The sequence below is a fragment of the Propithecus coquereli genome, unplaced genomic scaffold, assembly GCF_000956105.1.
Source record: "Propithecus coquereli isolate 6110/MARCELLA unplaced genomic scaffold, Pcoq_1.0 Scaffold188, whole genome shotgun sequence".
Taxonomy (NCBI): domain Eukaryota; kingdom Metazoa; phylum Chordata; class Mammalia; order Primates; family Indriidae; genus Propithecus; species Propithecus coquereli.
The window spans coordinates 2205698-2269259 of record NW_012143634.1 but is presented as its reverse complement, the minus strand read 5'-3'; the positions used below and the strand labels follow the sequence as shown (position 1 = coordinate 2269259).

The 63562-nt window shown below is 40.1% G+C and overlaps 1 protein-coding gene across 1 annotated transcript; it reads right to left on the bottom strand.

Annotated features, from left to right (window-relative positions):
- Positions 1-32660: 32660 nt before the first annotated feature.
- NDP (Norrie disease (pseudoglioma)) lies at positions 32661-57240 on the bottom strand. Its single transcript, XM_012642801.1, has 3 exons — positions 56862-57240; positions 41998-42378; positions 32661-33884 (listed from the first exon to the last, which is right to left on the bottom strand). Exons 2-3 carry the CDS (start codon positions 42169-42171, stop codon positions 33657-33659), a joined length of 402 nt encoding a protein of 133 aa, XP_012498255.1. The 5' UTR covers positions 42172-42378; positions 56862-57240; the 3' UTR covers positions 32661-33656.
- Between the last annotated feature and the right edge of the window lie 6322 nt (positions 57241-63562).

The window sequence follows — 63562 nt, the reverse complement described above, 5'->3', positions numbered from 1 at the left end:
ATAACAATTAAGCTGAATAATTTCAAGCTGGAGAGAGAATTTGTATTTCAGAGTGATCGGGCTGACCGCAGCAACCTAGTGGGATTTGGGGGGACTCTCAACTGTCAAAAGACTATGGATTTCAGTCATCCAGGAAAAGGGTACAGGGGGTCTGAACCAGGACAGGCACAGTGACACCATTAGCTACCTAAAAGGGGGAGGGTTGAAGACTTTATTTTTCTAGAGCAGTTTTAGGTACACAGCAATATTGACGTGGTGTAGGGGAAAGTACAGATTTCCCCTATACCCCTGCCCCCCACACATGCACAGCTTCCCTCATTATCAATATTCCCCCACCAGAGCTATACAGTTGTTACAATTGATGAACCTATATTGATACATCATAATCATTCAAAGTCCATAGTTTACATTACAGGTCGCTTTTGGTGTTGTAGTCTGTGGGTTTGGACAAATGTATAATGACACGTATCCACCATTATAGTATCATACAGAGTAGTTGCACTGTCCTAAAAATCCTCTGTGCTCTGCCCATTCACCCTTCTCTTCCATCCTAACCCCTGGAAACCACTGACCTTTTTATGCCTCCATAGCTTTGCCTTTTCCAGAATGTCATATAGTTGGAATCATTAAAAGGGGAGTTTTAAATATCACTTTGTTCATCCAGCTAAAATTTACTTAACATCTACTGTTTGGGATGGTCTAGAAACAATTAAAAAAAGCATACTAGAGAATTACATAAACAAAAAGAAAGATATGTTACTTGGAATGCCCAACACTTGGTGCGGTTCAAATCATTGAAGAATTAGCTTTCAACTGTACATTTCAGACAAAAGGTAGTCTTTGGTCTCAGCTGCATGCATCTTTTTTCTGACCCTCAGTGCACATGTTAGGTATAAAGACAAACCTAAATATCCCAGAAGGAAGCAGGCATATGCAGTTCCAAGTTCATCTATGCACACAATCCAGATACACTGAAGTTTTATCTTAAAGACAAAGTCACAATATTAATATTTTGGGTTGTAAAGTCCCACATATTTTGATTCTGAAGGCAAGTTATCCACTGCAGTACATTCAGAATTCAGAACAGAGAGACATAAACAATAAAACTTGAGGTTAACTTTCTTTGAAACTCTCGTTGCTGAGATTCAAATATTATATGTGAATTTCAAATAGCAATAGGTTTCCAAAGTTGTTAGATAAAAAAAAAAAATTGTGCCTGAATTATATTTGTATCTTTCTTGGTCATGCTCTACTCTCATTTCCACATGAAAATAATGGGAAATAATCTCTCCATTTCTTTAACCACCCCACAGAATCTTGACCCTCCTCAATAAAATTTCCGGTTTTATTTGTTTATTCGTTCACTAAAGTTTTAAGGGTAAGGAACAGCAGCTATGTACATTGCCCCTGTGTGCTTCAGACTTACATACCTCCTGTATTTTTCCTATGCTACTGAGCCAGCCTGTTGATTGTTGATTCAAGACCCTGCCTTTCATTTAGGGTCTTGTGCCCTTTAAGTCATTCTGAATTATATCAGTGCCCAAGGTGCTTCATATCTAGGACATCTTTATATTAAATAGCATATGATAGAACTTGTTCCAACTGTCTTGAGAAAAAGCAGGTGTTGTTTAAATTCTAGGAGAAAAACATAGCTTGTTTATTTGTTTTTTCAAAGTAATTGCTCAAATCCAAACCATCCAAAGCAATGAAACATTTTATCTAAGACAAATTTCATTGTATTATCTTCTAGTTGCTTCAGTACCAACTGTAGAATATCTAATTCTGAACATAACAACAACAAACATTTTTAAATAAGTTGGCCAGATGTCTATGCCTGAGACAAGGCAATGGAGAGAGGGCGTGTGTATGTGAACATAAAACAAAGGATGGATTTCATAGATCGAGGTTCTGATATTTTCTTGGCAATAAGATCAGAATTTATGAACTACATGATCCTGAAATCCTTCCTAGAGGAAAACAATGCTTTCTTTATTTCACTTGAGTCTCTCAAAACAAAAGGACATCTGTAAGAGTCAACTTTAAATTCCAAAGGTGCTTTAAGTATGGACACGAAGCATACAAGACTTTGTTATTTGTAAAATTGTTTAAAAAATTTTTTAAGTTTTGTGCGATTCATATATGTCTTCATACACATGTATTTTTAAAATGCAAACTTTTTGTTCTGTTTTCCGTTTTTTGCTTGGCTCTTCCATCCACCTCATCACTCTACTCTCACCCACCATCACCCCTCCAACACACAGGTACACACACGTGCGAGTGCGCTCACACACACCATGCTGATTACTGTTGGGGCTCAGAGAACAATACTCCAAATGAAGTCCTCAGAAGCAGCCTCAGAAACAAAAGTTTTTCTCTCACCTTCTTCTCTCTTCCTGCCTCTCAATTCCATGCTTCCCTGAGGCTAGCCATAGAAACTAGAATCCATTTTCCACAAGATGGGTCATAAAAGCCAGACCTCTTTTCCTGAAAGCCAGCCATAAAACCTAAAATTATTATGTGAAAAAAAAAAAGGCCATAAGGAAATTATGTGACCTACCTTGTTTGACTGTAGGTCATAAGCCCCCCATTTTCCAGACAGGGCCCTGCCCCACACCGAGAAGGAAGGAATGCATGCTCAGAGTGGCCAAGAACAATCTAGACAGACAGGACTTTCTGGGTTTCTCCACTAAGTCTTTTAGCATTAGATCAAATCCTTTTTGTCCAATCATATTTCTACACGGCTGTCTATACTTTATTGAACCTAAGCATAAAAATGGACAATTTCCCCTATATTTTGGAATCTTTGTTCTGGAGGCTCTCATGTATACAAGTTAAAATAAATTTGTGTGCCTTTTCTCCTCTTAATCAATCTGCCTCATGTCAGCAATTTTTCAGTGAACCTTTAGAGGGCCAAGGGCCTTGGTCCCTACACTACCTAGTGTGTATCCTTCCATATTTCTTACCAAGCTTATGTAATCATGTATACACATACACACATATGAGTGTTTGTCATAGTTTATTTCATAAAAGTGAATCATATTACACCTTCATTTTGCATCTTCTTTTTCCTTAACATTCCTATAAAAATCCCTCCAAATCAAGTGGTACCTTCTAAAATAGACAGACAGAGAGAGAAGAGAGAGAACATTGCAATAAAACGTGGAAATTACCATTATTGGGAGACTCCATAATATTTTCCTTAAAATTTCAAGGAAATAAATTGGAAAATTACTATAATTAACAAATGAATTTATTGCAAGGGCTCGATAAAAAACATACAAAGCATTATCTTTCTTGTGTACCTGTCATAGTAAGTGAACATCATAATTCATTTCATTTTCTGCTTATTTGAATTTTCAGATTTTTATACAATTACTTTTTATTACTTGGGTAATATAAAAAGTAAAGCTGATGATGAGAAAAATGAAAAACATTTCAAGCAATTTTATTATGTTGTAAATTTGTGTAGTTTGTTTCTTATGTTTGAAGTTCATTGAGTTTCTTTAATTTAAGAGTTTATAGTTTTCATCAAAACTATACTTTCTTTGAAGTAGAAAACTCCACTGACAAATGTCCCTGCTATCTCCCCAAACAGCTGTCACTCTAGCCTCTGTAAACTGTTTGCAGGCGCCAAGGTGGATCAAGACCCTGCCCCCACTAAAGATAACCTCATTGTAACTGTGTCCCACTTCCTCCCTCATTGTAACTATGCCCCACTTCCTAACCTCATTGTAACTGTGCCCCACTCCCCCTTTAACCAAAATGTATAAAAAAAAGACTGCTACGTTCTTTGTTTGGGGCTCAGAATTTGGGAGAAAAATCCCCTCTGAGACCGCTGGCATATATAAACCTGTTTTGCTATACTTCCTGTGCCTATGGTCTGTTCCCGGTCAATTCTGCTGTAACATTTTTACTTCCAATTCTTTTTCCTGTTCCCTTCTCTCTCTCCTCCTTTGAAAATCCCAATTACACATATGTTATTAATATGTCACTTGGTGTTGTCCCACATCTCACTAATGCTCTGTTTATAGTCATGTATTGCTTAACAATGGGGATACGTTCTGAAAAATATATCATTAGGCAATTTCATCATTGTGCAAACATCCTAGAGTGAACTTACATAAACCTAGATGGTATAGCCTACTATACACCTAGGCTGTGTGGTACAGCCTATTGCTCCTAGTCTGCAAACCTGTACAGCATGTTACTGTACTGAATACTGTAGGCAATTGTAACATGACTATAACTATTTGTGTATCTAAACATAGCAAAGGTACAGTAAAAATACAGTATTATAATGTTATGGAACCACTGTCATATATGTGGTCCATCATTGACGAAAACATTATAGGGTGCATAATTGCATATATTTTTGGTCTTTTTTCTCACTCTATTTCATTTTGAATAGTTACTATTGCTATGTCTTCAACTTCACCAATCTTTTCTTCTGTAAAGCCAATGGGCCACTAATCCCATCCAGAGTATTTTTCATCTCCAATATTGCAGTGCTTTTTATCTCTAACATTCCATGTGAGTCTTTTCAATTTCTTTCATGTCTCTACTTAATATGCTTAATCATCTTCTACCATATACAATATGTGGAATATAACTATAACTGTTTTAATATCCTTGTCTACTAATTATATCTTCTCTATCATTTGGGTCACAATTCCATGTATCTGTATCTTTGGTGGTTGGATGTTTTTGCATTCCTAAAAAAAAAAAAAAAAAAAAAAAAACAAAAACTCTCGAGCTTTGTTATAGGATATAGTTAAGTTACTTGGAAACAGAGAATTTTTGAGTTTTTGTTATAAGTTTTGTTAGATGAGATCTGAGTAGCCTTCTGGGTAGGTCTGATTTTGCCTCATGACTCAGTCAATACCCATGTGATTACTCTATCCAATGTCCTGTGAATTATGGGTTTTTCTCTCTGGCTACTGGGAGCTCAAACTATTCCTGATTCTGTGTGAGTTCTGGAGATTTTTCCCTCTACCGTTTTTGGGTTTTTCTTTTTCTCAGCCCCTGGTAGTTCCATTATGCACATGCGTAGATCATGTCTCAGGTGAAGAGTCAAGGGGGCCCTATATAGATCTCTGGAAAAATCTCTTTGGGCACTCTCTTCTTTGGAACTCTGTCCTGCAAAACTCAACTCAGGGAGAGGACCAGGCTTTATCTGGGTTCCTCCTCCCTGCATTGCTGCCAGGAAATTGTCTCTGAGCAGCAAGCTGGGATAGTCATAGAGTTCACCTCATTTGTTTACCTTCTCTCAGGGATCACTGTCCTGTACTACTTGATGTCCAGTGTTTGAAAATCACTGTTTCTTGCATTTTTTCCACTGAAAAAACGGTTTCAGGTTCCTGCTATTCCATTTTTTTGTGTGATTTTTTTTTTTTATTTCAGGGTATTATGAGGGTACAAACATTATGGTTACACTTTATGTCTTTGCCTCACCCAAGCAAGGGTTAAAGGCATGCCCTTCCCCCTACAATGTTGTTGTTGGAGACAGAGTCTTGCTCTGTTGCCCAGGCTAGAGTGCCGTGGCATTCTAGCTCACAGGAACCTCAAACTCCTGGGCTCAAGCGATCCTCCTGTCTCAGACTCCCAAGTAGCTGGGACTACAGGCATGCGCCACCATGCCTGGCTAATTTTTTTCTACATATTTTCAGTTGACCGGCTAATTTCCTTCTATTTTCAGTAGAGACAGGATCTCACTCTTGCTCAGGCTGGTCTCAAACTCCTGAGCTCAAACATCCACCCACCTCGGCCTCCCAGAGTGCTAGGATTATAGGCATGAGCCACTGCGCCCGGCCCCATTTTTAATGGAAGCTGAAATCCAAAATAAATGTGTTTTAATATATATCAATAACTAAATATTTAAAGATTTTTAAAACTGATATAAGAATTCCTTGACAAATCATGAAATCTATTAGTATATGTCATTGACAGTCATGTAATGTATCATAAAAGAGGCACCATAAATTAGTGGTCAAAAGGAGGAACTAATCAGTAAAATGAGCTGGAAAATTCTTTAGCTATTTGGCAACAAAATAATTTTATATCTTCACCACACACAATACTGGAAACAAATTTCAATTGGAATAAAGAATGAACTGTATACAATGTGAATTAAATCAGGGGAATTGGAGTATCCATCACCTCTGGCATTTAACACTTCTTTGTGTTAGGAACATTCCAATTCCATTATTTTAGTTATTTTAAAGTATATCCTAATTTATTGTTGCTTATAGTCACTTTGTTGTGCTGTCAAATATTGTTAATTCTATCTAAATATATTTTATCAAAAATGAGCAAATACAAAAAATTGAAGAGTTATTTAATGCCTTCATGCAGAGTTTCTAAGTTTAAATTAAAAACTATATTAGAAAACACAGAATGAACAAATATGGCTGATAGAAATAAAACACTACATGTTAAGAATCATTAGTAAAATAAATGAGAAAAGTTGAGAAAATATTTTCAACAAGCATTTATAAACAAAGTGTTAACCTTCGTAAATTAAAAAGAAAGAAAAATTAATACAAACATGAATATGACCCCAAAGTATAAATGAACCCATGTTGTGGGTATATACTCCTCAAAATTGTAAATTAAATTACTAAATAAACTTGAGATAAGCTACTGAATGTGTCAGTAATCAAATAACTGCAAACTAAAAGTAACAATGAAAATCTATTTTTATCTATCAGACTAAAGAACAGTAAGGAAAGATAAAACCCAAAGTTGGCAAGGTAGGGGGAATGAAATGAGTGCTTATCTATATTGTCAGTGGAAATAAAAATAAGAATTCCTTTTCTGAAAACAATTTGGCAATATTTACCAGCAGTCTTAAAAGTGCTCCTCTCCTGTGATTCTGTAATTCCACTTCAGGGAACATATTTTTTTTTTCCATTTTGACACTCTAATTTGTTTAAAAGTCCTATAAGCTTTGAAAACATATATAATCTTGGAGCTTTGGTACATACAATGGGACTGTATGAGTTTTTCGTCATAGTATTTTCCCATCCACCTTAGAATTTTCAGTTAGGATATGTATTTATAGTCTACAAAAGCAAAACGAAATTTTCTGAAGTAAAAGTTTTCTAGGTGATGTGTAAGCCTGACTTTAAAAAGCACTGAGTTTTTATAGAAATAGAAGCTATACCTCATCTCCCCATGATAAGGGGCAATAGCATTTAAAGGCTGAACCAGAATTACTAACTCTATTATTAAGAGGTTTACTTTAAAAGGAAGAATCTAAAAAAAGCATAATGAAAAACAATTTCTCTGATATAATATAAACGACTCATATCTTAAGCAATAATAATTCTAAATGCAAACATTTATTTGTAAGTAAATAGGTTCAAATTGTAAAAAGAATGGAAGCATCTAATATTAATTAAATACATGATGATGTATCTAAACAATGAAATAGTATACCACCATTAACAATATTTACAAAGAATTTAGAGACATTAGTTGTGAGTTTACCCACCCCCAATCCCTTAATCCCTGGAGCATATTACTACCGTGTGAGCACCATAGTGTTGATCAGTTAGTGCCAATTTGATGGTGAGTACATGTGGAGCCCATTCTTCCGATCTCGTGATACGTCACTTTGGATAATGGGCTCAAGCTCTATCCAGGAAAATATAAGAGGTGCCAGATCACCGTCATGTCTTATAATTGAGTAATATTCCATGGTATACATATACCGAATTTTATTAATCCACTCATGAATTGATGGTCACTTGGGTTGTTTCCACATCCTTGAAATAGTGAACTGTGCTGCCACAAACATGGTTTGGGTGTGGCAAAGTCATAACATGTAACCAAAATGTTTGTACCCCCATAATATTCTGAAATAAATAAATAAATAAAAAGAATTTAGAGACAAAACATAGTTATTATTTTTAGAAAACAGGAGCAAAATTGAATATATAGTACGGACTTAACCATGTTAAAATTTCATGGCAATAAGGCCTAGAATGATATTCATGAATACATTATTGATTATTATCACTGGAAATAGAAATATAGAATACTGTATTCTTTTCCTCATACTTTCCTATATTTTCCAAATTTTCAACAATGAACACACATTATTTTTGACAATCAGAAAAAAGTTAACACTTTAAAAAAATGCCAATCCTCAAGACAGAATTAAAATTTCTTATGACGTCTATTTTAAAAAAGATATTATGCTTGATGCCCCCTAGGTAGTCTCACAAATAAAGTATGAAGATCCCCTCCAACTTCTCTGGTCTAGGAATCATCATTATTGCTAAGGTTGTCAATGTTTTCATGATCTTCTAGAGTTGATAAACTCTCATTAGTGACAAAATGCCTGGGCAGTAATCTACTTCTGAGGAAGTAGAGTTCTTCCCTATGTTCCTCATCATGTCTTCATTTCTATTCTTGTACCTCATTTACTAAGTCTGCAGGGTCCCTAACAGTGAGATCTTTGTCAGAATCAGTTCAGAAGCGATACAGCATTAGAGATAGAAAAAGTGCTGCCAAGTAGACTAGGTCTACTTGGTCTACATTTGGAAAAGTAATAAACTCAGTCTCAGGATTTTTACCTGCAAAATTGGAGATAATAAAATCCACTTCCTAGAATCATTATGTGTTACAAATAATAGGTACGAATAAACCTATCACTTAGTAAGTATTCAATAAATTGTAGCTGGCAGTAGCAGTAGTAATATTTTGTGGAGTAAGTGCTAAATAGACATTTCTTGCTGGCTGATGGAAGGAATACATACTGAAATTATGTAGTCAGTGAAACTCTTCAGAAAAATAGCAAACAAATCTTGAGACACATTGTTGCATGTTATTATTTACATACTTCCTCCTTCCCAAAATAATATTTTTAACAAGATGCCTAGAAGAGGAATGTCTTCACCCAAAGAATGAACTTCCAATAGCACAACTAGGAGTGATTTGGGAGCAGCAGAAATCTTTCAGGAATAACCTCCAATTTTCCTTATATTGCCTATGGGTAAGGCCATATTTAATAATGGAATGGTAAAATTTCAGGCATAGATGAGATTTTGCATATCTTCTTATCCACTAACACGTAATCAGCCACTTCACAGAAGAAGAAAGCAAGACCCAATGAGCTGGAAGGAATGCCCCAAGATAGGCAGTGTTGGAGACAAGACTAGAAGCCAGATCAAGCCTCTTGGTTCCCGGTTTAACCTCTACTGATGATATACTTCATGAAATGGAGATGAGAGAGGAGGAGGAGGAGGAAGTGGAGGAAAAGGAAGAGAAAGGGAGTGACAATGGTGGTGTTGCTGCTGCTTTAAAAGAAATGCCACATGTATAAAGTCTTTTCTTCACTCTGTTCTGGGGAGGGAAACTGATTTACAGTAGCATAGTGTTGTGGGCTGAATTGTGTCCCCCACCTCAAATTCATATATAGAAATCCTAACCCCCAGAAACTCACAAAGTAACAGGATTTGGAGAGAAGGTCTTTAAAGGGGTAATTAAGTTTTAATGGGGTTTTTAGGGTGTTCCCTCATCCAATATGACTTGTATCCTTATAAGAAGAAGAGATTAGGACACATATACACACAGAGGGGATGACCATGTGAGAACACAGTGAGAAGGTGGACCTCTGCGAGCCAAAGAGAGAGACCTCAGAAGAAACCAACCCTGACAGACATCTTGATTTTGGACCTCCACCCTCCAGAACCATGAAAAAGTAAATTTCTGTTGTTTAAGCCACCGAGACTCTGGTATTTTGTTATGGTAGTCTGAGCAGACTAATACACATGGCGTTTAGTTCCTTTTATAAAAGCAATTAGCCAGTTATTTGCACTGATCCTTCTTATTGGTCAAAACTGGTCCCAGCCACTCATGCCCTTCTCATAGGGAAATTTTTTGTGAGTAAAGAAATGGGAGGAAGGACAGAAGTTGAAAGATGATTTAACAAAGGGATTAAACCCTAAAACAAGTAGAATAAAATAGGGAATAGAATGAAGTTGTTTAAAAAATGACAGAGAACACAGAGGGAAATATCACCATTGTGAGCAAATTTTTGTTGGGTTTGCAGAAATTTCCTTTTGTTCACTGAGATTTTGGTGCCGGGCTAAGTGTTTTTCCCCCTCCCTTTAAGCTTTCCTATCACCAAGTGATCTTCTTGATCACTGTATTTAATTATGTAAGGATTATAGGTTTTATGCTGATTTTGCAAGTAGAAGAAAAAGGCCATCATGTCAAAGAATTACCAAAAATCCTCATTTTTTTACATAATAAATCATGTCAACCGAAATATAGGGAGATATTAATATTTCTTTTGTTCTACAATGACATGTCATATCTAGAACAAAGAAGCCTGTGCTACCTTGAAACACATAGCTTTACCTTGCAAATAGGAGCATGCCATTGTGAAAGCAGGCCACCATGTGATGATTCCATTTCACTTTTGGCCAGCTTCCAATTAACTGGATGTCTGCCCATCTATCATTTACCTTGAAAAGCAGATTTATGTCTCTGAATCAAATCAAGATATATTTGGTTTTAAGATGTTGATGTACAGGCCGGGCGCCGTGGCTCATACCTGTAATCCCAGCACTCTGGGAGGCCGCAGCAGGCGGATCATTTGCGCTCAGGAGTTCGAGACCAGCCTGAGCAAGAGCGAGACCCCGTGTTTACTAAAAAAAAAAAATAGAAAGAAATTAGCTGGACAACTAAAAATATACATAGAAAAAATTAGCCAGGCATGGTGGTGCGTGCCTGTAGTCCCAGCTACTCGGGAGGCTGAGGCAGGAGGATCCCTTGAGCCCAGGAGTTTGAGGTTGCTGTGAGCTAGGCTGATACCACAGCACTCTAGCCCAGGCAACAGAGTGAGACTCTGTCTAAAAAAAAAAAAAAAAATGTTGACGTAAGGTTTAACTTATTTCTTTATTTGAAAAACTTTTTTTAGAGATGGGATCACCCTCTGTTGCCTAGGTTGGAGTGCAATGGTAAGATCATGGCTCACCATAACCTTAAACTCCTGGGCTCAAGTGATCCTCCTGCCTCAGACTCCCAAGTAGCTGGAACTACAGTCACATGCCACCACTGCCACCCATTTTAAAATTTTTTTTTAGAGACAGGATCTCACTATGTTGCCCTGGCTGGGCTTGAACTCCTGGACTCAAGTAATCCTTCTGTTTCAGCCTCCCAAAGTGCTGGGATTATAAGCATGAGCCATCATGCCTGGCCTATTTCTTGCTTTATTGTTTGCTCTCTTTCACAAAGATAATTATAAACTGAGAAAGAAAGGACAAATAGTTGTATACTCAAGTGGATATTTGTTTTGGCTTGAAAATATTTTACAAATAGGATTTTTTTAAAAAATCGACCTGTGTTCGAACATATCTAAGACTCTGTAAAAATGCCTATCCCTATCATTCCCTGTTTATCAATATTCTAGTAAGAAACATTAGAGACCTGTAGAAGCAAGGTGGAACTGTGGGTGTTGTAGATAATTTTTTAATTTTTAAATTAGAATTACTAGTTTGTCAAAAATAATATCTTTCTAACTTTGGCACTATATATATCTCATGGTAATTCTTCAGTGACTGGTTTTATAAGCCCTGATGGCAAATCTATAATTATGAAGGGTTATTTTTTTTTTTCCTCTTTGCAAACAGGAAGAGACTTCTGCAATAAGTCTCTTAAGGCTAAAATGTTATATTTCTGGCTTTTTCTTGGAGATCATTTAAATTAAAATTGTGGCTGAAAAAACAGTATGTGAAATATCGTCTTGTGATTTCAAATACCCTGAGTTCATTAGAACAGCAAAACACTTGCCGATAATTTATCAGAAACGGAACAAGCTGGCACCTAGCAAATGAAGAAAAGTAAATTTAATTTGCAGTTTAATTAAAGTGTAGATGGATGTGATGATCATATGAATCATATATTTTCATGGGCAAAATGTCCATAGAAATCTAGGGCATAATAACTGACAGCATAACATCTTTGCAATTTTAACTTTTGAAATTTTTATGAGAGAGTGATGATGTGGTTTGAAGAAGATCGAGGTGCCAGGAAATTGTGCACACTAAGCTTGGATTTAATGGTGATCCATGGGATGCCTTTATGTAACTCTTGACTTTAGATCCTTCATACATGGAAGTCATCACAATTCTTTATTTTCTCACATAAGTCTTGATAAACATTGGTTTAATAAATCAATCAACCAATCAAAAATATTTAGTTATTTTGGGTCTTCTGGGCACACGTGGTCCACATGATTACAAGAACATTTTCCAAACAGAAATAAATAATGATTAAGAATAAGCAACTTGCATGCAGACATGATGAAGTGGTCTTCTTGCCAAAAGGTATTCTATTTTCCAGAGTTTGGGGGTGTCTTAGTCCATTTTATGTTGCTGTACCAGAATACTTGAAACTGGGCGATTTATAAACAACAGTTTATTTGACTCACAATTCTGGAGACTGGAAAGTCCAAGAGCATGGCACTGGCATCTGACAAGGGCTTTCATGCTGCATCATCCCATGGTGGAAGGAGGAAGGGCAAGAGAGCAAGAGAGGGCCAAATTTGCTTTTTTAACAAACCATTCTCGTGATAACAAACCTGCTCCTGTGATAACTATGTTAATCCATTCATAAGGGCAAAACCCTCATGGCCAAATCACCTCTTAATGATCCTACCTCTTAATACCATCACAATGACAATTAAATTTCAAAGTAAGTTTTGGAGTGGACATTCAAACCATAGCAAGGAGCTGGAATTATGGTACAGGAGAAGGACAGTTCTAATTGCTGAAATATAAATAATGTATCTGTTCTTTGAGAGTTAAAAAATATCTTCCTTTCTCTTGCCTCACAGAGGATGTTTTCTTGACAGACTAAAAACACCAAATAACCTTTACTTAGTTATCGGCTAAGTGCATTCTGATGAGAGAGTGAGACAACTTGATAATACCATGTCAATATTCTCAGTTATCAAGAAAAGCAGGGTCTAACTGATTTTAACAAAAGTTTTGTCACGATTTAATATCTGAGGGTCTTCATTTGCAAATTTTATTTGCTATCTCTTATGACTGTGCCATGCAGTTATTTAATCTGTCTACAATCTCTACCAGCATATAAGACAGGAATAGACTGATAGATGTTGACAGATGGGTAGCTGTGGAGCTGTATGTGTAACTCTTATGAGAAATTACTCTTTATTCAGTTCATAAATGTGTGCAGGAATATTATGAAAATAAATCAATTCTCTATTCCAAAACATTGTCAAAGGCTAAAGCCAAAAATATTGTGAGGGCTGTCTTGCTACTTTCATCTGACTTTTTCTGAAGCTTCCTTCAGCTACACAAGGTTCTCAAACTTCTCTAAGAAGCCTTTGTGTGACTGTACCAGTTAATTTTCATTCATAATAAACTATTGCAAAATCAAGTTTCTGAAAACAATCCTTTTTTTTTAAGCTTATAATTCTATGAATTGGCAATTTGGGCTGGGACCAGCTAGGCAGGTTCTTCTGCTGGTCTTGGCTGGGCTTACTTGTGTATCTAAAACAATAATCAGCAAGGTTTTTGTGTAAAGGGCCAGATAGTAGATATTTTAGGCTTTGTGAGCCATAAAGTCTCTGTTGCAACTACTCAACTCTGCCAATGCAGCACTAAAGGAGCCATAGACAGTAGTCTATATGAGCATGGCTGTTTTTCAATGAAACATTATTAACAAAAACAGGCAGCTGTCCAGAGAACTCCAGTTACCAATCCTTGGTCTAGGGTCAGAAGCTTGTCAGCTGTGGGCTGGCTGGTCTAGAATCATCTCAGGTGAAATGGCAAGCACTTTTCAAGTTTCTGCTGACATTCTGTTTGCTAACTTTCCATTAGCCAAAGCAAATTGCAAGTCAATTCAAATTCAAAAGGTGCAGAAATAGACCATGCACCTTGATGGGAGGGGAAGAATTTGTGGCCATTTGTAATTCTTTAGTTCTCAGCCAACCATAATTCACGTATCTAAATAATCTTTAGCAATATATACTAAGAGGCAATACATCCCTAGAGCTCATAGTAGCCACACATATCCAGTCAGTCTTCCTATGTTGATCCTGGATTCATAAGTCTCTTAGAATGGTTCTTCTCTTTTCTAGGATAAGGTGAGATGGTCCTGGGGAGAGTGCCTCCTATGCATCTTCTATGTAGCAAGTGACCAAGTAGGGTCACTTAGTGAGAATGTAAAAGGACCCAATTGGCCCAAAAGTATCACTACCAATAGCACCTTCTACCATTTCAGCTATTCCTTTAGGGTTAGCAACATTAAAGCACTTGCTCCCAGGAGCACCTGATTAGAGTACATCCAAGCCAGCAGAAAGCCCAACTTCTAGCTCAGATTCGTTGCCTGCCACTTTGCCAAGCACATTATGCTGCTGAGGGCACCATAAGGGCTCGTGGCTGGTCTCACACTTCTCACAATGCTTTCATGTTGTTCTACGATGGTCTCTTCTTGTCTCTTCTGTTTTCTCCTTGTCATTGAGTATAACAGCGTGTCTTATTTGCCCAACATATGTTGAAAGACCACTCAAATGTAAATTTGGGAGGGAATATAGATACCGTGGGGGGAGAGTAAACCTAGGCACAGAGAGCACATTCCTACCAAGGCAGATCCTAGGGGGTCTTACTCAGGCCTGTTAATGGCAGCATGAGAACATCCAAAATCAAATACAGCCTGTTTCATGGTTTGCCTGAAAGAAGGAGAATATCCTTAACTGAGTGTCTGTCGTGTTGCAGGCCCAACTTCAAGAATTTGGCTTACAGTTCCTTCTTAAGTCCCCTTAAAAACTCTCTTAAAAGAGTATTATTCCCATTTTACAAATGGGAGAACTGAGGCTCAGAGATGTTCAGTGAATTTGCTAAGGCCACTCACCTAGTAAGTGGCATAATCAGGGTTGAAACCCAAGACATGATCTGACAAGTCCAGCTGCTTCTTCCAAGCCCGGAGAAGTCATGCAGTTGTTTCTTCCATCATATTGTCTAATCCCTTCAAAGCAAGCAGCATTAACTTTCTAAATGTTTGACATCCAAACTTTCCTTTTCACTTTGGCTGAGAAGTTTTCCAAATTATCGAGTGACTGTGAGCAACAATAGTAGTTTAAATTTTGACTGTGACACACAACACACTCTCTACCCTATGCTCAGGAGCTTGTCATCTCTTACTAGAATTAGAAGAGATACTAGGAAATCACCCATCTTGCCTGGCACTCGCTTCAAGGCTGGGGAATTGTCTCAACCTTTCCGAAATTGTTATTCTGTTCCTTTCTCAAGGTTCTCCAGCACAGAATCCATATCTCCCCCACTGGAGGCCTCTCCCAGTGTTTTCTTCTGTTGAAAGAAAATAATTTTTTCTTAATGAGGATCTAAATTTCCTGTAGTTCTAACTTTAAATCCACTATTGTCTTCTAAGAAAATAAAGAAAAATGATCCGATTCATCCCCATGAAAATTCCATTGTACAGTCATGTGGCACATAACAATGTTTCAGTCAACAAAGGACCACATATACAATGGCGGTCTCATAAAATTATAGTGGAGCTGCCATATACCGGTGTACCATTTTTTACCTTTTATACCACATTTTTACTGTAACTTTTCTATGTTTAGCTATGTTTACATACACGAATGCTTACCATTGTATGTTATAATTGCCTACAGTATTCAGTCCAGTAGCATCCTGTGCAAGTTTGCAGACTGGGAGCAATAGGCCATACCATATAGCCTAGGTGCGTAGTAGGCTATGTCATCTAGGTTTGTGTGAGTACACTCTAGGATGTTTGCACAATGACAAAAATCTACTAGTGACACATTTCTCAGAACATATCCCTATTGTTAAGCAATGCATGAATGCTTATTTGAAGGTAGTAATTATGCCTTCAGCTTCTCTTGACCACCTCTACCTTCCTCAACTGGTTTTTGGCATTATTTAGGAAGACAATTCTGATTATAATCGTATCTCCATCTCTAGAAACTCCTTAAAAGAATCAGACTAACAGTTGTACTTCCTCTTCTTAAGAGATGAGTTTTTGGACTTTGCCATGTGGTCTCTAGAGGCTGAAAAGACAAGGAAATGGATTCTCCCCTAGCACCTCTGGAAGCTTCTAGAGACCACTCACACTCCTTGGCTCACGGCCTCTCCTCCATCTTCAAAGCTAGCAAATGTGAGTGTAGTTCTTCTCACATCACCTCACTGTGACCTGGCTTCTATCATCATATGTCCTTCTGACTCTGACTTTTCTGCCTCCCTCTTCTACTTTTAAGGATCCTTGTGATTACATTAGGCCCACCTGAATAATCCAGACCATCTCCTTAGCTTAAGGTCAGCTTATCAGCAACCTTAATTCAATCTGCAACCTCAATTCCCCTTTGCCGTGTCACCAGAGGCTCCCCCATTGTGCTGTCTAACCCCCCGAGCCCTCACACAGCCTATGGGTGGGTGATGCACTGCTGACCATCCTCTGTATCCTCTCCAACCTCCACTTCCTTTGCTCTTGTCTTTCCTTGTTCTGCTTCAGCATCTTTGGCTGAAACCTCTCAGATGTCTTCGTTGGCTCCCCTTTTTTACCTGCCCTTGAAATATGGGTGTTCCCAGGGACACCCTTTAAGTTTGTTTACTCTCATGGATTCTACTGCCACTTATGGGCTTCAGGCTGCCATGCCTGTGTCTTAGTTCTTTCCTCTATCTTGTCCAGCCCAGCACAGTACTTGTAGGGGCATAGCACCCCACCCTCTGCAGAAAGTGGAGGGTGACCCACAAATGGAGCACCCTAGCATCACCTTCCACATCTACACACCTCACTTCATTTACAAGTCACATGTCTCTTCTGTCTCTAATACTCCTTCTCCTATTATTCCCTCACCTAACCCTTGGGGAATGACAGATTTAGCCAACAGAGCCACAGCCTTGATCTTCAGATATGATCCCGTCACTTCGTTAGTAAATGTCAAGCCTTTGCTCCAATACTCCCCTGTCCACCTTATTTAAGATGTTTCTCACACCCTGCCAACATTCCCAGTCCCCCTTACCCTGCCCTATTTTTTGTTTTCCATAATACTTACCACCTTCTAACTATACACTTAACTTATTTATTATGAACATTGCTTGTCATTTGTCCCTCTATTAGAATGAAAGCTCCACAAGGGCAGGAATTTGCATCTGTTTTGTTCTCTGGCATATCCCCAGCATTTAGAACAGTACCTGGCATGGCATATAGTGAGCTGTCAATAATTATTTGTTGCATGAATAAGTGAATAAAACAATAATAGAATAGTGACTCCTGAGGCATATGAGAATTAGAAATAGAGAAAAAAGAATGGATGTAGTCAAGGCCAGGGGACAGGGTTCAAAATTCCATCCATATATAATGTAACAGGCCCTAATGTAGGGCATTACCAGTGATTATGCAAAAGGGAATTTCAATCAGAGGGCCTGGAAAGGGCCCCAACTCATGTAATAGAGGGATGATTTCAGATCAGAATTACTATATTATATTATATTATTAGAACCCGAAATTGTGCTCTTGGTTAAGTCCCAGATGACAGGTGACATGGTACACATAAGCTGCACAAATAAGTCCTTACTAACACTTGCCTGTTTCATCTTGGGTGGGGCTCTCAGGGTGTTTTAACCATGTTTTTAAAAAATTTTCTGTACTTTATGATGCTTTTACATCTTGAGGTCATACAGACCCCAGGGGAGCGGGGGCTGCCCCTCCCAGAGGTAGCTAATTCCTAGAGATAGGAAACAATTTACTATAAACCAGCCAATCCCAAGTCCATACCCTCCTCCACCTCCTTTTATCAGTCTCCTACTATCTGGGACACTATCCCCCTGCCCTAAACCACCCCAGGGCCAGGTACCAGGCAACCCTATAGCCCAGAGCCTGCCAAAAGTATTCAAACTACACAATCCTAAGGCTGCTCAGCTTGCCGACCCTGCCTTGACCATTTTTCCCATGAAAACCACAATAAAGGCTCTGGCTCATGCTTTCTCCTCTCTCCTTCTGCCTCCTGACTGACTTGGCACTTCCCTGTGTGGCCCCGCAGGGTGCGCTGTGACTCTGATTCTAGGGATTTGTGAGTAAAAACTTCTTCCCTTCATGACAGAGTCATTTCTGTGTCGGTGTGTCTTACCATACCCAATTCCAACAAATCCCAAGTACATTTTAGTCCATAGTGCCTGTGAGACTTCTGATCAGACTTTCACAGCCTAGAATTTCTGACTGAGAAAGCTCAGCTAAGCTGAGATGATAAATTTCTTCACCTTGCTTAACTAAGTGGCACAAGGAAGTTATTAAAAATGAGAATACTTTGGGTACATTGTATTTATACAAGTGTATTGACAAGTGTTGAAGTTTTGTGTTGCTCCAAGCAGACTTCTCTTTTCTTTTTCCAAGACGCTTGAAATGCTTAAGAGAATTTGGTCTACTAAATAAATTTATTAGATTTTCGGAAGTGGTAAGGAAGGTTTTTCCTGTTAGATTTGTGAGTCTGCCTTTGTAAAAGTGAGAGAATCGAATATATTAAATTTGTAAATGTAGTTTGAAATAACTAAGTTAATTTGATTAATTAAAGATGAAACTGGTAATAAATAGAATTTGATCTGTGAAATTTGTGAATTAGTCAAACATTAATCAAATAACCAATTAAAGTGATCATTCTTTTTCTTATACAAAAACACTAAGTTTATAAACATAACCTAAAAGATGGGCTTAAAAGCTTAAGAAAATATGGGTTTTTATAGTTCTCACCTTAAAAATTAAATAGTAAAAGCCAGCCTGTGGAATGGGAGAAAATATTTGCAACCCGTGTATCTGATAAAGGGTTAATGCCCAAAATATATAAGGAACTCATACAACTCAACAGAAAAAAACAAATAGCCTGATTAAAAAGTGAGTAAAGGAACCGAATAGACATTTTTCCGAAGAAGACATACAAATGGCCAACAGGCACATGAAAAAGTGCTCAACATCACTGATCATCAGGAAAATGCAAATCAAAACTACAATAAGATATCATTTCACACTTGTTAGAATGGCTATTATCAAAAAGATAAGAGATAAGTCTTGCCATAGATGAGGAAGAAAGGTAACCTTTGTACAATGTTGGTGAGAATATGGGTACAGCCGTTATGAAAAACACTATGGAGCTGTCTCAAAAAACTAAAAATAGAACTAACATACTATCCAGCAATCCCACTTCTGGGTTTATATCAAAAACAAAAACAAAAATCAATAGCTTGAAGAGATATTTGAACTCCCAACTCCCATGTTCATTGCAGCATCATTCACAATAGCCAAGACATGGAAGCAACCTTAGTGTTTGTTGATGGATGAATAGATTTTAAATAAATGTGGTATACATAATGGAATATTATTTACCCTTTAAAAAGAAGGAAATCTTCCCATTTGTGACAACATGGATGAATTTCAAGGGCATTATGCTAAGTGAAATAAGTCAGACACATAAAGACAAACAATGTATGATCTCACTTATATGTGGAATCTAAAAAAGTCAAACTCATAGAGAGTGGAATGGTGGTTGTCAGAGGCTGGGGTCAGGGAGGTGAAGAAATGGGAAGGTGTTGGTCAAAATATATGAACTATCAATTATAAGATGAATAAGTTCTGGGGATCTAAGGTGACTATAGTTAACAATACTCTATTGTTTACTTGAAATTTCCTAAGAGAATAGATCTTAAGTGTTCTCACCACAAAAAAAAGGTAACTAGATGAGGTGATAGATGTGTTAACTGACATGATTGTGGTAATCATTTCACAATATATACATATATTAAGTCATCATACAAGATACCTTAAATTTATAAAGTTTTATTTGTCAATTATACCACAATAAAACTGGAATAAAATTAAATAGTAAGATACAGGAAATTATAAGAACATTTTTCTATCTATGCATGAAAGCACGTTGGACAGAAAAGTTATTGACACTTAAAATTTTTCAAAGCCTTCACAATGCACCTAAAATCAAGTCTGAAATCCCTAGCAGAGCCCAAAGTCCCTGAAGAGGCAAGTCAGCCCCTGCCTGCCAAGTCATCTCCATGCTCCTCCGCCTCCTGCCTAGCTCCCCACACCCCAGTCTGTGTGGCCGCCTGTTGCTGAATGCCCGCTCCCTCGCCTCCTCCACATGCTGGTGCCATCTGAACCCTCCTCTCCACATGGTTCTCTCCTGCTCATCCTGCAGTTCTCAGTCTGAATGTCTCTTCCTTGGGAAGCCCATGCTCTGACTAAATGTACCCTCTGAAACAAACTCTTATAGCATCCTGTACTTTTCAGGTTGAATTCACGTTGGCATTCTGATCTATGTATTTATTGCCTTTGGGCACTGCTGGACACTCAGGGGCTGCTTCTTGGGCAGGAATGATCTCGCTTGAATGGTAAATTACCATTCAGCCAGGTAACTGATAGGTGTTTTCGGAAGCAGCAAGCAAGTCTCTCACGGTCTTCTGAAATTCAGCAGGAAGACCACAAATCACAACCCAGACCCCCAGGACTAATCCCCAACTGCTGACATTCAGGCCAAAGGAAAGCAATCCCTCCCCATTCATATGACCACAGCCTCCCTATGCAATGTCATCCCCACCCAGCTTTGTAGTGCGATGCAATCCTTTGGCCAAATCTCTTCATCTATGAAAGGTATCTGAAGATTAGCAGGACCCTAATGTTTTAAACAAATGGAACTGGAATTGGACAAAACCAAAAAAACAAAAAAACAGAAAAACATTAAAAAAAAAACCCAACAACAAAAACCCATCTCGACCACTACCTTATACCATTCACAAAAATTTATTCAGGATGGATTATAAACCTAAAAGTAAAGCTTCCAGAAGAAGACATAGGAAGATATCATCATAACTTTGGGGAAGACAAAGTTTCCTACACAGGACACAAAAAGCCCTAACCATAAAGGCTTTTGTTATTTATTCAAATAGGTTATTTATTCTGCCACACACCCCAAGCTGGTTTCTTCTATATATTTGCAGAACTGATATGTGAATTTTGATTTTTTACATAGCCTCTTTCATTTCTGAAAATCCAGAATCTTAAAAAAGCTCATACTTATTAACATCACCAGTAATGTATCCTAGTGAATCCTGAATCAGAGGAAAAATATTGTTATAAAGGGCATCATTGGGACAATTGCTGAAATTTTAGTATACTTTTACCCTGAATATGAAAGAGAATGTCCTTATTTTTAGGAAATGCATGATGAAATATCTAGGAATAAAGGGGTATTATAATGTTGTTTACCCTCACATGGTTCAGAAATATATATGTGTGTGTGTGTGTGTGTGTGTGTGTGTATGCATGGGGGGGAGAGAAAGGGGGGAGATAAAGTAAACATGGCAAAATATTAACAATTGAGGAATCTAGGTAAACCACATATGAATATTCTTTGTACTTTTCTTGCAACTCTTCTGTAAGTTAGAAATTATTTTTTAATTTTTAAAAACTGAAAAAAAATTCTTGCTGAAATTGAACTGAAATCTATCTCCTAAAGATATCTATCCCTTTATATCTTTAATAATTCTGCCCCTGAGAAGATCTTTTTAGACAAATTGATTTTTTTCCACTGTAACAGAATTTCAGACACTAGAATAATGGTACCCTGACCCTCCCAAACACTTTTCTCACCAGATGATCTGGATGGCAACCTCACCTTCATCCTGACCTTTGCCCCCTTCCTGCTCCCAAGCCCTTCTCTTCTAATCAGAGCTGATATACACATACACACAAACACATATCCCCACAAGCATCACATATATATACAGTGTGACATCTGACTTCAGCAACCTATGTCAGCTACCACATGTGGAGAGCCATGCATATGAATGGACAAGGAGTTATTTTCCTTGCTGCATAGAAAACTTCAACAATGTCCAGAGCTTCTCAATGTGACTGTGACACAGCCTGTTACCCACTTCATTGGCAAAGAAAAACTGGATAGCAAAGCATGGTCTCTTTTGGCAGGACTGTGAGACTAATGGAGCCTCAAGAACAGACAATGTGTAGAAAAGAGAAGAAATAAGACATAAAAGCCTGTTACAGAAAGGTTGCTGTAGTGTGATGTGTTCTCTGCCCTTCTTTTCAGAGCCAGAAAAAAATGAATGATGATAGATTTCACCAGTTCTTTCTTAAGTGAATGAATGAGGCTTTCCTGAAGAAAACTGTCTCACAAAATCAATGGTTCCATCCCACAACCTAGCAACACAATCAGACATTATGAACCAAGATCGCCACAAGCTCCAGTCAATGCACAAAGACACAAGATAAATCTGAATCCAGAGGATGTATATTCATGTTTGAAGTATTGATTGATTGCATGGATTGCATGAGACTTGCCTAGAATAGATTGGTGCATTTTGCATTACCAAAACTTTGCTGTGGCAACCAAAGTCCCAGAAATTTATTTTTATCAAGATGCCTCCAAATCTGTTTGTGAATGTGTTTCCCTGGCCTGGCACAGGATATCTGAAATATAGCTAGCCTCTTGAGGTCTCATCCACCTCCTAGATTCTGAGCATAAAGAGTACATGCAGTCTCTGTATTATAGCAGACCATTAGCACCATCTAAAGGCTACATACCAAATGTCTTGCCAGTATGCATGTTGCTCAAACTGCTGTTTGTTCTGATGATATAATTGTTTAGGGGACTGACATGCTGAAAAATTTTGCGTACCTGGAATGAAGCAGCAGGTCACTATTGCAAGCTATGTGTCTGTGATGGTTGTATGCCTGCGGAGGTGCATGTGGTCTGTAACGCTTTCCTGTTAGAAAGAGGTAAAACAGTAGGCCATGTATATCAGAAGTTGTGTTGGACTGCTTTCTTGTGTAGGCAGAGTGAATTTCCTGAGCTGAAGAATGACAGCTCAGGAAATTCATTCTGCCAGTGGGCCTAGTCTAAACTTGGCTATAAGTGTAGGGGAGAAGGGGTTAGGGGGGATGGATGGGGCAGATATCCCATTTGCTTGGGCCTGAGAGATTGGGGCTCCAGTCTTGCTTTGCTGTGTGCTAGGTTTGTGACTTTAACCCCTTTGAACCTCTCATCTATAAAGCAAGGCCTTTCAACTGCATTATCTCTAGTGGTTCCTCCCGTTCTGACATCAGCATGGCTCTGGGTCCCAGGAAGATGTTGTAGATGGCCTGGTCCCTCACCTTTATTTCATATCATTGCAGGGAGCAAAATAAAATTATCCAGGAAGGTCTCTGTTATGGAGTTCTTAAGCCTAGCCAAGTTTCACCCAAATCCTTTGGATTCAAGACCAAGGAAAATCTGACTTAAAATTTCTTTGGGAAGTTTAAAGGGGCCCCAAGTGGTTAGCTGTAGTCCCCAGGGTCCCTAGAAGCTGGTGTGCTCCCAGGAACCTTTTAGAAATAGACACTGGTCTTATAAAAGACATGAGTGGTAGGTGGTTTTTAGAACAAATTGACCTTTTTCTTTTTTTAGAACAAATTGACCTTTGGTCCTGACCCAGGTTCTCTGATGTAGTCACCCAGTGGGAAAGTGCCTAGTTTGAAGATCAAACCTAGGTAGGTGCAGGGAGGGAAGGGTGGGTGAATGGAAAGAACAAACAAAACAAAAAGAATCAAGCTTAGTAGACAACGTGGGACAAATCATGCATCCTCTTTAGGCTTTGGTTTCCATATCTGTAAAATGAGGATAACAAAAAAGTTGTTGAGGTGATTAAATTAGATAGTGTGCCCTTCTTGTTTAGTGCCCCATACTTGATGCAGAGTACAGATTCTATGAGTGATGTCATTGGCTTCTTACCTTAAAATCAGTCTCTCCTGTTGGAAAGAAAGGCTGAAGGCTCTTCCTCATGAGCACAGGCCCCAGCAATAGATTATAAGCCTAGACTCAACAAAGGCTTGCCAGGGTCCTCTGACACACAGACCCAGGCCTTGTCTTTGTCTTTCAAAATGTCCTCTCAGTCCACTATTTCCTGAGTATGTGCCTTTCCCCTGCGGGACCCTGCTTCTCTGCTTTCAGCACAGGTAGCTTTTGCTATCAGGGTATTTGAAGTTTTCGTTTCATGGCTCTGCAACGAAGCAACTTAATTATGGATCAGCATTCTGCCTAAAAGCTTATATCTCTCTTTCTTTTTCCCTCAAATATTCCTGGCAATATCCAAGGCCTCAATGCACAAAAGCAAAAGGAAGGCTGACCCACCCACTACTGAGCGACCCCCAAATCCCTTCCCATCCATCTGCTGTCTGGGGCCTTTGTTAGAAGGAAAGAGAGAGGAAGAGCGAGCTGGGGAAAAAGAAAAGGAGAAATGTAACACATTTCATAAAATATACCATATTTTTTTTTTAAGACAGAGTCTCACTCTGTTGCCCTGGCTAGAGTGAGTGCCATGGCATTAGCCTAGCTCACAGCAACCTCAAACTCCTGGGCTCAAGAGATCCTACTGTCTCAGCCTCCCAAGTAGCTGGAACTACAGGCATGAGCCTCCATGCCAGGCTAATTTTTTCCATATATTTTTAGTTATCCAGATAATTTCTTTCTATTTTTTTTTTTTTAGTAGAGATGGGGTCTCGCTATTGCTCAGGCTGGTCTCGAACTCCTGAGCTCAAACAATCCGCCCGCCTCAGCCTCCCAGAGTGCTAGGATTACAGACGTGAGCCACCGCGCCCGGCCAATATACCATATTTTTTAAACGTTCTCAAACTGAGTGTTGCGTTATCAGCAATTCTACCCTACATAAAATAATAGAGTTAACGATGTTTGAGACTGGTCAAAACAATATTTTAATGGCATTACTAGATTACCCCCATTTTTATAACATATGTAAAACATCACCCATGCCCAACCCTTAAAAAGAAGAAAAGCAAAAATAGAGAAACACAATAAGTAAAAATAGAAGATTTCTTAACGGTGAAAATAAAACAAGAATAGATTTTTTTTTGAGTCCCTTTACCTTGAGAGCAAATGTTAGAGGGGGACTGTGTGTGTGCATGTGTGTTTGTGTGTGTGTAGAAAGAATATTTGTGGTACAGAAAGAGATCTTCACAATCTGGTCTAAGAAACTGAGAAGTAGAAAGCCTAAGTGATTCACTCAGGATCACATGGTCGGTTAGTGGTGGAGTCAGAGGTGCATTCAGGTTTCCTGACTCCGAAGGGATTGCTATACAGAGCCACCTTGACAATAAAGTCTCTGAAATGTCAAAGTCACTATTGCTTACCAAGTGCTAAGCTGGTTCATTCACAATTTGCAGGTCCATCCTCTTTGCTCTTGTTCTTAGACTCGTCCACATTGACCTTTGTTCCCCAATGATTTCAGTACATCCATGAAATCTCAAAAAGAATATATAGTTCAAATTGATATGCCCTGTGAGCATAAAATACACACCAGACTTCAAAGACTTGGTATGAAAAAAAGAATGTAAAATATCTCATTAATAACTTTTCATATTGATTACCTGTTGAAATGATAATATTTGAGATAATTGGATTAAGTAAAATATGTTAACATTAATTTCACCTGTTTCTTTTTATTTTTTTAAATATGGCTACTAAGAAATTTAAAATGATATGTATAGCTCATATTACATTTCTATTAAGCAGAACTGACTTAGGTAATATAGAATTGTAATTTTCCAATTTTAATTTGATACTCTACACTTTGTTCAATTCTAAGACTTGCTACAAAGGTTTCTGGCTCTGGATGAATGACTGCTGTTTTGGGAAAATGGGAGACAGATAATTAAGATGCATTAAACTGTGTTAATCAATGAATGCACTGTTTGTAGAAATCATATAAATTATACTAATCAACAGTTCTATTTTGGAAAAATAGAAATTAATGTAAGGAATCATTGATTTAGATGTTTTAACCTGTACTATTTACTATAATCTTCCCTTTCATGGGGTGGAACATATAGTCCCTGACTCTCTGGTGTTCTTTTTTTTTTATTCAGGATATTATGGGGGTACAAACCTTTTTGTTACATGTAATGCATTTGCCCCGCCCAAGCCAGGGCTACAAGCTTGTCCCTCCCCCATACAGTGCATTCCGCTTCCATTAGTTGTGGGTTTACTTCCCCCTACCCACTCCCCGACTGGCACCCAATGAGTATTACTACCATGTGAACACCTAAGTGTTGGTCAGTTAGTACTAATTTGATGGCGAGTATATGTAGTGCATGTTTTTCCATCCTTGTAATACTTCACTTCGAAGGATGGGCTCAATCTCTATCCAGGATAATATAACACGTACTAGATCACCATTGTTTTTTGTAGTTGACTAGTATTCCATGGTATATATATACCACGTTTTATTTATCCACTGATGTATTGATGGGCACTTGGGTTGTATCCACATCTTTGCAATCGCGAATTGTGCTACCATAAACATTCAAGTGCAGATGTCTTTATTATAGAATATCTTTTTTTCCTTTGGGTAGATGACTAGTAGTGCTATTGCTGGATCAAATGGTATTTCTATTTTTAGCTCTTTGAGGTATCTCTAAATTACTTTCCACAGGGGTTATACTAATTTGCAGTCCCACCAGCAGTGTAAGAGTGTTCCTGTCTCTCTGCATCCACACCAGCATTTGTCATTTTGGGACTTTTTGATAAAGGCCATTCTCACTGGAGTTAGGTGATATCTCATTGTGGTTTTGATTTGCATTTCCCTAATGATTAGAGATGTTGAGCACTTTTTTATGTGTTTACTGGCCATTAGTCTGTCTTCTTTTGAAAAATTTCTGTTCATTTCCCTTGCCCATTTATTAATGGGGTTGTTTGATTTTTTCTTGTTGATTTTCTTAAGTTCTGTATAGATTCTTGTTATCAGCCCTTTATCAGATGTGTAGAAAGCAAATATTTTCTCCCATTCTGTAGGTTGTCTACTTGGTCTAATGATAGTTTCCTTGGCTGTGCAGAAGCTTTTTAATTTGGATCACTCTCCCCCAAGAATGCTGCAGCTCTGGTGCTCTTAAGTTCAAAATCGACCAAAAGATTTACCTTCATGAGGGTCTTCCATCAGAACACCACCAGAACATACTTCAGAATGGGCTAAGTAACTCACACCTTTAAGAGGAATTGTTAAGGTGTGTTTTTGAGAATAATTGAATGATGAGAGGAAGTGAAAGCTATACACTTATTTAAGAGTAAAATAATTTCCAAGGAAAAGTGTTGAGAAACTTGCATATTTCATTGCTTTTGTTGTTCTAATCTAAGCCTGATTCTGAAGTGTAGGTGGGCACATAAAATGATCTTATAGGCATTTTTTGTCACTAGTATAAATGTAATTTGAAGGTGGATTACACAAGCTAAAAATTAAGCTATAAAACAACAACCAGCTCTAATTTTTTCTATCAATTATAGCATTAAAAAATGAAAACTTTTTACTGTTAGAGTAATATAACAAGAAGTCTCAAGAATGCATAATTTTTGTAGGGAAAAAAATTAGGGCAAAAATAATTTTCAGTATAACCAAAGCTGTAGTTGAGAAGTTACAATTTGTTCAAACTATGAATGCATAAGGGGAATGACAGCTAATACTAATGAGTGCTTACCAGGTGCCAGGCATGGTTCTAGGTCTCTATACATCATGTACTGACTCATTTAATCCTCAAAATATTAACATGAAGTACAATATATGTATGTTATCCTCATCCCTGCCTTATAGATGTGGAATCTGAGACATACAGGGGCCAATTTTTTTCTCAAAATCACATGGCTAATAAACAACAGAACAGGGGCCTGTGAACCCAGGCAGTCTGGCCCCAGAGTTCATGCCCTTAACATACAATGATGAACACTATGAATTGGCAGGTAAGAGTAGACGAAGAGTCAGAGAAATTCACAGTGTGTTGGTTTGAACAACAATAGTAAAGCATTTTTTTTTTGTGCTGTCCATTAGAAATTGTCAGCAAGAAGAATCAAGAACAGAGCATTGGCCAATAGAGTCAACACTGGTTGAGAAGTCAGGAGACAAAGGATCAAAAACCTCTATAAAATGAGAAAGTTGGGCTACATGCCCTCCATATTCCCCTTCAAACCAGCAATTCTGTTAGTTCTGTGGTTTCTCATGGTTTTCTCCAACACTGGCTACCTAAACAGTCATGAATTGCAAGTGAAGTTATGGAACCTAATAAGGGAAAGAGAAGGAGACTGTCCCAATGCAAAAGGGGAAATAATTAGATATGTTAGGATTGTGGAGAAAAACACACTGCTAGAGTAGACCAAAGATTGAAGAGAACACATTCTTAAGAATTTAGTTATTTAAAATCACAAGCAGCGTTTAGAATGTCAGCTGTTACAAGGAGAGAATTTACCTCTTTAAATTTATTTTCAGAGCACATATGCATGCACAGACACCTTACCTACACTTGGTAATGAAGATGGAAATATTAGATTTGGTGATCTTTTTCAAGATAATGAAGAACTCTGGGATACAAGAAAAGCTAGAGTGATTAGGAACCATATGCACTTATTCATATTTTCTGTAAAGTGGTGGTAATATTAACCTCAAGGGCTTTGGGAAGGATTAAATGAGAGAAAGCAGGGAAAGAGCTAAGCACAATATCTATTCCATTATGTTCTATTAATCCAGGTTAACATTGATGACAATGATGATGATGATGATTATATGCCACACAATTCAACCTGCTTCTAGGGACCCATGTCCAACTCTTAACAATTTTTACCTGAAACATCCACATTATGCATATTATAACAACACTAGGACATTTAAGCTATCCAAAAGATTACAGCCAAATATAGAGTTTGGGGTTTTTTTTGAGACAGGGTCTTTCCATGTTGCCTTGGTTGGCCTTGAACTCCTGGGCTCAAGCTTTCCTCCCACCTCAGCCTCTCACGTAGCTGGAACTACAGCACTGTGGCTGGCCTATGGTAGAGGTTTAAACTTGTAAGCACAGCGTTGTTTCATATATAATTTGGAATGTATTTATTTTCTCCAGAAATTCATATTAGAATAGTCTATTCTATAAATTTCTATTAGGTTAAGGCCCTGTATGCTTTGTATCAACAAGCTCTTCACATTCTGGGATCACAGTTTGCTAACGAGAACCGACAGATCACAGCACAAGATGGTTTGATGGTCCTTTTCTTCCGTCCACATGCTTTTGAAAAAAGAAAAAGAAGGTTTTTGGAACAGCAAAGAAAACATAGACTTTGAAGTCAGAAGACGACCTCTGATTTCTTATCTGTGAAACTTTTGTAATAATTAACTCACCCCATAAGGATATTTTGAGAACTGAATGAGATATTATCTGTGCAAGTGCTATACAAATGCTGATGTTTAAACAGTGGCTTTGAAACCAAGCACATCAGATTCTCTCTTTGTGGATTATCTCTATATGTCATTAGTGCACTTATTATAGTGATCTCTCACCCTCTGTAGCCTGTGCATATATTAAAAGCAAGGCTATGACTTTTTCATCTCAATATCTCCAGTGTTTAGTATTCTAGCTGACACATAGTAGGTGCTGTCACATATTTTTAAAAACTATGCATTTAAAGGAAGCAGAAACATTGATCTGAACCCTTAAATATTATGGATCATACAATGAAACTAGATGGCTTAGATCCAAAAATATGTACTTCTTTCCTTTTATAGGCCAATAAATATGTAAAAGTTACTGTTGCAGGCTTGGATCTCAAGAGTCAGATGCTGAGGTGGAGTTTGTGGTGGCAGGATATTTATTAGGGACCAGCACCCATGGAAGAAAAGGGGAGAAACTCAGGTAGAAAGAGGAGTCCTCATGAGAGTTGCTCTGCATGAGGCCAAGATAGCCAGACCTTTATACACTGTCCTCTCTCAGTCACTGGATATGAGCCACCCTGGAAGAGCATGTCCTTGGGCAAGGTGACTCTCTGCAGCTGAAGCAGTCCCTGAAGGGGTTGGCAACAGAGGCGACAAATCCTCCTTTGAAGGGAGACCTGGATGATGCATCTCTATGTTCACCATAGTCATCAAATCTGAATTGTTCTGTCTACCACATGAGAAGATGGCATTGATATTTGAGGGCACAGAATAACTTTAATCAATGAGACATTTCAAATTACATTCACAGTCGAGTAAAAGAAAAGGCCTATGTGCTCATAGATTTATGGTAGAATATACCAAAACATGTATTATAATTAGTATAGTGAAGACTTACAGGAAAATCAAGGGTTCTAACATTGATTTGTTGGCACATGATGTCAATTTCTCATGAAATGCGATCATTCGACAAGTGTTTCTGGGTACCTGTTTGCGCATTAAAATAGGCATTACTAAGTAAAGAGCTCCTCCTGGGATGTAGTGATACAGCTACAGGAAGAACTTTTCCCAGATCCAAGCCTCTCCACTGTTCTAACTCCTGAAAGGAACATGCACGTTTGTCCACCAGGATGTGTCTGTACCCTAGAGTCTTGAAGAGGGCACCAGCAGCAGAATCTGGCTTCCCTTTCTGTTCTAAGCCTTCCTACCCCCACCTCATGGGCCCAACACATTTCATGTTTGATTTGGGGCAGCTTTCTTGCTCAACTGTGTATGTTTCAACGGTGCCCAAAGAAGTGATCGAAAGCAAACCTGTCACTTTTTCAAGGTCACTATGAAGAAATCAATGCACTCAAACAGTTCCCCAGTCATAATGTGCATGCAGCCTGCTCTACCTAGTACAAAATTATGTGTTGGGCAGATTAGCAAACACCTGAGTTTAGAAAAAAATCAACCACTATTTCCTCAGAACCAAGAAGGATTGATTTTTCCTTCATTTTAAGCTTCTGGAGAAAGTTCAGGGGCTTATGTGTAGAAAACTTAAGGGATTGGTCTGGAAAGCTGGGATCTTAAGAAAATCAATTAAGTTGATAAACCCCTCTATCTTCCAGTGCACTATTAACTCATTATTATTAAATGCTTATAAATGATGAGGGTAAGATCAGTTTACAAGAGGCTTGCCTTGACCATTCTGGTTTATCATATAGATTTCTAAGATGAAAACTACTAAGATCATAATATTTTAATTTTTCTTTTTTTTCGTGCACAGTAAATGGGGAAGGCAAGGGAACATTCCTTAGGCATTCCAGGAGTAGTGTTTTAAACTGATCAATGTTTTCATTTAGTTCTCTCTCAATCCTTAGGGGTAGGCACCAAAATAAGGCTAAATATGTTTACGTTTTTAGAAGCTATAATACAAATTCCATAGTAACTTAATATCCAACGATGTCTGAATTCTTTCAGTTCCCAGGGCTATTTTTAGGTCTTTAGGGAAAATATTAGTCTTTTTCTCCTTTCTCAGCCTTGGTATGCCACCATTAAACTTTTCCCTGTCTCACACACTCTTTTCCAGTCCATTCACTGTATTTAACATCCAAGATCCGGAAAGGAATGCTTTCTAATTGTTCTCCCAATGCCACTGTCCTGTGATTCTCTAATGCTCCAAGCATATCATGCTCATTTTTATGGGGGAAGCTTTGACAATAGACCAAGTAATAGGATTTGAAGGCACTATTTTCTATGGTTTCCAGAGAATTTGGAAAATATGAGTCATAGAACTCCCCTCTCCAGTCCCAAATTGGTAGGAAGGAAATAAAGACTGGAGTTTGGGGCATATATTCTAGATTTTCAAAGCAAATTGAGTTTTCAAAGCCAAGGAAAGATATTTTAAGGGTAGAAGTATTATTTTCACTTTTTGATTAGCAACATGAAAGAATAGCCATAAATGTGACCAGCAGTTAATATTTTGGTTATCAGTTAAGAATTATAACCATTTAACTTTCAGTATTAAATTTAATTCTTTTTATGACAAAATTTCTCTTTGTATAAGGGTTCAAATTACCATTTCACATTTGCCTTCAGAATGGAAAAAACCTTCAGTTTAGTGGACTGGTTGGCTCTGTCACCATGAAGGTTAAGATCAAGGTCGAGATTTAATAGTATTAGTTTCACTCTGTTTCAAAGCCATGGATACAAATTTAACCCTGCTGGCTTTCTAAAAAATGTGTGAAAGCTGTGAGAAAGAGTGTACAAAATCATCCTCTCTACAGTAAAAGTAATTCACAGGTTGGCTGTACTAACAGTGGGAGGTACCGTCAACTCTGGTTAACCAGGACAGTGTGGCGTCAAGGTTGCCCTGGAAACTCAGTTGCCAAGTCTGAGTTAATATTTAGATGCCTAAAGTGGACACAGCACTATGCTAACGTCATGAGTGTTCTCATAATGCTCAGTAGTATCATTGGATCTGGAGCACTAGACAGTCAATGGCACGGACACCATTGTTTGTGAATTATTTGTCCTCCTGCTGGTTCTTCAGACTTCGTTTATGAATATCTGTTTTCTTCTGAGAAAAGTGAAGAGATTAAAAAGGAGATGATTTCTGTATTTCATTCCATAGCATCTCAGGAAGCCAGAAGGTATTAGATTTTGTGTCACTTCAGTAGGCTAAATCCTGAGACTAACAGCCAAATTTCATAAGCCCCCACCACTTTGGTACATTGATTTCAAAAAATACCCCCATTGTGCATTCTGGAACCTTATCTCCCTCTTTTTCTTGGACACTTCCCTTACATCATAGGAGATGGTCAAACACTAGCTACATGTATCTTATAGTTCACATCATAGCAGGATATTGAACGGGAAAAAAAACAATACTTGCACAGTCAAAAGTTTGAATATCCTCTCTTTTTATTTCAAAACATGGGAACAACTCAAAATTTGAGCCTCAAGGACCGAAACATATTTGAACCAAATGTTCAGAAGATGAGCCAGGCCATCATTTTGGCAACAAGCTTCACATGGACACGTGGATATTAGAGAATGATGCCCGCGACACGGCTAAAGCTATAGCACACTCACAGATAGATTGATACTTGCTTGTCTAATTTGCATGCATGAGTATGTTGCATTCTCCATGCCACTAGTACATATATGCCTTTCCCAAAGTCAGTGCAGGATCCATATTTGTGCAAGTCTTTAAAAGTCTCCCTTACAAAATTTTACCATAATTTAACTGAGACAGTCTTCCGGTGACAAATTCTTTCTGCCGCCTTTACTTCCCAAAAGTCATTTCTGAATAATAATTATGGCTGTCAAGAGTTCCAGCATCACTTAAGAGAATCCGTTTGTTAGTTATTTTAATGTCAGTTAGCTGGCTGAGAGTAAACCTGGCTAAACATATCCACATGCTTGGTGTCTGGAATTTGAAATTGGTAACCTTTAGCAGCGATGGCAACCTTAGACCAAAATGACATGAGAAAAAAAACCAACAACAGAAGATGTCCCGGAAAGAGTGGGGCTTTCCTGCTTTCTAAAGCAAATTCTTAACAGTGACAGCCTGACACACTCTTGCACGGGGGCCCACTTTTTCCCACTAATGCTGAATTGTTGGAAACCCAGACAGCGTTCAGAGCCAAGGAGGGAAATGCCTGAATCTGAAAAGGAATCAAAAGAAATTGTACCAGGGAAAGGAGATGGGAACTGAAAACAAGTTCCCAGAGTGTCTCTGTCAACAAGCATGTAGAGTCTTTATTACTAGAATATTCAGAGCCCCACGGGAATTGCTGCATCTTTTTTTGCCTTAACTCTTTTCTTGCCAGTCCTTCCCTGGTTGGTTGAACTGCCCCTGTGGTTGTCCCATCCTGAAGCCACGCTCAGCAGCAGGCCTCAGGAGCTGCATTCCTCGCAGTGACAGGAGAGGATGTACCGGTAGGTGGCAGTGAGTCGCATGCCTCCTGAGCATCGCAGCCGCAACGCCTTGAGCTTGGAGGTCTGGGGCCGGCAGCAGTGACAGGAGGAACGGAAGGGTTGCTTGAGGACAGTGCTGAAGGACACCAAGGGCTCGGAGCGTGACGCCTGGCTGCAGTGCCCCTCGCACCTGGCCAGGAGCACCATCTGGGGAGAGAAGAGGAGGTAGTTACCCTGCAGGGATGCCAAAACCTCAGCCAGGTACCACAGCATCCTTTGAAAGGCCCTAACACTCCTTGCCAGTTCCTGCTGGATTAGACCAATGGCTCCCAGCCCTGGTTGCATATTGGAATCACCTGGTAAACTTTTTAAAAAAATGTCAACACCGAGGCCCCATTTCAGGCCAATTGAATTAAAATCCTTGAGGGTAGGGCCAGGCTTTTGTGGTTTTCAAAGCTTCTTAGGTGATTTCAAAGTGTACTGAGGGTTTAGAACTACTGGATGAGGCCCATCACCATTCTGTGCAGGTAAAAATCAAAGAACAACAAAAAAAATTTCTCCTGATAGGTGTTGGTCTACCATGGGTCCAATGTATTGCAATTCTACCAGTAGCAAAATGCAGAAAGTCATTTCAAATTGAAATCAAAGAGTAAATAAAGAATGACTACAGAAAAAAGGAATTGGCTTGTGCAGGGAATAGGTAAAGAAAAGGCATACAGTTTCTGAAGAAGAAGAAGGGATAACCTCAGTGAAATGTACTGGATGCTGCAACTTGGGACAAGAGAATCACATTTCTTGGTGTATACATTGAAGGAGCCTGAGATTTGTGCGATCATATCTGTGTCTTCAGAGTCATTTACAGCAAATATTAGGATGCACTCATTCTGATCATTTTCCATTTCCAAAGGTTTGGGCCGGGGTAACAGAGGTTGTGTGCTCTTTATAGTGGCTCTTAATCTGGCGTTAGTAAACAGATACCTATAAGAATCTGATGAATACTATCAAAGTTATCCTCAGAAAAATGTACATAAGCACACATTCAATATTTTGCATACGGATTGAGGGAATGGACAAAAGGCTTATTTATGTATCCCATACAGAAATCCTAGTACCCTGGGAGTGGAAGTCATGGGTGGGGTAGGGTGAAGCAGCTTGATTCATTAAGCTACATAACCCTATATACTGGGGTGGAGAGGTGGGTAGAGAACCTGAGATTATTGGTCCATGTTTATGTGGGAGGGTCCTGCTTGGTGAATTTAATGTTAAATGATGGAGAAAAATTTGCCCTATAATTCCAGAGTCAACAAGATCATACAAAGTGGAACTGTTCAAATGAAAGATTAAAAGATACATATATATGCATGAAACTTTTTGACATTTGCCTTATGATATTTTGGGAATTAGCAGTTATTATTAAAAACCCATCAGCTATTATCTCTGACATCACCCTATAGGGCAGAATTAAACACCCAAGGATTAAAAGAAGGAAATAGCCAGTCCATCTTTCCAAAAGGGGGAAAAGATGACTTCTGGTAATTATAGATCATTAACATCATTATCTTAGAAGATCCTGGGGGTAAATCCAACAATCACTTAGCAATCACCAAGGCAATATGAGATACTAGAATAAAAACAGCAGGGCTTGGGGAAGAATAAGTTGGACTAGACCAACTGATTAATTTTCTCTGAAAGATCACAGAGGCAAAGAGCAAATGGCAGCTGTAAGCTGTTTTGATTTTATTAAAGCTTTTGATTCTATCCTGCCTGCTCTTCACATTGACAGGCAAAATTAAACATGATCTAAAACAGGTCTTTTGTTTGTTTGTTTTGTTTTTAAAGAGGGTATCTTGCTATGTTGCCCAGGCTGGAGTGCAGTGGCTATTCACAAGAGTGATCACAGCTCTCTGTAGCCTCGAACTCCCAGGCTCAAGGAATCCTCCTACTTCAGCCTCCCGAGTAGCTGGGACTACAGGCATGTGCACTGCAGCCAGCTCTAGAGCAATTTTTGAGAGATTATATCATAGGTCTCTGGTGCCCAACCCCATCTCTCTAATGAGAGCGAGAGAGTCCAAGATCTTCCTTAGTTCTTTCTCCCCACACCTGCCAGTACATGGGAAGAGCTGCTTGACACCTTACCTTGGAGTAGTGTTAAATTTGTTGATCTCTAATTTAAATCATCTATTAGATTGATTAAGCAGTTATTCAAAGAGTCACCTTCCAAAATGGAGTCTTTAGAGGTCCAGTTTTGGTCTGGGTGGCTACAGCAAACCTGCGCCAACAGATTTAATTCAGAAGGGCTGAAGACAATATGGGGCATCAAATCCAAATGATAACACATGCAGGTGAACCAAACATAGACCTAACTGACCAGGCCATTAGCACTGGCCATAAAATGACCAAGTCATCAGTGTAGGGCCATTTGTAGATGAGTTAACCTGATTGTGATTTCACCAGAAGTTTTCAGGATGTCAAGCTCCACCCCAGCCCATTCTAAAGGACAAGAAATCTAGGCACCGAAGGACCTGGGGCCACCTCCAATGGAAGAGGACCAGGCTCCTCTTCCTCAAGAGCTGGACTTTCTGCACAAAGAGAATGCACAGACATGTACAATGAGCACCTTCAGTGGCTGCTCCTGGTCATCAGAATAAAATCTGTCATTTTTAACACATGTCAAGGCCCTCGATGACCCGGGTTTCACATATCTTTCCAGTCTTATTTGTAACTGTTCTCATCACCCACTTCCTGCTCCGATCAAGCTTAACTACTTAAGAGTCCATGGAACTTCCCCAAATTCCCCTGCCTCTTGCCTTTGCTATGTCTTTCCTTGCCCAGGAATGTCCTTTCCACCTGGCTCTTCCTAATGAAATCCCACCTATCTACTCTGTGGCCAAATCCAATTTCCCCCTCTTGAAGAAGAGACCATGAAACAATTATTGGACTCTTGATGTTCTCAACACACACACACACATACAAATCCCCTCTCTGGGAGATCTAAATATATAGTTCCTAGCTCAAAGCTGGAAACTATATGGAAATCTACCTCTGTTTTCTGTATGTGTGTTGGAGGGGTGAAGCAGAAGTTTGGAAAATAAGATCCATAAATGGGTGTCTTTAAGAAATGAAGGGATAACCATTTGCTTTCCAGATTTACTCTCAATAGTCCACATTTTAGTCTCTGTCACGCCTCACCTGTATTTTCGCACTTAATGAACATTTCCTGACCTCTTCCAGACCAGAGTTTCTCAAACAGGAATGTGCAATTGAATCAGCTGGGATGTTGTTAAAAGGCAGGTTCTGAGTAGTTCTAGGGTAGGGCCCGAGATTCTGCATTTCTTATAAGATTCTATTAGTAGTTGATATTGGTACTGCTGGGTAGCCACACTTTGAGTAGCAAGGCTGTGATCCATTAAAGTTTGAGGGCTCTGCTAAAATTAGAGGATCGCTAGATAGCAATCATTTCGCCAACAAGAACATTTATTGAGTGCTTGTGAGTTATCTCATTTAATCCTCAACAACACTACAAGAAAGGTATTATTATGATCTATACTATTACAACATATGAAGAAACTCAGGCTGTAGACAGTTTCAGTAATTTGTCCAAATTTTCACATTTCTGGTAAAAGGCAGAGCTGGAATCAAACCCAGGTCTGTCTGAAACCAAACCCCTGACCCAAACCACCATAACTGCCTCCTAATACTAAGATGTTTTCATGAGGCATTAGTCAATTCACACCTTTCTCTGATCTATATTGACCCACCTCTGGGATCCCTGACCATGTCATTTCCATAGACATGCAAGTCTAACCCTTGTCTTATGGGTTTCTTGGGACATAGCTTCACCACCCCCAAGCTCATTCAGAACTTAGTCTTCCAAGAGCCTGACTGACCAGGTGTCTCCATTAGCATCAGAATAGAGACCCATCTGTCCCATCCTAGAACAGTGTTTTGGCTATTTTACCCCAACCAAGTGGGAAACATATTTTACCTTTTTCACAGCACTGAACACTGTGCGACTCTATTTCTGTGGCCCTATTTCTGTGCACCCCTTTTCTCCTCAGGAGCAAGACTCACCCATGCTGCTTCTCCCATTTCTTTCCCCACCAGCAACCTCAATAAACAACTGCTCATCTCATCTCCAGGGACCCAGGTCAACCTCCAAAGGGTCTGTGCCAGGCAGAGGGCACCAACAAAATTGCAATTAGGGGAACAGAGCAGCATGGGGGTAGTTGGGGCTTTGAAGAGGTGGGTGGGAACTCAACTCACTCCAACTAGAATCTGGTCCCATCACTCAGGTCACAAATCAAAGTAACACAAAGTGGCCTTTGCACACTGAACACCTCCCTTCCCTCTCTCCCTTATTTACATGTAAGCATTATGAGGGAAAAAACTTTGTCTCTTTTTTCTTTCTTTCTGTTTTAGTGTCTCCAGAGCCTTCCACAGCACCTGCACATAGTAGGAATTCAGTATAAGTGTGCTGCTTTATAAAAATCAAGTTATATGTCTAAGTAGTCAATTGTGTTATAAACGTGACATTTCTGACTCCTGTCACTTCTCCTACCACACTATGAGCTTGGTGAACAGCTGTAGGAGATGGCCTGGGGATCCTGACAGCTCCCTCCCAACACTAAGAGTCAGCCCTTAGTGTGCCAGGTCCCTTTTGCTCTAGGAATTTCCCCAGGCTTTTCCCCTGAACCCTCCTCCTTCTCTTTTGTTGCTGCCCCTTGGGCTCCCCATCTGCTCCTGTGGCCCTTGAGAGTTCAGACAGTGGTGCCCTGGTTCCATGCCTTGGCCTGGGGCCACCATCTCACACTCCTCATCCAACTCAGGCTTCACAGGCCTGCCTTGTCAGCCCCATTCCTGAAGACCCTTCCCTGGCCTGGAGTCCAGAACTCACGCCTCTCCAGCCCCTCCTTCCTCCAGTCACCTGGGAAGGGAGGTCAGCCCAGACAGTGAGGGCTGTTTCTCTTTTGCTTTTATCCTCTCCCTTAGCACCCAGCACAGTGGCTTACATTTACTTTGCTCTTCTGCCCCACCCTGTGGTTTAACAAGAACCACAATGCGATTCATTTTCCTAATCCTTTAAGACTATAGGAGATCCCAACAGTTATTGAGGTCTCAGTAGTGACTGAAATAGAAAAATGAGTCTAAACACCTGTCCAGTTTATAACTTCATCATCAAGATCATAATATCATTTATTAAATGTCTTATTATATGCTGGATGCTGTGGTGGTTGCTTCACAAATATTATCACCAACACCCATACCCACTCCCTCAGGTGGACAACTCCATTTTACATGGGAAGAAATTAAGGCACCAAATGTGGAGTTGGAACTAAAAACCAAGTCTCTCTCACTTCAAAGCCTGGGTTGTCTCAGTTCCCTTAAAGATTCCCCAGTCAGCCTGCTCCCACTAACCACTAACCTTTTGCCTGTTTGCTATGTAGCTTTTACTTACTCAGAATTTCAGAGAAACATGGTCTCCTATCAAGATTATAAATGAACCTGCCATTCCCAGGATCCTTCGCACCCAGGAGGTACCACCACCTAAAACCACCAGGTACATCCTAATCTGTGGCCACACTGTCCTCCTTGATGCGTCACTGTGGCTAGTCTTTTCCTCCTGACTTCTCAGTCCTTTCCTGAATTGCTAGGAGATGGGCAACAGGACCCTGGAACTGTCCAGCTGCAAGTTCAGGGCTAGGATGAACAGGCAGTCTCATTGAAGGCTCCCAGAAAAGCTTTCACTACTATTTCTTTTTTCTAGAAAAAAAATTGCTGAGTATAAATCATTATTGCTGGCAGATTAGAAGTTGAGCCTGGACTTCCAAATAATGGCTCCTACTTTCTACTTGTGTTCCTCCCAGTAGTAGAAAGATGAATGCTCTGAGGCAGACATTGCCACTCCCTGGTTATATTAAATGACATCGAGCAACCAACTTCTTTCAGGTTTCAGTTTTCCTTACTGGTAGAATGGGCATGATAACACCTGCCATCATAGGTTTGTTAGCAATGATTCGAGCATATAGTGTGAGGTGCCTGACACATGTTAGATGTTCAAGCAGGTGCCCTCCCTTCCCTGAGCTTGGGTCATATGCTCCCCTTCATCTGTCTTCACAAGGACAGACACTGAATAAATGTAAATTAGGAAGCACTAACAAATGACAGGCAAAGAGTAGGCACGTGTCTAGTAAATAATGGCCCTTGAACATGATATTGAGGGAATATTTATGTGGAGAGGAAAAATCTACCATAAGTGTCTTCTTTGTAAAAGAGATAAAGGTAGATTGTTATTGGCTAAATGTTCTATCCCAAGTTTCTAAGGGCAAACAATTTCATTAAATAAGACCCATTGGAGAGAAGGTCAGCCTGAGTCTGTGAGAGTTAAGAATTATAGAATATTTCCAAATGAAAAACAGTTTTGTTCCTGGATACATAGAGAAAATCGAATCCAGAAAAGGTCTGGGTAGTTGAGATTTTGCCAGGCATATTTTATGGCCAAGGAAGAAAGGTTTACAATTACAAGCACCATTTACATAAAACTATTGCTATATTTGGGATCATTTGGGAGGTTTGAAAACAGATTGTTCCCATGAAATTACAAACATTTCTCCTACTATCACAATCTTGTGCTATTATTTACCATGGCTTTCTGGAAGAAACAAAGGTGAACGATAGTAGACTGAAGTCTGTTTCTAAGATTCATGCCCAAGCACCGTGAGTTTGTTGGATTTCGGAAAACGACGTCTCTTCTTTGATCCTCCCTAGGTTAATGTGATAGTCGCTAAGGAATTCCTCCATCATTTCATCCAATCTTTCCAGATCGTTCTCTAGTTTTTATAGACGCTACTATTTCTTTGTTCCTTTCTATTATCACAGTGACCAGCACTTTCTTTGAAATAATTTTAATTCCTTTTTTTAAAAGAATCTTGATTATGGAGGACAATCCAACAAAGGGAGAAATTATCCACGAAATAAGAAACACTAAATATTAATGCCATCTGTTTCTGCAGAGGGAGGGAAGGAGAAACTAGTAATCGCTGTAGTCTGCCTTACTTGGGCCTACAGTTTCTGAGCAATCACGGTTGTAAAAACACTTCTCATTTTTTTTCTCAATTTGTTTTAGTTTTCTTTTCCTAAGAAGGGATTGTAGGCCTGAAAAAATTTACGTTCGTCTATTTACTCCTTTTTTTTTTTTTTTTTGGTTCTACAAGTTCAAATAAGAGACAGAAAGTTTTTCTTAAGTGGAAAATCTCTATTTTTTCCCACAGTCATAGGTCTTGTTAATATAATGGTTAAAGTGATTTAACCCAAATTCTGATCCCCCCAAACCAAAACAACTCATCATCATTGAGCTATAATGAGAGAAGTTAATGGAAATTTTAAAGGCAGACAGAAGTCATAACGTTTTTAAATGGAGAGTGGAGAGATTGACTTATATGGTCTTAATTCTAGTGGTTGCTATTACAAAAAAGTCTTAATTATACTGGTAATTTAAAAAATACTTGTCATATGAGAATGTTTAAATGGTTTTAGTCTCAGAAAAATCTCTGAGGTTGGGCTAAAAAAATTCTTATTTACCAAGTGTGGACAAATTTCATTCATGTGCCTGTTTGGGGTCAGTGGCAGTCATGAGAATTCATTCAGAATATGTTCCTCCCTACAATATGCCTCCCTTCTGGGTGGTCCATGCGGCTGGCCACTCTTGGTGGCCTTTTAAGCATGATATTCCTTTGCACACCACTGGGGCATGGGTTGCCTCTGCAAGAAACATACAACCTATTCTAAGAATAATTTGGATAACCAATGTAAAAATGATAAATGATCAAATGTCTATCTTATCTTTTGAGATCATTTTAACATAAACATAGCACACGGAGAAAGGCTCAGACTACAAAGCCAGTTACCAGCTATTTCATTAGAAAACTCTTTGAAAAGCCCTCCAAGAAGTATGTTCCAGTGCTCCATCATATTTTTTTGCATTTCTTTCCTCTTTTTTGCTGGTGGAGGTAGAAGGGATTAAGATAACATTTTTCTTTCTTGAAAAAGGACGCTACCACTCATAAATTTCACAGCCAGGAACAAAAGACACCCCTCTCATTGGATGAGTGGGTGCATAGTCGATTAGGCAGTTTTACTGACAAAAATGCAAAGTATGGTGGGAAACCCCTAAAGGCGTGATTCTCTCACAAGCCCTGGGAGCCAGCCACATAGCTCAAGTTTGGGCTATGATCATAGTTCTCCAACCCCTGACAAAGAAATATGATTTCTGTCCTGTTTTGAGGAGGGAGGAGATGTTCCCCTACAGAGACCTTGCTCTTACCTTTGAGCTACACTTGTACAATGGGTGACTGATAGAATCCACATAGTGGTGCCTCATGCAGCGTCGAGGGTCCGAGTCCATCATGAATGAGCTGTCCCTTTTGCTGTCTGTATCTCCCATTATCACCAGCAGGGAGAGCATAGAAAAGGATGCAGCTAGTACATGATTTCTCATTGTTGTAAGGAAAAACTTCTCCAGAAGAACAGCAGAGGGAGGCAGAGGACAAAACTTTGGAAATGCCTTCACCTCCTAGGATCCAGTCCCTTTCAAGGAAAGGGCAGGATCTGGCTGAAGCTTTCTGGTTGTCATTGTCCTTTGTATGCCTGAGTTTTGTCTTACTCTTTGCACTTGCAATCCATCATCACAGTATCTGCAGCACAGCTGGAATGAAAACAGAAATTATTTTCCCCAGAAATATTTACCCAGAACCACTAAGAGAACCCAGGAGGTATTGAGTAGAATTTTTCCATGTCATTTTGAGTGGAGAATATTGGTTTCTAGAGTGTCATTAGCATAAGCTGTCATCCATCTCCCCCACCCCCCGCTTAGCTTATGCTACATATTTAGAACCATTTGGAAAGGGAAACAATGGTTTAATGGAAGCACATGTTGACTTTAATTGCTGGAGTCCATGTTCCTAGGGGCAAGAATAGTTTGAACCCATAGTAAAGATTAAACATGTGGTTCTGGCGACAGCATAACTGAATTGGGTGGTCTCATCTTTATCCTTGGTGGGTGGGGGCAGAAGGGTCTATTCAGTTTCTCAGTAAGCTTTGGTGTCAATGTCAGCTTACAGGGCTAGAGAGCAGGCAGGTTAGTGATAATGAACACGGGCCATGTCCCACGGGGAAGCACATTTTCCATTTCCAAGTCCATACCCAACCACCCACCTAGTTTTCCACTTCTGTGCTCTGACTTTATCCTGTTTTTGTTTTAAGCCCTGTGCCACCTAGCATCAATGACAAGCTGCATCTGAAATACACATTATGCTAACTACCCTCCAGCATGGTTAAGGCAGCACATGTGTATTTGCCAACAGAGTCACACATCTCTGCAGAGCCTTTGTAGCCTGGGCACATGGTGTAATCTGAAAAAGAAAGCAGTCGTTGGAGCACAGCCTTACCATTAAAATGGGATCACATTATATAGGTTTTACTGAAATTTGCTTTGTTCTTTTAACCATATCTCTTGAACAAGGGACTGGAGTCCAGAGATCTTCCCCAATCAGCTCACTAACACCCCAGGCATGGCCAACTCCAATGCTTTTTATTATAGCAGAAAATAGTGAGTATCCAAAATATTTTCAAACATTTAGGAAAGTTGGGGGGAGCTGACATTACATCCAAAACAAAAGGAACATGATAATTCAAGCTTCAGAAAAACTTTCAAAGGTATTTCAGATAAAAGTTTGATCATTTTATTCACAGGACAACATTTTTTTTAACTTCCTATTCATGAACAGTCTGAATAAACAAGGCAAAGTGTTGATAAAATCAAGATTAGAAATTCAAGTGGGTATAAGCCAATTTGTTTTGCCCCAATAGAATAGCCTCAGACCCACTTAGCCTCAGTCAACTGTTTTGCAAGTGTCGGGCAGGGTATCCTAAGCAGAAAGGGGTATATGAAGTATGGCTGTTTCAAAGCAGGGCGTCCTTGGCAACAGCAAAGCCTCACCGCATGTGTTTCAGGAAAGTCCTAGAAATTTCAGGAAGGGCAGGGACCAGTAACAAGGGGACCCACCTGGACTTGAGTCCTGCCATTTATTAGCTGGGGGACCATATGCAGGTCATTTAAACTCTTTCAGCCCCAGTTTCCTCATCTATAGAGTAGAGGAGTTGGCAGAGACAGCATCTGTTGTCTCTTTTTGTTCTAAAATGTCACCATGTGATAGCAATGGATTCAGCTACCACCATCTCCAGATGCAGAAGATAATCCTAAAGTTGAGGAGACCATATTTCCACCAACTTTGTACCACTTTCCTTTATGTGCATGCTAATGCCAATATCTTGTTAAAATGGATCAAACCTGCGTCCAAAGTTCCAAATCAGCAAAGGATGGAGAAGAGCATGTTTTGCTTTCTTTTCAGCTGCATATTCTAGGTTTTCCTTATACACATTACCCTGAAACTCACTAAGACTTTAGCTCAAAGAGCCAGAAATTTCTTAGGGTCTATGTTCAGAGGATGCAATATTACTGACCTTTTCCTGAGTTTTAATGTGATTAAATTATCCCAAGTGGTTATCTGTCTCTTTGAAGCCTTAATTAGCCTCAGAAAGAGAATTGATTAGATATCGCCTTTCATTGCTCCAGTCTACAGATATTTTCCTCAGGAATTAATGGCAAAGGGATGAAGGGAAAAGCAGACATTCCAGTCCTGGCCTTCCTTCTCCACTGCTAGCAACTTCTCTTCAAAGCCATGGACAGGAGGTATGGTTAAATGAGCAAAGCAAATTAAAAAAAAAAAAACACGTATAGCATGATGGTAAAAACAAGCCACAACACCAATAACAAAATCCTACATATATGTATGTATGGTTGCATTTGTTGGCATTTCCACTTTCTCCACAGAGAAGGAAATATAAAGACCCCTTAAACATGGAAGATAGGCACACTCACTCATTTAAGGGAAATAAAAATTAAAGTACATTGAGATACTTTGCTCAACCAATCAGATTTATGAAGATTCCAAAGTCTGATCATGCATCCTATTGGCAAGGCTGTGGGAAAACAGGCCCATTTTGGAGACAGTTCAGTATAAATTGGTCCAAACTCTGTAGAGGCCAATTTGGCAATATCTTTTAAAAATGAAAATGTATATAATTTAGACCCAGTAATTTCACTTCTGTGAATTATTCTACATGTAAAATCACATGAGCACATGGTTACAATAGCATAAAATTGGAAACAGCACAAAATATCCATCAATGGGGACTGATTAATCATATTATACAACATTCATACAATGAAATACTGGGCAACTATATAAAGAAGGATGCAGAAACTCTGTGTACTGATTTGTCTTAAAATGGGGAGAGATAAGAATATATATTTGTATTTGCATAGAGAAGCCATGGAAGGATATCCAAGAAACTAATAAAATTAGTTACCTGTGGGAGTTGGGGGAGAGGCATGGGAGAAAGACTTTTTACTGTATACCTTTTCATAGTTTTAGATTTTTGAACTTGTGAGTATATTACCTAATTGAAATTTAATTTAAAAAATAATGCTTTCTCTTTTAAAAGCTCAGCTTAAAACTGGTAACTTGCTGGGCATGGTGGCTCATGCCTATAATCCAAAGGACTTGGAGCTGAGGCAGGAAGCTTACTTGAGACCAGGAGTTCGAGACCAGCCTGGGCAATACAGCGAGACCCCATCTCTGAAAAAAAAAAAAACTAGCTGGGCATGGTAGCACACACATGTAGTCCCAGCTACTCAGGAGGATTACTTGAGCCCAGGAGTTCGAGGCTGCAGTGCGCTATGATTGTACCACTGCACTCCAGCCTGGGCAACAGAGTGAGATCTTGTTTCTAAAAAAAAAAAAAAAAAAATCGTCCTTATAATGGTCCACAAGGCCCTATGTGATCTGATCTCCCAGTCCCTCTCTCAATTCAAAAAAAAAAAAAATACTGGTAGCTAAGTTAATGGATGTTTAATGTTTATGCCATTTTGTGTATTTTAATGATATTATAGTTTTATTTCTTATGAATATGGGAAGAAATGCTAATCTTTCTTTAGTCAAATATTCTTTCAGGTGGATCATTTCATTCTTGTACACTACTGCCACCTAGTAGTAACATCCTGAATTGCAAGCACAGTTAAATTTTGTTTTCCTGAAAAGTGAATAAAACACTTTGCAAGCAATTATTGTGAAGTTTACACAGATAAAGAGATAGTTAATGTCAGATACAATGTAACTTTATCATATATTTTTTCTCTTTAGAGATAATAAGCTGAACCTAGAAGTAGTAATAAAGAATAAAAGAGTAAGAGAAAATGTTGCTTCACCACTAAGAAACAGACTTCTCATTTTAACGCACTCACAAAGCATGATACTTTTTGTCCAGCTTTTATCTTAAACTCTGAAATAATAATGCAAATAACAATGTAAATAGGCCACAGAACTCACAGAACCCTCAAAACCAAAAGGTAACATTCTTGTAACATAATGCCAGGAGTTTTTTGCCTTAAGTGTTCACGTCGAATGAACCAGCACTGTTGTATTAAAGAAGAAATCAAAACAAAGCTCAAGAAAAAAGCGATGTTATGTTGAGCTGTCTTAACACTGTGCTGGTCAGAGTGTACATAGCTGAAAATGTGCAGAGTGTGGTTGTAGAGCAGGGGTGAGACCTCACAAAGAGGAAAATCAGAAATTAAGTAAATTTACACCACCAACATCCCCACTTTCTGGCAGCCTAGGGGCATCTCTGCCTTGTAGGAGTCTTTGTCATTTTCTCAAAAGTAAATTAATTCCAGTTTGGCTTAATTTTTTCAAGCTGTGTGTCATAAAATCAAATGCTGCCGATCAAGACTTAGAGCCTTAGCCCAGGCAATAATGAATCGAATGAGAGAATGACTCTTTTACTGAACTTACTAGCCCTGTGGCCACTCTCTGCTCCCGGTATAGTCTCTGAAACATGGACTTGGCCGATGTACAGGGCCCACATTCTAATAGCTTCAATGCAGAGCCTCTGCCGGCAGGAGAGGCACGTAGGCTGGCATGCCCAACTTTGGAGCTACCCTCCAAACGATACCAGTGGAAAAGAACAACTGGTGCCCAGATTTCCCCACCTGTCATCCTCAGCGAAATAATATAGCAGAGCTTACAGCGGGCCCAGCCTCCTGGGTGAGAGATGGTGTTGTGGCCACAGATCAGCTCACTCTTGGGCTGACCTTCTGCCTGGCAGAGGGTAAAGTACTGGTTTCATGCAAGTTATTCCAGCAACAGGCTAAGACAAGTGGCATGTGCCAAGAATGGCCTTATTCTTGCCCAGCTTGCCAGGCACAGGAGAGCAGTGCTTTGGTATCCATATTCTCCCCACCTCCACCTTGGCTGTTTTTAATATTAATATATGCAGGTATTCCCTCCTGTGGATTCTTTCAACAAGTACTTTTTAACACACATTCATTGAGCACCCACTCTGTGTCTCCTTTTGCTCTAACAGATAAGAGATAAGGATCAGAGAAAAAAATAGGTTCTATCCTAGATCTCTCTTCTAGCTCAGCTCACTGCAGAGTCTTGGCCCGTTGTTTTCCTGGGTAATTTTTTGGACACATTGATACATTTCCTTAACATATAATTTGTACCCAACGTGCACTACATCATTTCTGAGAAGATCAAGTTAAGCAGTCATCTGCTTAATATAATGACTTTGGAATTGAGTGAGTGTATCAGCCAGAATTATTTGTTATTTATTGTAATTTTTAAAAATTACGATATGAGGCATGAACAAGGTAAAGATGACAGAACATATAGCCTCTCTCAAAGGAATTACCAAAAACAGAAATAAAATTAAAGATTTATAATTGTGGAAGAAAGCTTGCTAGATAACACTTCATGCAGCACTAGGATTGGAAAAACAAGAAACTCTAGGTCTAATTCTGAGAGTGTGAAGTGCTAAGTAGCCCCTCCCCAAGAACTCAAAAGAATTCCAATTGAGTCTAGTCAACTGGAAGCCTTGGAGAGTAAGTCGATGCCTCTTCCCAAGGCACTTAATTTATAAACTGTAAACAGCATGTTGGATTTTATAAAGCATCCCATGCGCTCAATGAATGGTTTTTCATGTTATTCCTATCTGGAAGCACATCAGTAGTAGCCAAGAAGTCAGGCCTGGGCTGACCCAGAGGCAGCAGTACTGACCACAAACACTGCCAGGCCTCCAGCCTGCCAACCCCTGGAATCTCCAAGGATGGGCAGCCACAAGGTCAGTGGGGAGGGAGCAGCTCCTGCCCTTTTCATCTCAGAGATAGACACATTTCATGTGTCTTTCTACAGTGTGGGGGTGGTGGGGGGTGAGAGCGTGTGGGAGGGAATGACTGCCCCCATAGTCCTACTTCAGGAGAGAGAAGACAACATCCTTGGGGTTAAACAACAGTCCTCCAGTCTCTGATAAGACTCTGTGTTCTCCCAACCTGTACTACTAGCCAAGTGTGGCCAAACTCAGCAGTGGGGATGATGGAGGAAGAAAAGAGATGGGAGAAGCAAAAGGAAAGAAGGAGTATCGCTGGGGAAAGAGGCAATAAATCACAATTCTGGGGTAAACAGAAGTGCTAAAATGAATGATTAGGAATAGAAATGGTTTGGGGGGATGAGCCAACTGTCAAGCAGCCCCGCCTGTGCCTGTGTCCTTGGCTTGAATAGTTTTACTGTCTAGGGAAGGACTGGAGTGGGAGGACTCAGCCTTGAGCCTGACTGGAACTTAAAAATCTTGATTTTGACACATTATCAGGAAATCCAGAAAAACCTCTCATTGTTATCCAAGCTCCCAGTTACCTACAGCTTTCATCTTTTCTTTCCCAGACCCATTGCGAGCCTACGTTATTAGTGTCCTGTGTCCAGGTATTTTGCACTGATTTGTCAGAAATATTGGATAACAATTTCTCTGCATTCTGAAAACTAAAGAGCATTCTACTGTTGCCTGATCTGATGGAAGGCAGGCTGCTCTTAACAATCTTCAATCCATTTGTCCTACCCGCCAATCATTGGCTGTGCGATCTTGAGCAAGCCACTTGCCTTCTCTGGGACTCAGTTTCCTCATCTACAAAATGAATAGATTGGTGTAGATGTTTCTATGACTCTATCCATTTTTAACAGTCTCTAACTCTATCCAAGCTTTTCAGAGTACAGCACCTGCTTTGGGGCTATGTAGAACCCAAAAGCAATACTACAAAAAGAGTTCCTTCCTTACTCAAGGACTTAATGCTTGCAGAAGAGTCCAAACAAGGTCTAATGCGGTGCCTGAGCTAACATTAAAGGTCAAACTATAAGAGCTTGCCCCTTGATGAGGCCATATTGGTGGCCTGGAATAAAAATAGCCCTTAATAACACATTGATTTGGTGCTTGCAATGTACTAAATGTAGTTTATAAATTTATAATGTCCTGTTAATAATAGGAAGTGGTTAGCAAGAATATTTAACCAGTTCCTGTTTCTGTCTTAAAATTTATGGTGTTTCTGTCCAGTCTCTACCAAAGCATAAATGGGGAGAGTAGAAAGGTTAATTAATAGTAGTCAATGCTAGAATTAGACTTCTTTTATTTAATGATGACAACCTAGGCTGAATTCAACCCTCCTTCACCTTTCTCATGAATGGCTCTTATTCTTAAACTAAGCTTAAGCTACAGATCCTCATGCCCTAGAGGAGTCATCTGTGATGCTCTAGTTCAGGACAGGAGAGGATGATTGGTTAGAAGAGTTGTCTTCTCTGAAGATGTAGAATTAATAATGTCCTAGCGGTCAAGAGCAAGGCACTCTGCTTGGTAAAGTATCCATAGAACCTCTGTGCTAGGAGAGGTACATTCCTGAAGCCCTGAGCTGGGACTTGGCTCTAAAAGAGTTGACCATTGGTTATGGTTCTTAGATCCTGTGCTGGGCATCTGTGGGCTTCTATAGTTTCTGTGGAAAGACTCATTCCAAGTTCTTGACAGTTGACATAACTAATTGACTTTAGAATACAAACCTTGCATACATTGGAAATGACCAAGTCTGATTACTAGAGTGTCAGGAAGCACTTTTCTGTTGAAGTTTTTTTCCTCCAGGGGTTTGGGTCATTTCTGTAAATCTAGCCACCTGACTAAAAGCTATGACTGATATGGTGATGAGCTGTCAGGAAATACTTACGGGTGGCCTGTCTAGGGTGCCACAAATCAATGGTAGCCCTAAGCACAGAGTCTCCTTCCATCCTTTCATCAATAGGGAATAAAAGTAGGCAGAGAAGAAGCCACAGAAGAAGTATAAAAAGAAAAGAAGGAAATATTATTTTTAATGTTCAAAATCTGCCATTGCCCTTTCAATTTTTTCAAATAGCACAATTTCAGAAAGAGAAGGATCCCTTCATTTCACCCACTCCGTCCCAGGAAGGGAGGTTTTGCATGAGGAATGAGACACACTCTACTGCCCACCTTGCATAAGACCCTTTGGAAAGAAAGCAGGAGCATTCTGAGATACTCAACCCAGAGGACTCAGTCCTGCCAAAACACATAAAGGTACACTCTCCCTGCGGGAAAGAAAAGGTGGCCAGGTATTCTGGGGACCCTTACGCTGAAATAAGTCAACACTTGCTCTGCCATTGGACTGCTGGCCGTGATATGGCCTCAGGAGAAGAGAAGTGACCAATGTCAGCTCAGGGTACAGTCTCCCTTTTACCCTAGAGCAGAATGAGTATGTTGGCTTTTTTTTCAAAGTGTCCAGCAAAGTGTTTCCAAAGCTGCATTTGAATCTCCTCACCCGCAACGTTTTGGAATGGTGGGCAGTGATCTAACCTAACAGCTGTAGAGCCCTTCATTAAGAAAGGGGTATAAACAATAGGAGAGACTTAGTCTTTCCATTCCCTATTCAATTTGCCTTTTCTGCACAATGGTGGGATTTGAATACTGAATTCGATCCTGTTGTAATCTGGGATACTCCTGGACACAGACCTATGTCAAAGGAGCAAGGTTAATTTAAAAATCACACAAAAACATATTTCGTTATATTGCTAATAATCCCAAACTTGTTGGGCTGGTGGTTCTCTGTATTTTACTTTGCTTAAACCTTGCATACTACATCTTTTCCTTGTCAGCTCTCCTGTAGCGATCCTACTGTGCTACCTTTGGATTCCAAACCTCAAAAGAAAAATTTAAATTCTGAAAAGGGATAATTTTTCATAATTGGGGGGAATCATAGGAATGTATTGAGACCTAAAATATCCCCTTGGATTTTAAAGAAAAATTGGACTTTGATTAAGGATTGGATTTCTTTTCTTTTCATATCGATGTTAGCAATGTGTGTACCTATATTGTACTTAGAGTTGAGGGTGGGGGATGTTTTTTCACTTGAGGAATTGACCTGCTTTTCAGGTAAAGAAGGCAACTTCAAACCCCTTCCTGGGAGAGAGTGGGTGAAATGAAGGGATCCTTCCCTTTCTGAAATTGTGCTATTTGAAAAAATTGAAAGGGCAGTGGCAGATTTTGAACATCAAAAATAAAATAATCCTTCCTCCTTCTCCTTTGTTATTTCTCCCATGACCTGCTCTCTTCCTATTTTTAATTCCCTATTGATGAAAGATGGAAGAAGACTCCACGTTTAGGGCTGTTGTTGGTTCGTGGCACCGTAGAAAGGCCACCCCTGAGCATTTTCTGACAGCTCACCAACTTTCGTAAATGTCTTAACCTGTAGCCTTTTCATTTTTCAAAGATACTGCAATTGGTTGGATCATGGCTTAAAAGAGGAAGTTGGGATTGAGCCAGGTCTTGGAAGAGAGCAAATTGTCTGAAAAATTCTTAGCTTTTGTGGAAAAAAAAAGGAGAAAAGAGAAAAATATATCTATTGCAAATCTCATACCCGTTATAAAGCTGCTAGTCAAATGTTCATGTCCAGATTTTGCCATGAGGGTGAAATGGACCCCAACTGGATGAATTCCTGATTATGAGCACTGGGGGATATGTCACCAACTGAAGTTACCCATTCTTTGAATCTTCTGAGTCAGCACTCTTTCTAACAAGAAAGTAGTTGTTCCAGACTGTGAACCCCATCCAGGGTGTTGCATTCTGACTATTGAAAATGGGTCTGGGGGTGTGATTCTTAGGGGATATATGCTCAACCATCAGGCTCTGAGAACCACTGAGGAAGGGGACAGTAAGCATAAATAGTGCCAAGCAAATGACTGCCAGAGATACGGGGAAAAAAGCTTTGCAGATGTGGGGGAAGCTGGCATCAGAAATAATGCCATCAGCACAATCTTCCTCAAAAACTCAACCGTGTGGGTGTGTGAATTTGCAGCATACAACCTGCACAGTCAAACGAGCACTCATTTCAGTACCAGCCTCCCCTTCCCCGCTGCACACATGAGGGTTTTGGAAGGATTCCCCACCCTATGTTTTCTCCTGAAATCAAACACAGAAGTTCATGGTTGCTGACCTGATGGGCGAGGAGTGGGTACTACCAGCTGGAATGTTGCCACTGGCAGGGGCAGACAAGGAAACAGGAATGCTCTTAATGTCCTCCCAAAGAAAACCTTTGATGGACAAAAGAGTGGTTGTATTTTTACCCTCTCTCTTCATGCTGCCAGGCTTCTTTAAATAGATCCTCTAGCCTAGGGACTTGTATGGAATAATTCATATTAAAACCCAAGAAGTAGCAGCAGAGGGGAGTTGTTTCTTTCTTCTCTTTCATTTCTTTGTTCTCTTCCTTTCTTTTTTTCTTCTTGTCAAGCTAACAGGGAAAGGCTCATTTTAATTCAGCTGTGTTAAATTTTTCCTTTTGGGTCTTTTAATGAACTTTGGCTAATTCGGAAAAGACAACCCAAGCCCTCAGGAAAAGAAAAGGAATAGGAAGCCTCCTCATGGCTTGCTCTTTAATACCTTTTGGTCCCAAGGACATTAGCAGCATCTTTTAAGGATGCTGCACAGGGAGGTTTATAGGAGGCTCTTAAATGGGAATCTCTAATTGAGAGGTCCACTTCCTTCCATTTGCAACTCACCAACCAAACTGTTGTTCTGCTGTTAAGAGAAAGAATGAAAGAAAGAAAACAATCCCTCCCCATTTCTAAAGTCTCATGCATTTTTAGTTCAGCTCAACCCACGATCTACTTCTCCCCTCTCCTTTTCACCAAGCGGGTTTCATGAAGACATTCAGGCCTGTGCTAGCCAAATTGAAAGTCCTGTCTCTCCTTCTTTTTTGGGGGGCAGGGAGGGATGTGGGAAGGACAGAGGAGGAAAGAGGGTAGGGCAGGACCCAAGGATCCAGGGAGCTTTGTTTCAAGTCACTTGTCTTCTCCACTCCCTCCCCCAAACAGAGAATAACCACATTTCTCTTAATTTAGGCCGAAGTGCATCCAACCATCCCCATAGCTCCTGCCCCCAGGCCTTTGCCCTTGTCCCCAGGCCTTTGCCGGGGATGTTCGGGTCACTGTGATGGTATGCTTGTCCCTTCCAACCCGGTCACTCCAGCCCTGCTCTTGGCAGCCTAAAGGGCAGCCGAGCCATGTGGCTATTCCTCTCTGCTAGTGGGTTCAGGCTCGGGGCTACAAAAAGCCCCCCAGTCCTACCAGCCCAGCCCCGGCAGAGCTGGTGCCAAGAATGACATCCTGGGAATACTATGAAGATGGGGAGACCTCATGGGCTGTTCTCTCTGGATGGAACAGGACCCAGGCTGTCTAGAAAACAGGCAGAGCCAAGAGCCAGCTCACAATGGAAGGAGCTCAGGCGAAGGGAAAAGGGGGCAGGCTGGGAGCAGTGGCGAGCAAAAGAAAAGAAAAGCCACATGCCACCCAGGAAGATTCCAAGGCGGGAGGGAGGAGGTGGTGGAGGAAGTACTTGCAGGAAGCAAGTACCCAGACATGGCACTGCCAGTCTAGCTGGATTCTTTTCTGAATTAGATTATGCGAAAGAGGGGGAAATATATAGCCGGCCAGCTGTTCAAAGGCTTACAACCTTGCTTTTATTGTCCGGGTAAGTTGGTGAGGTGGGGCATCAGAGGAATTCCAAACATACCATCCCAGAGAAATTTTAATATGTTCCACAGTGTCATACACGAAGAGGAAATGACAGCTGATCACAGCCAGGGCAGGCCACAGCAGTCCCAGCCCTGGAGCTCACCCACCCACCCATGGCTCTGCTACCCCCTCTGTGTTAGCACTTCTCAGTCCTTCCACCTGCCTCCCCATCCCCTCCGCACCCGCTGGCTGCTGGCCTAGCCAAGAGGGCCTGGACAAAGTAGCATTGACCAACTGTCATGGGAAGAGGTGAGGGTGGGCTCCAGGGCCACTGGCCAAGAAGCTGAGGGCTGGCTAGGGTGAGTCAGGCACCCCAGGGAGTCAGAGGCATTTTAATCCCACCATGTGGGATTATCTACTGATAAGGACTAAGTCAAGGACCCTGGTGATGCTGTCTTCAGGGTTTTTTCCCAGTACCCTAACCGCGTGATAAAACACGATACTGAATTATTTGAAAGCAACACTGTGTGTGGCTCTGACCGAGACTTGGGTTTGGGGAACAGCTTCCAGCAGCTTCTTCCCAGGGGCCTCTTGAATATAGGCCAGGCCCAGAGGTCATTGGTTTTGATCCTGGGGGTGGAACAAGTAAGTGGTGGGAGATAATGACTGCATCTTCCTCTGTGCGTATTTCTAATTCAATGATTCATCAAGTAGCCCTGATATCAGCTGCTGAGTAGGTGACTCACACCCAGCCCCGATAGAGGCAGCACGTGGTCCTTTTCAAAGGGTGCTCCAGAGAGCAGAGAAAGGATCAACTGCTCTTTTTCCAGGCATCTTCTACCCAGGTTGGAAAGATCCAGGCTGTGTTAGCTGTGCAAGTGACGTGAGCCCAGGATCTGGTGAAAAAGGCCTCAGGGGAACCCCTTAATCATAAATGGAAAGAAAACCTATTGATGAGGGACAATCATTTCAAGTAAATCTGGAAACCAGCAGCTATTTTAAATGGTTCTTTATAGCAAGAAAGTTATTGTCCAATTTACCCAACGGCAAAGTCCATTTCAGTCCTGGAGACAGAATATGGACTGAGAATTAGAGTGGGGGGACAATGTCTCATTTATCTTTGCATCCATCAGGAGTAGCATAGCGCTGTGCACATAGAAAATGCTTAATAAATATTTATTAAAAATAGCAACGAAACGAATAATTAACCAGTAAGAATAATAGTACTTGAACTGCGAGTTCTTAAAATAGAGTACAAATTGCCAGCCACCATTGGTGGCTATAATTCCAAGAAACTCACCACATTTTTCAAGGGCCCAAGAAAATAAATGAGTTGGAAATTGTTAAATGTATTGAAAAATGATTTATTTTTCCCTTGACAGTGTCATTGGAACTCGAATTAAGATTGAAAACTCCACAGGCACGTTTCCATCTGTGGGTGTCAGCTGCTTGGTACACAGTCGTAAGAAGGCCTCAGCCAGTTCTCCCGTTACCTGAACCAAATGTATTTTAAAATAAATGATGCAAAACATTGCATTTTGTGTTCAAATACTCTCATGTAATGATCTGAATAATAGTTTAAGAAAATTGTTTTGATTCAGCTAAATGCTTTGCTAACAGCAGTTTAAAAAAAAATCACAGTAAAATTTTATAGCGATAGAATCCATACAGGATTTCTTGAATAGTGAATATTCCAAAGTTGTAAATTAACTCATTCAAAAGTCAGATTTTCATTTAACAATGCTTGTTAGGCTAGTTGTTAGTGAGAATCAGAAAAGTTCCCCATAAACTATGTCCTGCTCTGCAATGAAAACTGGTCAATAGGACCCTAAAGTTTACTTGCAGAAACAAGACTGGCAAGAAGAAAATGAGTAGATATTTGCATGGTCTAAATGCTCAGCTGAGAAGCATTCTGCAGTCCTGGCTGTATTTCGTTGACACCCACAGCCGACACCGCATTTTAGGCATCTCTATGCTTTCAAATGCACCTGGTATTTAATGTTATGTGTTAAAGCAATTTGCAGATGCCAGCTCCTTGTAATTAAAATACATTAATATTAGAAAAGAAAAGAGGCATGTTTTGCAGCAGCCATATCTGTTATTAATGACAATTACAAAGAACTGCGCATGGGACTCCTATCTTGCTAAATAGCTTCCTTTCCCGTACCTGAATCTCAGTAGAGATGGGCGTCTGCGTCTTTCATGGAGGCTTATCTAGCCTCGTCCATTACAATGAGCCTCAGTTACTGGGCGTTCTGAGTCATTAACATTCTGTACACAATCAAACTTCCCGTCCCCCAAGAAAGAGTTATGCCCAGGCCTCCTACAGCTCAATTGTTCATTTAAAGACTGAACTTGTATTCAGGAGTTTGAAAGAACCTTCTGAATATTCCTCAGGTATCTGTAGGAGCCATTCCTACAGGTCCTGGTCCCTGTGCTGGTGGGAGCATCCTTTCCCGGTCACTCCTTGGACATCGTGCTGCAGGGACGAGCTGACGACTAAAAATAACCCCCTGCAATAAGTCCAAGGCAAACGGCACGCATTTCCTCGGACTTTTCGCCCAATCAAAATCATACAGTAAGCCCATCCTCAGCTCTCCCCAGTGCTCCCGCAGGCATCTATGGAAGCGAAGTCCTGCGCGTTGGGAGAAGAGTGCAAAGGAGCTGGATTCCTGCAAAGCGTGACACAGAAAGCTAGAAATAAATGTTGCCTATTGTTTGAAGTCATTCTGAACACTCCGGCAGAGTCCTGGCAGGAGATCAGCAGCATACATAAGTAGTAATAAAGTAAACAGTGCGTTTTCAAACTCTCAGGCTAGCCTGTGTTAATAGTACCCCCATTGTGAGTGGGATGAGGGCGGTGGGGAAGATACTGGGCTCCACGAATCCATGTTGGCGAGTAGCTTCTTCTCAGCCCCCTTTCACAGGGTCAACTATAAGAACCATCACAAAGTTACATCTAACTACGCAGAGAGTTTGAAAAGAAAATCTCTTTAAGTCAAACCAAAAGATATTTTCGAGCTTCTCTGAGAGGCTCCCTGCTCTGTCACAGACTTCAAAGACCCGTTCATTTAAAAAACACAATGCTAGCATGCTACAGATTAATGCAAATTAAAGTAATGCAAATTTCAGTGGTATTTAAAGGTTGTCTCTTTGTCTGAGAGGAGGATGAAATGCTCGGTTTGGAAAGAAGCGATTTCCTAGGCAAGCCGGCAGCGCTTGTTTTCCTGCTTACCTTGGGGGAAACGCAGGGCTCCTTTCTTCTCAGACTTTTCTGAGAGCTAGAAAGAGGTCCTGTTACTTCCAAATGCTTTTGTTCTTCTGTCCCTCTGTCACATGGCTTGCCTTTTATATTTGCAACACACAAAAGTTAGGACTGTTGTTTAAGCGACACAGGGAGAGAGAGAGGGGGAGAGAGAGAGGGAGAGAGAGAGAGAGAGAGACGGAGAGAGAGAGAGAATGTCAAATGGAAAAGTGCCATTGCAGTCATATATCAATCAGGCGTGCGGCCGCAGCAGCGCACTAGCAAATGGGAATGCCACGGAAATGTGAGGCGCTCGTTATCAGGGACTCAGCCGCTGCCCACCGCTCGGCTCCCTTCCACCGAGCATCTTGTGATGGGAACAGCGTAGAACGAGGGCGAGGAAGTTTCTTTCTCTCTCTCTCTCTCTCTCTCTCTCTCTCTGGTATTATGGAAATAATAAGAGGCCAAATGAATATTCTGAATTTAATTCTTTTGCGAGCATGCGGCTGCTATAAAGATGTGCAGTCCGCAATAGAGATGCATAGTTTTGGAAATACAAAGATAGAGTGGCATTCTGTTGAAAGATTCGGCAGCTGACTGGGATGAAATTGAAATTCTAAGCAAGAGAGGAGAAAGATGGGAATCAGAAAGCTTTCTCAGGCGATGCTGTTGAAGCAAGTGCAAAACGCTGCCCTATTTTATCACGATGTGCGTGGGTGGTGAGAATTCTTTTTTTTCCCCCGGAGTTGTTCATCCATTAAATGATTTTTAGCAGCATATACATGATCAAATTTACAGTGGCACTTTAATAAGCACCTTCATCTGCATCATTTAGAATAAAACTTTAGATGTGATTTAGAAACAATGAGAACTTGACTAACAGGTAAGGCCAACTCACCATGCCACAACTAGTAGAAAAGTGACAAAGATAACTATGTGTGTGGATTAAGTACTTGCAGCTGAATAACGCTGTGTCGTGAGCCGTGGGACTACAAAGGGAAATATTTCATAATCCCTGCCCTTAAAAAGCTGAAAATTAAGCAGAAAACTGTCAGCAATTTTAGTGGAAAATACAAAGAATCCTTTATAATTTTTTTACATTGGGTAGACTCAGCCCCAGAATAATTTATTTTATTAATACTGATGAAGAATTAAACTGAGGATTTTTTTAAAAAAAAATATTTCACAGAAAGTAAATATATCATAAAACTTAAGAAGAAATTTTTCTTGGGAGCTTCTTATAGTTATTCATGTTGAAACTGTCGTGTTCTGCTGTACCAACCATTTATTATTCATTAATAAATCGATAATCACTTTAATACTTTTCCACAGAATCTTTACTCCAGTCACTGATGTTTACAAGAGACATCTTAAAATTTTTAGTTTTACTGCCACCCTTTATTAAAAAGCCCCTTTTCTTTTGTTCTACCTGGGAAAAAACCCTGTCTAACTTGGACCAGCCAGTCACAAACAGAATCCACCTGCAAAGATAAAGGATAAGTGACAAGTTCAAAGCCATGATGGGAAACCTGGCACTTGGCTGATGATGATATTGGCTAAATATCTTAAAAGCAGAAGATCAAAATGCAAATGGAAATTGGACTTTAAAACTGGAAATAATCTGAAAGGGGAAATGACTTGTAGCTGAGTAAGAGCCGTGGAAACAGTCAGGAATACATTTTCTGGCTCAATTTTGTGGGTCAGATCGGGAGGGAGAATGAACTCTTTGGCCATGAACATTTTCAAATATCAGAGCTTGACATCCATCCACCTTTTCATTTCTCCTAAGAAATAATTTGTGGCTTTCTCAACATATGCTCTCCTCTCCACCCTGCCATCTTTCACCTTCGGATTGTCAGGGTCACCCTATCTGCTGTGAAGCAACATGAAAAGGTGCAGTTCTTCCTGGGTGGAATTTTCCAGAAAGTATAAAGATTGCTAACACATTGACTACTTGGCTGCAGAAGACAGGCTTTCTCCCAGATGGAGCCCCACTGCTTCCTCCAACCATTATTCTGTCAGGGGTGGCGAAGAATACCATCTGCTGCCCCATTCAGGAGGGAGGCTTTGCCTCCGCCCATTGGGATGCAGAGGACCGGTTTCTAAGGCTGTCAATAGGTATCTGGCAACTGCAACTCTTTTCATCACATCACCATGCTTTTTAGAAAGGTCACTGTGCCATGCATGGTTTCTTTACTGGCCATCATTAAAGTTGCTGAGAAAGAAGGGCTCCCTTTAACTTTCCATTTATGCAAAAGGGATGAAAAGACCCCTGCTGTTATTTCATATGCACTCAGGGAAGGAAGAATTTGAGGAAAAAGATGTCTATCTGCTGGATGGGAAATCTTTTAAGGGACCACTTCTGAGCCTTTTATTTCTGGTCCTGTTTTCAGGTTGCCTCTCTCTTTCTTGGTAGCCCTAGTGGACATTTAATAGGCGTCACCTAGCATCCAAACACCCCTGAGGGAATGAGTAGTCCCAAAGCAGGTGGGAAACAGGATCCGTCTCTTTGTTGCAGAACCTTAGGGAGCAGGTGTTTCCTCTCCCCTCCTCAGGGCAGCTGGAGGAGCCAGGAGTGATCAAGTCTGGTCCCCCAGATGAACCATCCAGGAGGAGTGGTCAAGGCATACCTACATTCAGAGGTTATTCTCTCTGTGGTCCCACTGGAATTGAGAGCCCAGAGGCTGCAGCACCTAGTGTCAAGGGCAACAGAGCCCAGAAATATGATGCCAGGTGTCCTGGAGACACAGGGCCCACGGTGATGGCATCCTTAGCAGTCTGGTCTTTTTGGCTACATCTGTGTTCACCACCATTTTATGAGCCTGGAGCTCCAGCTTTCCTGGTGATTCTGTGAATTGCACCCAATCCCCACCCCTGCCAAGATCCTGCCAATAAATTCCTTTCTGCTTTAATTAGCTAGAGACAGTTTTTGAGGTTGGCAATGAGGAGTCCTGACCTGAACACTACATTTTCCAAATTTAGGCAAACTAACATCATTAACATACAAATGGAAATACAGCCTCCACTTCCTCCTTGTTACTTTCCCAACAGATATCTGGTTTTAGATTCATTGTCAGTCTACTATAGTATCTGTTATAACATTTCAAAAGTAGAAAATTCTTGTGTGAGTATATAATAAGATCCACGGTGTACATGTGTGTGTTTAATCCCCACATACTGGCATAACCTACTAGGCGCAGTTTACAATTATCTGTGAGAATGTAAATTTTTAAAAAAAATTTCAGAGTATTATTGGAGTACAAACATTTTGGTTACATAAATTGCTTTAGGACAGTTTGAGTCAAAGTTGTAAGTGTGCCCATCCCCCAGACGGTGTGCATTGTACCATTAGGTGTGAATTTACTCATCTCCTCCTCCCCGCCAACCTGCTTGATTTTCAATGAGTTTTATTTCCATATGTGCACATAAGCATTGTTCGATTAGTTCCAATTTGACAGTGAGTACATGTGGTGATTGTTTTTCCATTTTTATGATACTTCACTTAAAAGAATGGTCTCCAGTTCCATCCAAGAGGAGTTCCATACAAGAGGTATTAGTTCACCATTTTTTTATGGCTAAGTAGTACTTCATGGTATACATATACCACATTTTATTAATTCACTCATGGATCTGTGGGCACTTGGGTTGTTTCCACATCTTTTTTTTTTTTTTTTTTTTTGAGACAGAGTCTCACTCTTTTGCCTGGGCTAGAGTGAGTGCTGTGGCATCAGCCTAGCTCACAGCAACCTCAAACTCCTGGGCTCAAGTGATTCTCCTGCCTCAGCCTCCCAAGTAGCTGGGACTACAGGCATGCGCCACAATGCCTAGCTAATTTTTTCTATATATTTTTAGTTGTCCAATTAATTTCTTTCTATTTTTAGTAGAGACAGGGTCTCGCTCTTGCTCAGGCTGGTCTCGAACTCCTGAGCTCAAACAATCCCCCCGCCTCGGCCTCCCAGAGAGCTAGGATTACAGGCGTGAGCCACCGCACCCAGCCGTTTCCACATCTTTGCAGTTGTGAATTGTGCTGCTCCAAACATTCAGGTGCAGGTATCTTTTTTATAAAATGTCCTTTTTTCCTTTGGGTAAATACCCAGTAGTGGGATTGCTGGATCAAATGGTGGGTCTACTTTTAGTTCTTTGAGGTATCTCCATATTACTTTCCATAGAGATTGTACTAGTCTATAGTCCCACTAAGTTTATAAGTGTTCCTATCTCTCCTCATCCATGCAGGCATTTGTTGTTTGGGGATTTTTTGATAAAAGCCATTTGCACTGGAGTTAGGTGATAGCTCATTTTGGTTTTGATTTGCATTTCCCTGACGGTTAGAGATGTTGAGCATTTTTTTTTATGTTTGTCGACCATTATTAGTCTATCTTCTTTTGAAAAGTTTCTGTTCATGTCTTTTGCCCACTTTTTAATATGGGGTTGTTTGATTTTTTTCTTGCTGATTTGCTCGAGTTCTTTGTAGATTCTGATTATTAGCCCTTTATTGGACGTGTAGCATGTGAATACTTTCTCCCATTCTGTAGGTTGTCTATTTACTCTATTGATTGTTTCCTTGGCTGTGCAGAAGCTTTTTAATTTGATCAGGTCCCATTTATTTATTTTTGTTGTTGCTGTGATTGCTTTTGGGGTCTTCTTCATAAATTCTTTGCCTAGGCCAATGTCTGTAAGAATATATAAGAGAATGCTAATCTTTATTGTCCTTATAAATATGATAGTATTCACTCATTCAAAAATACTTGCTAATAGTAATAACTATTACTTAATGTGTGTTTACTCTCTGCTGGGCTTTGTGCCAAATGTTTTATATGCATTGTCTTTTTCAGAGAGATACACAATTCTATAAGGTAGATCTTATTATTGTCTCAATTTTACAAATGGAGAAACTGAGGCTCTGATAAGTTAAGTGACTTGCCTGTTGTCGACACAACAAGCAAATGGCAGATAGGAACTCTGGCTTTGCTGTCTCCAAAGGCCATGTCCTAATTACTATGCTGTGCTGCCCCCGTTCAACAAAAATTCCCTGAGCAGTGCCTACATAGTAATGCTCCTATGGGGAAGACAAATAAAGGAAAGACATGGATCTAGTTTTTAGAGGCATTTTTAATAGTACAGGGAAGAGAGAAATGTTCGATTATGAAGACACTGCAAGGTAGAACTTGATCAGTGCCACAAAAAAAGCAAAAAATACAATAAGAGGAAGTGGTGCTTCCAGGAGAGCTCCACTGGGTCTGGGCTTTGAAGGCACAGAGTGGGAACCAGAGGACGAAGGTGTGTTTGTGGAGTGACATGCTGCTAGACATTTTGGCCAGGCCTAAACTCATGCTGTGATGAGCCAGGAGGATGTGGTGAACAGAGTGGAGCCAAGTTAGGGAGCTGGAGCCAGAAGAGGTTAAAAAGGAGAGGATAGGGTGGAAAGCCAGACTGAGACAAAGGAGAGCTTATGTAAGTGGAAGAAGAAGACTGAAGCAGAGGAGCAAAGACAAGTTGCATGGCAGGTGTGCAAATAGGTACTTTCATTCATCCATGCATTCATTTGACAAATATTCCTCTATGAAAAGAACTGTCTTTCAAAAAGCATGATCATTTAAAAGTCATTGTCACAAAGCCATAGTAAATAAATGGAAATAAACTTTGAAATACAGAAAAAAAATGTTTTCAGTGCCTCCTAACTGCCCGATGTTTTTCTTATCCCAGGGGCCCTGGCGTTGGATTGGACAAAGTTTCTATGATTATGGTGGAGGAGTATGTCAGTAAAGACACATTAAAGACAAATAGCAAAAACCTCATGTTTTAATGGCTCAAAATATAAGGCCATTTATGATGCACGATCAGGAAGTGGGCAGTCCTGGGGTTTGTATAGTGGTTCCATGATATCATCCAAAACCCAAGCTCCTTCTACTTCCATTATGCTCAGTATTGTTGGCTTCTATTCTCCTCTGGAGGGTCAATTTATAGACACAAGGTGGCTGGTGGAACTCTAGAAATCATATTGAAATTCAGGAATCAGGAGGGAAAGAGAGAAGAGTTTGTTCTTTGTCTGCTTCTTCAATCACAAGGAAGATCTTTCTAGAAACCTCAAAGGCTTCCCCTTCTGTCTCATTGACTAGAACCTGATCACATACCCAGCCCAACAGCAATCTCTGCAATGGGAAATATAAATGCCGTCACTGGCCTGGTCCAATCACCGTTCATTTCTTGGGGCTGGGTGCACAGCAAACTAAACAGTCAGATCTCTCTTAGCGATGAGAAGATGAAGGATAGTTGGGTAGAGAACCAGTAGCATCTGCCCCAGTGACAGACACAATATATACACAAGATAACTTCAGAGTGTGACAAATGCTAATGAGAAAAATGAAACAGTGATGAGATAGAGAGTATCTAAGGTAGTGCAGGAAGGAGAGTGAGTTAATAGGGCGATCACAATTGGTCTTCTGTGGAGGTCACATTGGCATTTAAATGCTAAGAGCAAGATCAGTGAGCAGAAATGCCAGGGTGGCTGGAACAGAGTGAGAGGGGCGAGTGGTAAGAGATGTGGTCAGAGATGGAAGCAGGGGCTGTATATAGCCTATAAAACTGTATAGGCGGCCGGGCGCGGTGGCTCATGCCTGTAATCCTAGCACTTTGGGAGGCGGAGGCGGACGGATTGTTTGAGCTCAAGAGTTCGAAACCAGCCTGAGCAAGAG

Bases quoted from the DNA above. Each gene is read 5' to 3' on its own strand.
- NDP (XM_012642801.1), bottom strand. From the start codon at position 42,171: ATGAGAAATCATGTACTAGCTGCATCCTTTTCTATGCTCTCCCTGCTG. The intron at 33,885-41,997 runs GTAAGAGCAAGG...TTCTCTCCCCAG, and splicing joins TGTACAAGTGTAGCTCAAAG to ATGGTGCTCCTGGCCAGGTG.